General features: G+C 48.3%; 1 protein-coding gene across 1 annotated transcript; it reads left to right on the top strand.

Moving 5' to 3' along the window:
• Positions 1–29,523: 29,523 nt before the first annotated feature.
• On the top strand, positions 29,524–54,403 carry LOXL1 (lysyl oxidase-like 1). Its single transcript, XM_006888312.1, has 6 exons — positions 29,524–30,673; positions 47,344–47,452; positions 50,374–50,511; positions 50,964–51,120; positions 51,705–51,800; positions 54,284–54,403. Exons 1-6 carry the CDS (start codon positions 29,524–29,526, stop codon positions 54,401–54,403), a joined length of 1,770 nt encoding a protein of 589 aa, XP_006888374.1.
• Positions 54,404–66,545: the final 12,142 nt, after the last annotated feature.

Genomic DNA, 66,545 nt, shown 5'->3' with positions numbered 1-66,545 from the left:
AGGGAGAGATCAGGGTGCTGACACACCTCAGGGCTGATTGAGTCCAGGGGTCGACCTGGCTCCTCTTGCCTCGGTCAGCACTTAGTATGTGAAGAGGCTTTGGCGCCCTCTGCTGGCTGCAATTCTGGCTTCCGCCAAATCCAACCCAGTAACTGTCTGTGCAGGGAGATGAGGAGAGAACTGAAACCCAATCTGTAACCACTGCCAGCAGGCTGGAGGATTTGGCCATGTGGCCATCTCACTGACACAGTAGCTGCTCACAGGAGAGCCAGATCTTCAGGTGCCTGTAGAGACCTGCTAGAGACCCAGCCAGGCAGAGTGTGGGGCACAGGTCTTATGCAGTTTCCCAGGTTTCTGGCAGTGATGTCTGTAAGTCTATCCTCACAGCCATACCATCTCCAGAAATGCCAAAGCCCAGGTCTCCAATTCTGGAGGCAGCAGAGCTTAATGGTCGAGTGCCAGCACTGCCCCTCGCCACCTGTGTGGCCCCCAGGTCTCACTTGTACCAAGATTCCACATCTTCATCTACAAAGTGGATGAAACGGTATACCTGCTCTCAGGGTTAAATGAGAAATGTAGTGCACAGCCCAGGGCCTGGCACACAGCAAGAGCAAAATAAATGCTAGCAGTTATTAGTATTTTTATTACAGGCCAATCCTTGCCATGGGCTTCTTAAGAGGCGGGGGGAGGGGTAGATTATCTCACAAGAGCCCCTGTGGCTTGCCTGGCCCCCCAGGGCATGGAAGGATTCTGGGATCATCCGAGTTGTGTCTTTGTCAAAGGCCAGCGTGGCCACAGCATCAGAGAGAGTTCTGTGAGGTACATCAGTAGAGATGCCTGCCTGCCTGCCTCCCAGCGATATGCATCTGGCAGGAGTCTGGCTAGTGAGATGCTCTTCTGGTAGTTTCAGACTTGGGACCATGGAGGGAGTCTGTTCTCTCATGATAGATCCTTCAAGGTGCAAAACTTGCAAACCAGTGTCCATGTTTTCTATTTTGTGGGGGAAGGCCTATCTGAGGTGAGAGGAAAGAATAAAGCTGGCCTGAAGTGGGAAGAAAGCACGGGCTGAGAGAGGTTCCTGTGGCTTCCAGACGTCACTCATGTCCAGCTGCATCACTGTCCACCTCCAGGCTGTTACTTGACACCTACTGAGATCCTGTGAGATGCTTCAGGATCCAATTTATAAAAAAAAAAACAAACTAACAAGACTTGCCTTTGGGTCACCTCTGACTCATGGTGACCCTACATATGAGGAGACTTCTCCATAGGTTCTCAGTGGCTGGGTATCTGAAAGGTGATTATCAGATCCTTCCTTAATGAAGGAACCTATGGGTGGAACTGAACCTTCAAACTTTCAGGTAGCAGCCGAGTGCACTAACTACTTATACCACTCAAGAGATGTCATGCTTCCAATAACCCCTCCATGTTTGCTTCAGCTACTATTCGTTGAGTAAGGATTATACATTTCTGTGATGGTGAGCCTCAACCAAGAAGCTGTTGTCAGAACAGAGCAGGGAACACTGTGTGGTTTAAAATCAGGAAGGATGTGTGTTAGGGTTGTATACTTTTGCCAGGCCTATTCAATCTGTATGCTGAGCAAGTAATTTGTGAAGCCAGACTCTACAAAGACAACTACAACATCAAATTCGGAGGAAGACTCATCAACAACCTGCATTATGTAGATGACACAACCTTGCTTGCTAAAAATGAGGAGGGCCTGAAGCACTTGCTGTCGAAGATCAAAGATTGCATCTCAATATTGATTGCAACTCAGTATCAAGAAGGCAAAGGTCCTTACCACTGAGCCAATAGGTGATAGATGGGGGAAAGGATTGAAACTGTCAGTCTCACTTGGATCTACAATCAACATGGTACCAGTAGTCAGGATATAAGCAGTCAGAAATATTGCTTTAGGGAAGGCGATTATCATGGATCTCTCCAGAATACTGAAGAGCAGTGATGTCAGTTTGAAGACTAAGGTGTGTCTGATTCAGGCTATGGTCTTCTCAGTCACTTGTTATGCATCCGAGAGCTGCAAAATGAATGAGGATGACAGAAAAAGATTTGATGCCTTTAGACTGTGATGCTGGAGGACTGACTATCCTATGGACTGCCAAAGAAACAAACAGGTATGTCTTGGAAAAGGTGCAGCCAGCATGCCCCTTGGAGACAAGGATAGCAAAGCTTCATTTCTCATACTTTGGTTGCCAAGGAGAGGCTATTCCCTGGAAAGGGATATCATGCTTAAAAAGGTGGAAGGTCAGTGAAAGAGAGGAAGAATACCAATGAGATGGATTGACATGGTAACAACAGCAATGGTCTCAACTATCAAAGATTGTGAGGATGGAACAGGATAGGACAGGATTCAGATTTATCATTTATATGGTCACTATGCGTAGTACTCAACTCGACAGCACCTAACAAAACGCGATGGTGAACAGGTTTATAGAGAGCTTTCAGACTAAGATGAACCAGGAAGAAAGGCCTGGCAACCTACTGCTAAAGATCAGGCCATGAAAACCCTGCAGATCATCAAGATCCCATACTTTTTTGTGGGGAGTCACCATGATGGCAGCAAGTAACAACTATGGACTGTACTTCTGTCACTTAAAGCAGAAGGAAAGGACCCGCTCCTCGATGCTGTTCAGTGCCCGTACCAATAGCTTCCTCCATTCACCTTCACTCGCAGATGCTCCCAACTCCTTGCTTTGGCTCATCCCCATGCTACTAACAAGTTCCAGAGCTGTTTATTTCCTTTGCTTTTAAGAAAGATTTTTTTCAAGTGTAACAGCTTTATTGCAGAGTCTCAGTTTTTTGGGGAAAAACATGAAATTTTTTTCTAACAAACTGCCCCCCAACTGTGCTCTGCTGAAATCCCTCCCTGCCGAGTGGTGAGGATCTTAATGACATGTTGGCTGCATCCCACAACTCTCCCGTCACTCTTCAATATTGGAACAGTCTTGTTTCAGTAATTAGGACACAGTACTGCTCCACTCCTCCCACCAGCCCCCCTTCCCGCTCATTCTATAGCTGTGACCCCCAGCTGCTTGACCTGGAGTGAGGGGACATCTGAATTCTCCTTCTTTTGAATAGGATTGAAGGGCCAGGAAAGGGATGTGGAAGCAAATATCAGAACTGTTCTCAGCTGGGTGGATTGTCATTGCTTCTCTGATCCCAGTGCATCCTGTCTGCTGAGTGACAGCTGTTCTAAAGCAACCTTTGGTAGGTGTGTGCATTCTTTGAAGCCCTGCAAGGAGGGTTTCGTGGGTGAGGCACCAGCAAGGCAGCTGGAGACCAGCTACCTTACTCAGCTCTCTCTCAGCCCTACCATCTGTCTCCCATTTCTCTTCTCCCTGCTCAGACAGCTCAGCGTAAAACACAGAATCCAAAGAGGAAGCTTACACCCACATGAGGGTGAAATGCTTGCATGGTTACAAGTCATTCCTTCGTGGCTTCAGAGAGGAAAGACACCCCTCTTTCCCCACAGGGAGGAAAAGAGGTGGCCTCGACCACAAGTACTGAAAACCCTTCCCATATGAGAAATGACTGTTCCCTGTCTCCCAGGCCCTCACTATGGCAGGTGGCAGGCGGCTGATGACACCAACCATGCCCTTCACTTTACAGAGGGAGATAGTTCTAACTGTTGGCTAAACCAAACCCCCTGCCAATGAATCTGTTCCAACACATGCAGACTGTCTACCAGGTTTCCAAAGCTGTAAATATTCGCCAGGCTGTAAACATTTACTTAAAGAAGATTGCCTATCTTCCTCCCTTGGGTAGATTTGAACCTCAGACATTTTGGTTCAAAGCCCAACACACATCACAAACAACATCATCAGGGATTCCTAGCTTTTGATTATTTACAAAAAAATTCTATGGGCATAGACCGTGGGGCCCCTAGGGTCTTATGTACTCAGCTACAGTCTCAGCTTCTGGTCTCACCTTCCGTCTCAAGAGCAAAATAGTCCCAAGCAGCATTCTGTTAAGCCGGTACAGCATTCTCCCTCTCTCCGGGATCCCAGGTGAAATGATCAAATGGATGTAAAAGCTTTGTCAGCCCTGGCATCCAGGGATGCCAGAGATGCTGGACAAGCTCTGTAAAATGTAAAAGCTCCAAATTGAAGGGAGACCCAAGGGTTGACTCACAACTCTAGTTTTTGAAAGAAAAAATCTGTACCATGAGAAGTGGGCTGGTGAGAGCCTTGCGGCATTTGCTCCACACTGCCCCCAAGTGGTAAAATGTGAAATTTATGTGGGAGAAGACAATTCATCTTTTGGAAATCGACACACTATAAGATTTTTACGATATACTTTGTGGGGAGTTGTCCTTCTAAATCGAAGCTTCTGATGGCCTAGTGGTAAAAGCTGCGCTGCAATCCCGAAGGCACGCAGTTCGAGGCCACCAGCTGCACCGTGGGAGAAGGGTGGGCAATCTTTTCTCATGCAATTAACCGCCTCTGAAACCTGCCAGAGAGTCAGCTATGGGTTGTTTCTGACCCAATGGTACACAATAACAATGCCTCTCTGATGTTTTGAATCCACCAATGGCTATGAGAGAGAAAGATGGGCCATCAATCTCCTCGCATGAGATTGCCAGCCTTCTGCAAACAAGGGGTTTTGAAAGCAGGGTCAGCTATCAGTCAGTTCTGAGTCAATGGCAATGAGTATGAATGCTGAGTTACTAGGATGACCAGTAGCACCAGGTTCAAGATTGGTCATGGCTGCATCAGTTAGCCTGGCATCTCGGATACTGAGCACAGAGAGCTAGCCCTTGGGGTTCAGACTCCCCAAATGTAGAGGCAAGACCACCTACTATAACCTACTGAGCCTGCCCAAGGTTAACACCCACCCACATGGGATTCAAATCCACCAGCTGCTCCATGGGAGAAGAATGGGCCTTCTCCTCCAGTTCAATTAATTGACTCTGAAAACCCCCTGGAGAGTCAGCTATGAGTTGATTCTGACTCAAAGGTACATAACAGCAACTCCCCCAACTACACCCATGACCTAGACCTGGGGAAGGAACATAACAACCTTCTCCCCTGCCGGCCAGCCAGACTCCTACATCAATTCTGGTGATGCAGCAGGGAAACAAAAGTCACAGACTCCTTTAGCCTCAAATTTGATAGGGCAATGGAAGAAACATCCAGGTTGGTGGTGAGTTAAAGATAATCCACCTCTCTCCTCTTTGTTTTGGAGAAAAATATTAAGATTTATAAGCATTTTTTTTTAAGAACAGTGCTCAGAAAAAAAACAAACACACACCACACCCACATGCACACACATCCCTAGGCACCCCCCCCCCATACATACACTTGCAAAACACAGAGTCTTTGAAAGGATTCTGTTTGTGAAAGAAAGAGAGGTGGCACCCAAAAGGGCAGGGGGAAGGAATCCCTTTGAAAAGGATTTATCACAGAAACATAAATAACTTCCAGACCGCATCTGCTTTGTACTCTGGCCGCATAATTAAAACACAAACTCTTTAAAAACAAGAGTTGAAAAGCAAAGCGGAAAGACTGAGAGGAGGAGGCCGTTGGCTGGGGAGCAGGTGGAAATGAAAAGCAAACCATGTAAAAGAAAGAAGAAAGGCTGGAAGGGACCTCCACACAGCAGCTGGATTTGGAGGTGCTGTAAGGTGGTAAAGAACAACATCGGAAAGACAGAAAACTGGGCTCTGGAAATAGGAAGGATGGGATCTCTGAGAATGGCGAAGCACCTCAGAGAGAAACACACACGATTTCACGTGATAGATACTGGGGCCACAGAAGAGACTGAACAGATGAGACAAAAGCAAGAACCAGAGAAGAAAGCAGGCAAAAGCCCTGGGCTGGCGAGAAGCCAGAAACGGATTCCTCCTCCGTTAAGTTAAATTAATAAAAAGAAGTGAGAATTTTGTGTTGTTCTCTTCCCTCAAGTCCCCCAGGACTCCCGGTGACTCCACCCACCGCCCAGAGTGCAATCACTGCCCTGTCAGGGTTTCAGGTCCAACGCTTTTGCTCCACAGACTCCACTGGCTTATTTCTTAAATGGATTGCCAGGCCTTTCTTTTTCGTTTGTCTCAGTCTGGAAACTCCACTGAAATCTGTTCAGCAGCAGCACAGTAAAGCACAAGCTTCCTGTGGTAGATGGGTGGTAGCTGCACATGAACTGTATCCAAATGGAAGCATGCAAACTGAGTCTCCTGCGTGGGCCCAAGGTAAACAAACAAACAAACAAAACAATTCATAGAGAGAAGTTGTTACATAAATTCTACCACTGAACTATCAATGCCTCCTATGTTGTGGTTAGAGTCTTTGAGTTAAGTACACTAATTGAGACCCTGTGAACAACAGATCTGAACTCTGTCCTGTCCTGTGCCATCCTCACGATCTCTGACATACTTGAGCCCATTGCTGCAGTCATTTTGTCAGTCCATCCTGTTGAAGGTCTTCCTCTTTCTCTGATCCTCCACCATTCCAATCATGATGTCCCTTTCCAAGGTATAGCCCCTATTAACAATATGCCCAAAGAATATGAGATCACCCTTGCCTCTAAGAAGCATTTTGGTTGCACTTTCTCCTACATCTATTTGTCCTTTTGTCAGTCCATGGGATACTCAGTATTCTTCTCCAACAGCACAACTCAAAAACATCAATTCTTCTTCTGTCATCCTTATCCCTTGTCCAGCTCACCAATGCATAGCAAGTAACTGAAAAGACCATGGGCAGAATCAAGCATACCTTAGTCTTTAAGCTGACATCATTGATCCTCAGTACTTTGAAGAGATCCTTGACGGCAAACTCTCTCAAGCAATATGTCTTTTGATTTCTTGAGTGCTGGTACCAAGGGTGTTGATCCAATTAAGATGAAGTCATTGACAATTACAATCTTTTCTCCATCTCTCATGATGTTAGCTACTAGCTCAGTACTGAGGATTTTTGTCTTGTTGATGTTGAGATGCAATCCATATTGAAAGTTTTAGTCTTTGATCTTCTGCAACAAGTGCTTCAAGTCCTCCACAATTTGAGCAAGCAAACTTGTATCGTCTGCATGGCACAGGTTATTGATGAGTCTTCCTTCAATCCTGATGCCACATTCCTCTTCATAAAGTCCACCTTTTCAAATGTTTTGCTCAGCATACAGACTGACTATGTATGGAGAAAGGACATAACCCTGATGCACATCTTTTTTTTTTAATTTAAAAGGATGTAGTATTCCTTTGCTCTGTTCACACAACAGCCTCTTGGTCTAGAATAGGTTTCTTATGAGCACAAATAAGTGTTCTGGAATCCCCATTCATCTCAGTGTTAGCCATAATTTGTTATGCTCTACACAGTCAAATGTCTTTGCACAGTCATTAAAACACAAGTAGACATTCTTTTGGTATCCTTTGTTATTTGACCCAGCAATTCCACTGCTGGAAAGAATGTAAAATGTCATTATAAAGAAGGAAGAAGAAGAAGAAATGGCCAAAATGGATGTCAGGAGAGACTCTGAATATTGCACTAGAGCACCAAAAAGCCAAAGCAAAGGGAAGAAATCAATTAATTAAGGAGCTGGATAGAAGATTTCAAAAGACAGCTTGGGAAGAAAAGACTAAGTATTAAAATGAAATGTGCAAGGAACTAGAGTTGGAAAAACAAAAGGGCTGAACTCGCTCAGCATTTCTTAAGCTAAAGGAACTAAGGAACAAACTGAAACCACGAGTTGGAATTCTTAAGGCTGCTATGGGCAAAATATTAAATGATTCAGGAAGCATTGAAAGCAGATGGAAGGAGTATACAGAGTCACTGTACCAAAAAGAATTGACCAACACAGAAGAATTTCAAGAAATAATATCTTATCAAGAGGCAATGGTGATGAAGAAGAAAGCTTAGGCTGCTCTGAAGGACCTGGCAAAAAAGAAAGCCCCAGGAATTGATGGAATACCAACTGATATATTTCAACAAATACATGCTGCCTTGGACATGTTCACCAGGTTGTGCCAAGAAATCTGGAGGACAACTATCTGGCAACTGACTGGAAGAGAGCCATATTTCTTCCCTTTCCCAAAAAAAGGTGACCCTACAGAGTGTGGGAAATTGTTGTATAATATTACTCATATCACACGCTAGGAAAATCCTGCTACAGACTATCTGGAAAAGACTGGAACAATACATTGACAAAGAACTACCAGAAGTACAAGCTGGGTTTAGAAGAGGTCGTGGCACTAGAGACATTATTGCCAGTGACAGATGGATCTTGACAGAAATCAAAGAGTACCAGAGAATGTGTTTCATTGACTATGCAAAGGCACTTGACTATGTGGATCACAATAAATTGTGGCTAATCTTGAAGATAATGGGAATCTCAGAACACTTGATTGTGCACAGTCCTCACAACAGAGAAGGGAAACATTGCATGGTTCAAAATCAGGAGAGGCGTGCATCAGGGATGCATCAGGATGCATCCTGTCTCCACATCTTTTCAATCTATATACAGAACAGATCATTCAGAAAGCAGGGCTTTATGAGGAGGAATGTGGCATCAGGATTGGAAGAGACTTATCAACAACTGGGAATATACCCTAAAGAAACCAGTACCACCATCCAAACAGATGTATGCACATACATGTTTATTGCTGCATTATTCACAATAGTGAAGAGATGGAAGCAACCCAAGTGTTCATCAACAAATGAATGGATAGAAAAACTATGGGGGGAGATATATATATTTTTTTCACACAAGGGAATATTAAGTAGTACTGAAAAATAATGGACTCATAAAACATTACACAACATGGGTGACCCTGGAGGACAATATGCTGACTGAAATATCTCAGTCACAAAAGGACAAATACTGTATAACACCTCTGTTATAAAGCAGAATTGGCATGGGTGGTAAGAAGGAGAATAGGAAAAGAAGGAATAGATAATGAACACTGCATTGGAACAGATGAAGGAAAGAACTGTTTAAAAGGAATATATGATTAGACATTATACATAGGACAACAGTCCAGAACAAAAGGTGCATTGCAAAGTGGACTGGGGTTGAGGAAGTTGGACAATAATGAATTAATATAAAAAAGAAGAAGAACATGAACTGGGGGAGAGGGGAGGGAGGTGGAGAGAGGGAAACACAGCAATGAATGAATGAAAATCCAACTTCTCTGTAAGATTTTGTTAAAATCACAATTAAAATTAAAAATTTATTATTAATAAAAAAGTAGGTTTAATAAAATTGTTATAGAAACAACATAACCAAAATATAATTGGAAGATAGATTCCATGAAATGTTGGCAAGCACTTTCATTGGATAAAAGGATTCTGTTGTGTAACACACCTGGGAAATACTAAATTAATCAAATCAAGACAAAATCTCAAACTGAGGATTTCTTAGAACTTTGAAAAGTGTTCAAGTGTGTCGTTAAATTATCAAAATAAATACGCATAGTTTTCCAAACTTCTCTGGCTACAAAGTTCTTTTCCATAGAGTACGTGGGGAGACCAGTGCGTAAGAAACTGGTACATTTGGGGACCACAGGTTCTAAGGACTTCTGAGGGGTCACAGTTAGGATCTGAAATTTCACCTGTTGGCCAGATGCTAACACACATGAAGACAACAGAAAAAGAATCTCACACTTGCAGAACTAGGATACAAGTCATGTAGGTTGCTACCTGTCATGAGAGAGAAACAGAATTCACTCGTAGCAAGCAAGAATCAAAATGAGCAAAATCAAAGTGAACAACAAAATCCATATGGAGAAGTTGTTCTATAAAAGATCTGAGAGTCAGTATTGTTGTTGGTTTTTAAAAGAAATAAAGTAAAACCAGCTGTCATGAAATCAGTTCCAACTCATGGTGACCTCACGTGTGTGAGTAAAACTCTGCTCCCGTAGGGTTTTCAATCCATGACTATTCAGAAGCAGATTGCCAGGCCTTTCTTCCAAGGTACTTCTGAGTAGACTTGCACCCTCAACTTTTAGGTAAGTAGTCAAGCATGTTAAATGTTTGTATAACCCAGAGGCTAGATTAAAATTAACAAAGTCATTATTTTAAAATTTGTTAAATGCATGATTATGTATGCATCAGCCAGGCTCCAGTCAGGAGATAGAGACCAAGCAGTTACTTCAACAGACATAATTTATTAGAAAGAATTGCTAGCTAGGAATCGGAGCACTAAAAAGGCAAAACGGTGGCCCTGAGGTGTCACAGAAGTAGTTAACTTCAGGAAGCAATATGCATTTCAACAAAACTCCAGGGTTATCCTTTCACACATTAAAGTGGTAAACTCCCTCAAAAAGATGTGCTGAAAAATATGTAATTAATGTGGTTGATTTAGTACATGTAAACCTTTACACCTTAAAAATTAAAAAATGCCTTTTGAAGCAAAGCCTTTTAAAACCATATGTCTGTTATTAATAGCTTTGGTAGCCTAGTGGTAAAAGGCACATAGTTCAAATCTATTAGTTGCTCTCAGGCCTCATCCAAGTTACGTTGTATTTTTTTAAATTATTGCTCTTGAGGGCTGCATAGTATTCCATTTTGTGAATGTGGAGAGCATTAGGTTGTGTGAATTAATGAACTAATGTGATCTCACAAGGACAAATAGTGCATAAAAATGTTATTGTAAAAATAGAAGGATAATTTGTTAAACATGTATGGAAACTCAAGTGGGGGAGTGGAGGGGTGAGGATAGGAAGGGGGGAAACCACAGGGCTGCACAGTTAGGTGAGTGGAGGGACGGGGTGAAGGAGATGGAAAGGATCCGGGCAAAAAGACAGGGTAATGATGGGCAAGGTCCAATGGAGATTGATTTTATAAAATGTAATGCATGAGAATGACTGCATGAAACACAATGTGAATGAAGAATAGTATGAAATACAATGTATACAAACTTTGCAAGCAAACCAATAAAAAAAATATGTATCAGTTGCTCTGTGGGATAAAGAAGAGCAATCAAGTCCAGTGTGATTTATGGCCTCTGAAAACCCCTGGAGGGTCAGCTATGAGTTGGTTCTGACTTGACAGAATATAACAACGATCATATATATTATACAACCTAGAAAGAGTTAAATATTTTCCAAAATACAGAAAATGTATAGACCACACCTTGCTACCAGAATGTTCTTTCAAATGATTATTGTGTCCTAGAGGATAGTAAGTAAACACCAAGTGTCATTCTATTTACTAAATAAGAAACTCTCAATGAAGTAGATAGTATTCTAGGAAAACATAAATTATCAAAACTGAATCAAAAATTATGACAAAACTTGAAAAGACTAATGATTAAAAATTACCATTTTTAAGTCATCATTAATCTCCTCCAAGCTGTTTGGTCCAGATCCTTTTACACTCATGTTTGCCCAGAATGGTTGCAATTTGGATGGTTGCAGACCAGCTTTCCAGGATGGTGATGCTCTGCGTGCTCCCACTTCCCCATCGTGTCCTTTAAAGCCCTGGGCTGTGCTCCAGGGTGCTGGCCCCTAGGCAAAGCAGTCATCTCCTAGGCTCTACAGCCCTCTAGCTGCTGGCTGGGTCTGAAAATAGAGGCCTACACAGGAGACTAGAGGGCGAGTGGAAACAGGGTCGAGTACCTCATCTGCTTTCTACTCTAGCACCCTTCCCCTGGAGGTAGCTTTACTCCTACACCACTTCAGCTCTGCACCACCTATCCGAGGTTCCAGATCTCCCTGGCCGCAGTCGCGAGGGGTCCTCCTCACATTTCTGCAGCCCTTGGGATGTCTGTAACCACACTGGACCTGATGCTGTTAAGTCAATTCCAACTCACAACGACCATACAGGACAGACTGCCTACCCTTGTTCCCTAGGTTTCCAAGGCTTTAAATCTTTATGAAAACAGACAGCCATATCCTTCTACAGAACGGTTGTTGGGGTTAGGCCACCAGCCTCATTTGGTAACAGCCGAGTGTTTAACCACTGTGCCACTCGAGCTTCCAATGGACAGTACCAGCTCCCGGTTAATGCTAGTTTCTGGATGATTCATCTTATTTCCTTATTATTGCTGTTGTTAGTTTTCTTAGAATTGTTTCCATCTCATGGTGAGCACATGTGCGCAGAGTAGCACTATTGCTTGGGGTTTACAAGGCTGTGACCCTTCCAAAGCAGATTCCAGGCCTGTCTTCTAAAGCACCTCTGGATGGTTTCAAACCACTAACCTCTGGGTGAATAATCAAGTGCTTAACCTTTTGTCACATTAAGTGACTCTATTTATTTTCTTAACCATATCCATACTTCTGGGAAACATCCTTTAGTTAGACCATCTTGGGTGAATTGTTTCTTGACTGACTCACGTGTTTCCCAATTCTGCTTGTAAGGTTAAATGGATTCAAAATTAACACCCTTGGTATGAGCAGTCAGGAAATAAGGAGACATGTTGCACTGGGAAAATCTACAGTTAGGGACCCCTCCAAATTACTGAGGAGTACTGATGTCTGTTTGAGGATTAAGAGGTGTCTGACTCAGGCCATAATCTTTCTGATTACTAGCTGTGCATCAGAGACCTAGACAATGAATAAGAATGACAGAAAAAGGATTGACACCTTTGAGCTGTAGTGTTGGAGAAGAGCACTGAGCAGCCAAGAGAATGAACAGATATGTCTTGGAGAGGGTGCAGCCAGAGTGCTCTTTGGAGGCAAGAATGATGAGGCCTCGCCTCACATACTTTGGACATGTTGCTAGGAGGCGCTACTCCTTGGAGAGGGACATGAGGGTGGGAAGGCTGTAAGGTCAGCAAGAGAGGGGAAGACCCACGACCAGGTGGATTGACACGGTAACTGCTACAATGGGCTCTTGGGTGTCAGGAAGTGTGAGGATGGCGCAGAAGAGACAGGGTTCAGATCTTTTGTTCATAGGGTCGCTATGAGTCGTGCTCAACTCAATGGCACCTAACAACAACAACAGTCCTGATCAATGCTTTTGATTGTGGTGTTGCTGAAGAATATTAATTATTCCAAGGGCTGCCAAAAGAGTAAACACATCTGTCTTGGAGGAAGTATAACCAAGTTGCTCCTTAAAGACAAGGACAGTGAAACTTCATCTCACATACTTTGGGCGAGTTGTCAGGAAGGGCCAGTCCTGGGGAAAGACATCATGCTGGGAAAGCAGGGGGTCAGCAAAAGAGAAGAAGACCCTCAACAAGACAGACTGACACAATAACGCTGACAATGGGCCGAGTCATGTCACAGGTCAAGAGGATGGCGCAGGATAGGCAAGATGCTGAGGCCTGTTCACAGGGTTTCCATGAGTCATAGTCAGCTTGATGATGTCCAAAAACAACAAAATCCTAATAAAAATGTAATTCTATTAAGTCTGCCATGAGCCCAACAGTAAATTAAAAGAACACATCCTGAGCAAACATTCCTGGAATGCATAGGTGATTCCATAAGTAAACTGATTTCTAATAGCAATAGGTCAAAGGAGAAAAAAAAAATAATTTTATACACTGAATAACGTTTGATAAATTCATCATCCACCCCTGATTTAAAAAGAAAGAAAAGGTTCTAGTAAATCTGAAAAGAAAATATACTCATTTCACACACACACACACACACACACACACACACACACACACACACAAATAACAAATTTCAAACCCATGGCCAACACCTAAAGAATGAAACACAAAAAGTATTCTCATTGCATCTGGAACCAAGACAAAGATTTCTACTATATCATTATTTTTCATTGTTCTAAAAGTCTTAATAATGCAATTAGACAGAAAAAAGAAAGAACAAATTATAATTATCTGCAACTTGGATTGTCTTCCTAGGGAAAACAAGGCAATAAATACAAAATTGTCAGAATCAAAGAGTTTAGTAAAGTGGCTGGTTATAAATAACTACAGAAAGTTAATAGCTTTTCCATTTCTTAATAACCTGTTAGAAAACATAATACAGAAAGATGTTGCTCTTTATTTTTTTGTGCTATTCTGTTTTCTATTCTTTGTGTGTGGTATAAACACCATGCTATCTTATACTTTACTTGAAGAACATTAGATGCCAAATGGCAATGTACAATATACAAAGAAGAGAAAAGATGGGAGACCAAAAGTCTATAGTTAGTCAAGTTTTCTTTCATATGTAGAGTCAAAATGAAGGAATTCTCAGGTTTTAGAATTGCCATTTATCTCACTCACTGCTGTCGAGTTGGTTCTGATTCATTGCAACCTTCCAAGTTTCTGAGATTATAAATCACAAGGGAAGAGACTACCCATCTTTCTTCCTCAGAGCTGTTGATAGGTTTGAACTGCTGGAGATGCCCTGCTTTTGGGTTCTAAATAGCTATGTCATGACCCTACCCCCACACTAGAACTCCCTAGTGTTGGAACAATAACTCATCCCAAAACTTAGTGACATAAATTCACAGTGATACCTATCCCACAGTTGCTGTAAGTCAGGGATCTGAATGTAGTTTAGTTTGAGGATTGTCTTAGGGTCTCCCACAGGTTACACTCAGAGCAGTGGGCAAGGCCTTTAAGGCCTCATCCGAAGGCTCCGTTGAGGAAGGCTCTGTTTCCAAGCTCATTCACATGGTTGCCAAGCAAAATTCCATTCCTGAAATGTGGGGTTGAGGGTCTCAGTTCCTTATTAGCTTCTGGTTAGCAGCCACCCTCAATTCCTCATCACATGGGTCTCCCCACAAGACAACTCACAATATGCCAGCTGGTTCTACCCCGTAGCTCTCAAGAATGAGGGCCAGAGATGACATGGTGACATAGCAGCAAAACCAAAGTCATGGTCTTTCATAATCTAATCTCAGAGATCACTTTCTGTCACACTCTGTTCATTAAACATGAGTCACCAAGGTCAACTCACACACAAAGGAATGAGATCACATGAGAAAGTGACCACCAAGAGCTGGGCATCACTGGGGGCCATTTCAGAAACTACCTACCACAGATGCCATTGCTGTATTTCATGAAAATAAACACTTAGCACATGTATTTAGCTTTAATCACTGAAGAAGAATAAAAAAAGGCCTTGGTAATAGAAAAATGTTCCACATTCCTGGAAACGCAAAAACAACCCAGAGTTCACATTGAAGAACAGCCAAAAATGAAAAAGAATAAAGGAGACTTGTTGGGTAAAAGTAATTAATGTATCTGGCTACTAACTGAGAAGCTGGAGGTTCAAAGCTGCTCATATGTACCTTGGAAGAAAGGCCTGGCAATCTACTTCCAAAAGTTCAGCCGCTGAAAACTCTAAGGAGCATCCATGGTGCTACCAAGAGTCAGATCAACTTTTTAGCACCTAGTTGCTTCGTCAAGCAATCCTGGCAGCATAGTGACTAGGCGTTCGGCCACAAACCAAAAGGCGAGCAAGTTGAAGCCATCAGCTGCTCCTCAAGGGAAAGGTGTGTCAGGCTGCTCTCGTAAAGATTATACAGGTGGGAACCGGATGGAGCAGTTCTACTCTGTCCTCGATGGTTCCTGGGTCACAATCAACTGGACAGGCAAAAGCTGCTTAGTGGCTGGGTGCTTGCCATTACTGGCCTTTACTGAAAATGCTAGTAATTCAAACACAGCAATACTAGCATAAGAAGAGAAATCTCTGGAGTCACTGACTGTAGGGAGTTGCGTTGCTCGTCCAAAGGCCGTCTCTCTCTAGTGGTGTGAATCCACCAGTGACTCTGAGGGAGAAAGATGGGCAGTCTTCTCTCACATGGTTTACAGTCTCAGGAAACCAATGGCAATTCAGCTGTGAGCTGGTTCTGACTGGATCTGCTAGACAACTGAACAGAAGAGAAAGCTCAACCAAACAAAAATATTTAATATATGTAAATGTGGCCTTTCAGATCACAAGGAAATTAAAATTCAGTTATGATCCATGTTTGAAGAGAAGCTTCATTTTCTTAAAGAGTTAAATATAAAAATGTTAAATGAAATCGTAAAATCACAGAATAGAATTTAACAGGGAATTTAGACATCCTTGGTGACGACAAGGTCGTTCTGGGAACAACAATAAAGTCTGAGACCATAAAGAAATGATTAATAATTTGACAGCTTAAAATTAAATACTATAATACATCAAGAAACTGTATTAAAATGCGAGGCAAATGACAAGTTTTTAAAATTAGTTGCACAATATATGACAAAGAGTGATATATGAAAAAGGGTGCTAAGTATACTAAAATCAACCCCAAATCTATTGCTATTGCATCAATTCCAATGCATAATCACTCTGCAGAACAGAGCAGAATTGCCCCATATTGTGGAAAAGGCTATAGATAAATCTTTAATGGAAGGCAAATGCCCTCTTTCTACTACACAGCTGTCAGGGAGTTTGAATCAATCTTTTGGTGAGCAGACAGGTGCTTTAACCATTGAGTCACTAAGGCTCCTCACTAAGTACAACTAAAAATTCACTGCCATAAATACACAGCCACGGTCCATCAGGTATAAACCTCCATGGAAGGAGATGACCTCTTCCTCTCCAGAGGAGCTGGGAGATTGGAGACGCAGGGTTTTGGTTAATGGGACAACCTACAGATTACACCACCAGAGCATCTAAATCAGCACTAAAAAGATGAGCATAACAATAGAAAAACAGTCAAAGAGTATGAACAGGAAGTGGACTATTATTCATTTACTAAAAAAAACTTAAATGCACCACCTAGGGGCCAAATAATCAGCCCTGGTCTGCTTCCATAAGGATGGACACCCTCTGGGCAGTTCCATACGCGCTCTACATGGGCACCGTGAGTGAGAATCGACTTGATGGCACTGGGTTGGTGTGTTGGGTTTATGTATTTGTCACGGTCCCAGCTTCTTCCCACAAGACGGTCAAGAGCAAAACCAAGACGCCAGCCCTCAGAGAGCCAGTGTGCTGCTTTTTATACATAATCAGGGGACACTGAGACCCTGGAGGGCACAGCTAAGTGGTCCCACCATGGAGTTTCCTAGTCTGTAATCTTTATATGACAGACTGCCAGGTCTTTAATCCCTCAGAACATTGGAGGATTGACCTTTTGGTTAGCAGCTAAGTGTTTAACCAACACACCACTAGGGGTCCTGTTGCTGGGGGTCAATTCCAACTCAAAGTGACCCTATAAGGCAGAGTGTAACAGTCCCACAGGATTCCCAAAGTTATACATCTTTGGAAACAAATCACCACATCTTCATCCTGTGGAACCATTAGTCGGTTTGAACTGCTAACCTTTCTGTTAATAGTCAAGAGCTTAACCACTAGGCCACCAGGCTTCCTCTATGTATATTCTAATGAGGGAGAAAACCAGTATTCAAGCCATTTGCTATTAGAGTAGATAAGAATGAAAAACCCACCTCATGGGGTCCATGAGTCTTTTGGAGAAGAGCTCTCCCCACAGCACGTCTTTCAAAGGCTGTGCTCTCCCACAAGCACATCCCCACAACGTCCCTCCATGATGACTCTAAATGAATCTAAATAATCAACCTTCAGGATAACCAAGTACTTACTCCACCCATGGACTCCCCTAAGACTTCCCAACACCTAGATTTCAGGGTCTTACCGTCCAGGTCTGGGAGAGAATAAAATCCTGTTATCTAAAGACGGCCAGCTGGTGGCAATGTGTAAAGCCATAGAAAGCTAACGGTCATCTTACAGAATCATTAATAATGGGGGGGGTCAACAAAGAGATTGTTAAATAAATTATGATTTGGACATATATAATTCCATCACTGAAAATGCCATTTTAGAAATTGCTGGTACCAACACAGGCAGAAATTTTAGGGAGCTTCCCATTTATTAGTAACTGGCAGTTTCTATGATGTCCCAGTGCTTGAACTGGGTAGTGGTTTCTTGGGTATGTACACTTTGGGATCATTCATCCAATGGAACACTTGGAATTTGTATACATTTATGTATGTATGTTATGCATATAGATATATAGAAATAGTGTCAAGAAGCTGTGCTGAAATCCCAAAGGCATGTGGTTCAAGGCCACCGGCTGTTTTGTGGGAGAAGGATGGGCAAGCTCCTCCCAGGCAATTAACTACCTCTGAAAACCAGCCAGAGGGTCAGCCATGGTTGGTTCTGACTCTACAGTACACAACAACAACATACATATATATAAAAGTTGACAGATGCTTCTCCTCCTTCACAAAATGCTTGTGAAGAGGCCTCCTGGAGTCAGGAAAAAGTTCTCATTGCTGTTGCTGCCACCAGCTCATATCTGACCCTCTCTGCTGGGTTTCTGAGGCTGGAAACTGCTCTCATCTTTTTCTCTCCAAGTCCCTAGTGGATTTGAACCAACAGAAAAGCAAGGCTTTTGGGTTAGCAGTGCACCTCCCTAGACTAGGCCACCCTCTTAGTTTTGCAGACACAAGGCCAGTAGACACTACATGTCCCATAGTGGGTTCGTCACTTTACAGATCTTTCATGATCTGAAGGGGAGTGCTTGGGTGGGAAAGCATTCACTTTAGGTCCAATAAGAAGCAACTCAGAAAAAGGCCTAGTCGTCTGCATTCAAAGAAATCCACCAGTGCAAATCCATGCAGCAAAGTTCCACTCTGGCACATGCAGGGTCATGGTGAGCTGGAACCAATCAGATGCTTTGGGGTGGTTTGTTTTTGGTTTTTTTTCCTCCTTCTTTTACAGTCTGAGAAAGTCTAGTTCTTTCAATACCACAAAAGGAAGTGGTTTTGCTGGAAGTGGCTGGCCTCCTAGGAAGATGGGGATTAAAGCAGTCCTACTGCCCCATCTTTCTTTTTTTTTTTACTGCTCCATCTTTCTAACTCAACTAGTGAGTCAAGATGTCCAAACTCTGTTTGCTGATTCCACTTCTTTATTCAATGCTGTGACATAAGCCAGGAAAAAGTCAAACTCAAATCTACCGCCGTCAGTTTGTAATGACCCTATAGGACGGAGCTAACTGTCCCATGGGGTTTTCACGGCTGCAGTCTTTAGTGAAGCTCTGGTGGCATAGTCTGTTCAAATCCACCAGCAATGCCACGAGAGAAGACTGGAATCTGCTTCTGTGAGATTTACTGCCCCTGACAACCCATTAGAGAGTCAGTTTGAATTGGTTCTGACTTAACGGGAATCTTTATGGAAACCAGCTGCCGTATCTTTCTCCCAGATTGGCTGGAAGGCTTAAATTGCTGATTCTAGGTTAGCAGCCCTGCACTTAACCTCTGTGCCAACAGGTGAACTTGTCAGTTAAGGATACAGGTTCAGATCTGAGGGATCGCTCTAACAGGAAAAGAGCCCAAGGCTTGAGTCTCCTGACAAGCCCCTTACCTAATCCTGCATGCAGGACATGTGGAAGAACAAAGGCTTGACCACCTCTTCAACCAGCCAGTAAGAGCTTCTGTGATCAGTTAACTAAGTAGTTCATAGCAGTAACCTCGACCTGGAGAAATGTTTACCAAGTATTATTGCATGAACAAAGAGGATTATGTGACCACTCTGTCTCTTGTCAGGTGTCAGTTATCAAGCTGCCTACTGCTTATAGCCACCCTGTGAACCTTGCCCTATCCTGTGCCATCTCCTGAGATCCAACATGCTCAAACCCACTGTTATAGTCACCATGTCTATTCATCTTGTTGACGGTCTTCCTCTCTTTCTCTGACCTTCCACTTTTCCCAATACGATGTCTTTTTTCAATGACTGGCCCCTCCTGACAACACGCCCAAAGTACCCATGATACAGTTTCACTATCCTTGCCTCTAAGCAGCACCCTAGTTGCACTTCCTCCAAAGATAGACTTGTTTGTTCTTTAGGCTGTCCATGAGATATTCAGTAATTTTCCCCAATTCTATAACATCACAATTCAAAGAGGGCTATACAGCACCGAAAAACAACAACAAAAACAAGCCCTCATTGTCATCAAGTCAGAACCTATTCATGCTGTTGTTGTTTTGTGCCGTCCAGTCACTTGCGACTCATAGCGACCCTATGTACAACAGCCCTAAACTCTGCTCTGTCCTGTGCCAATCACACTGTCTCCAACACACCCACCCCAATTAGTCCAGTCACTGAATCAATCCACCTCATAGAGGGTCTTCCCCTCCTGCACTGTCCCTCCACCCTACCAAGCATGACGTCCCTCTCCAAGGACCAGTCCCTCCCTGCAACATGTCCAAAGTATGTCAGACGAAGCCCGAGAATCCTTGCCTCCAAAGAGTAGCCTGGTTTAACCCTCTCCAGGAGGAACCTATTCATAGCTGACCTTAAATGGGTTTTCCAGGGTTGTAAATCCATGGGAGGAGATTGCTCCTATTCTTCCCCAGCAGCCTCTGATGGGTTTTAACCAAAGGCAACTCATGGACTCTGCCATCGAGCTCTGGTTCTGTGGCACACAGCAGGGCTTGATTCAGACTGATGGCCAGACTCTTCATTGTACCCAAGGACTGCCTGCAAGGAGCCCTCTGTGAGAACCTCGAGTGTTAGGTGATTTGGATGGAAATCTGCTAAATCACTAGGACTCAAGTATGATGAAGGACAATGTCCATGGAAGGCTCACATCCTGGAGAATCCAGCCCTATCTCAGTCCTGGGGCAGGCAAGGCTGTTACACTGTCCCCAAAGGCCCTGATCCTTCAGTTACTCAATGCTACCTTCACCCAAATCAACTGCCCTATTCAGCACCACTGCCTTCCCCACCAGAGGGAAATAAGCAAACTGCACAGTCCCCACAGCACAGAGAAAACAAGTTGCCTTGTGAAGGTCAAATGAGGACAGAGTTATAGCTAGATGGAGAGATTGATGAACAGATAGACATGGTTGCTGTTATTGTTGTTAAGTGCCATCAAGTTGACTACAACTCACAGTTACTCTATGAACAACAGATATACACAGAGAGAGGGAAACAAATGCCTCTCAGGAGTCACAGAGAGTCAGTACAAAGCCATCATCTCTGCCCAGGACTCCTGCACTCATCCGTTACCTACTTGTAACCTTCAGCTGACTATGAGCTCTGTGGGGTCCTCACGTCGGTCTGGTTTCTCTCAGTAATTCCTGCAGTCAGTACCAGCCACCCAGGGACCATCCTGACTGAATGAGAGGATGAGTGAATGAATGAGTAATAGGAAGAAACAGCAGGAGAGAAAGAGGCAGAGTGAATGAGAGAGAGAGAGAGAGGTGCAAGAACAGAATAGGGACAGATGGAGACTGCAAGACACAGAGATGGAGGCAAAGATACAGGATGTGGGAGGCAGAATCAGAGAAAATAAATGAACAAATGAAAACAAAGGGGGTTGTGGAAAAAGAATCAAAGGTAGAGTTTTCCCGTACTGTAGGCTGTGATTAGTCAAAAACATGGGGTTCCTAACTTAGTTTTCCTGCTCATTCTCCAGGCCTTTGTTAGGTTTCAGCCCAAGAGACTGACACCTGCTTTGGTCCTGTCAGTCCCCTCCCCTGGAAAGAGGGCTCTGTCCCACCTCCATCCTCCCATACTGGTTGAGCTGTTTGATAGAGGGAGACCTTCACCCCAGCAGTCTGTGTGAGCAGAAAGGGCGAGCTGTGGGACCCCACCACCATCATCACTCAACAATCACAGCCAAATTCCCTCCACCAGGCCACCCCTTGGGTAGGACTCCCTCTCCTGTCCTCAGTTCTGTAACAATGGTGCTCCTGGCTTCCACCGTCTTCCTCCCAGCTGCGCTGGGGAGGGGATGTGGAAAGGTACCCTTCAGCAGGCCCCACGGCCACACCAAACTCCTGGTTGGGAAAGTCAGGGAGGGAGACACTGGCTGGGCTGGTGGCCCAGTGGGCCTTCTGCCTCCACCAGGCCTTGCCTCAGTGCCCAGAATGTTCTATCAGTTCTGGTATTTCCAATTCCCCAGGGGAGCCTTGAGGAGGAGCTGGAGAGCTAGGAGTGAAAACAGAGCGGGAAGATGGCCAAAGCCACTGAACCTACACGCTATCCCTCAAACACACACAAACTTGGGTCCTGGAGAAGGGTGGATTGCTTCCTTCCCCTCACTTGATTTGTCCTTCACATAGGCTTTCAACCTCATCTCCTCCATGTCTGGGCTGTTCCTTAGTTCCAGCCTTGAGGAGAGACACTTGGCCCTGCCCAGGACCCCCCACGTTGGCTGCCCTAGCTCTAGGGACCAAAGTCCCCCCACCTCTCCTACATTGTGCCAGATGTGTCTGTGGGGAAGGGGTGGGCTCAGGGCACACCTGGAAGTGGTCAGTCGGTGGTCCTCTCCCTGCTTTCTTTGCCCCCTCACCCTGCCTCCTCATTTGACGTGTCCTCAACCCCACTTCCTAGAGGCAGCGGCTGGGGCCACAGTCTTCTGCTGCCCAGGCTGGGGCTGTACGGTCCAAGTCAACAAAAATCCTACCCACAGCTTCACCTGAGTCACACTCAGGTGTCTAGACCTGGACTCATTGGTCCAGGATGTAGGGGTGGAGATTCAGCTTTGTCCAGCCTGTGGGACAGAGGACATGTGAAGCCCAAGGCCTGCCTTCAGCCTCCAACCTTACCAGAGCTTATCTGATCCTCCAGGTTCTTCCTCTGCAAAGCAGTGAGACAATCCATGGTTCTGGTCCTTCCCCTGCTCCCCTGAACCTCTATTAGTCAGGCCTGCTGCCCTCTCACACATGATTTGTAAGAGCCTGGAGTTCCAGCAGTTCGTGGATGGCACAAGTGTTTTGCACTAACTACAAACTGGAAGATTCTCACCACCAGGCCAACTGGCAGCACGGTGGCAGATGGAGATTGAGGTTGTTAATAATTTCATCTTACTCAGCTCCACAATCAACACTCTTGGCATCAACAGTCCGGAAATCAAAAGACAAGTTGCTTCAGGAAAGTCTGCTATCAGGAACCTCTCCAGAGTGCTAAGGCATAACAATGTCTAGAGACCAAAGTACACCTGACCCAAACCATAGTCTTCTCAATTCTTCTTGCTATGCATCCGAGAGTTGGACAATGACTAAGGATGACAGAAGAAGAATTGATGCCTTTGAATTGTGGTGCTGGAAAAGAGTATTGACCATACCATGGACTGCCAAAAGAACAAACAGATCTATTCTTGAGAGAGTGAAACTAGGTTGCGCCTTGGAGACAAGGATTGTGACTCTCTGTCTCACATACTTTGGGCATGTTGCCATGAGGGACCAGTTGTTGGAGAAGGATGTCAAGCTTGGAAGGGTGTTCAGTACAGGAGAGGAAGACCCTGGATGAGATATATTAACACTATACCTGTGGCAATGGGGGCAGGTGTGTCCCAGACAGTGAGATTGGCTCAAGATAGGGAAGGGGTTAGAGCTGTTATTCAAAGGGCCGCTATGCATTGTAGACTACTCAACGGCACATAACGACAACAATTTGAAAGGCTGGCAGTTATTTGTAGCAGTGGTGCAGAAGAAAGGCCTGGGGACCAGCTTCTGTAAAGATCACAGACAAGAAAATTCTATGGAGCTGTTCTGTAGCACGCAGGATGACTATACGTCAGAATCAATGCCGAGGCAATAGGTTTGGCCTTGGGTGTTATGGAGTTTCCTGGCAGTGCCACCATGTGTTGCCTGCTTTGTGGGAACCCCTGCAACAAGGCCATCCAGGCCAGACCAGAGCACACAGGAGCTTGGTAGTCATGCACTGCCAACAGGCTCTTTAAGCCTCATCCCATGGACCCTCCGAGGGTTCCTTGAGACTGGTTCCTTGTGTCAGGAGCTGCCACTACCTGGGTCTTAAAAAAAATAAAAAATTAAAATGCAGTTGTTGTTATGTGCCATCAAGTAGTTTGCGACTCATAGCGACTCTATGTACAAGAGCCCTAAACGCCGTTCTATCCTGTGCCAACCTCGCTGTCTCAAACACACTCATTCCCACCACTCCATTCACAGAATCGATCCATCTCATCAAGGGTCTTCCTCTCCTCCGCCGTCCCTCCACTTTTCCAAACATGATGTCCCTCTCCAAGGACCAGACCCTCCTTGCAACATGCCCAAAGTATGTCTGACGAAGCTTCAGAATCCTTGACTCCAGGGAACACTCTGGCTTCACCCTCTCCAGGACAAACCTGTTTGTTCTCCTAGCAGTCCATGGTATATTCAACACTCTTCTCCAGCACCACAACTCAAAGGCATCAATTCTCTTTCTATCATCCCTATTCACTATCCAACTCTCCAATGCATAGCATGTAATTGCAAAGACTATAGCCTGGATCAGGTGCACCTTAGTCTCCAGCCTGGCGTTGTTGCACTTCAGTACTCTTGAGAGGTCCCTCACAGCTGACTTTCCCAATGCAATTCGTCTCCTGATTTCCTGCCTGCTGTTACCAAGAGTGTTGACTGTGGAGCCAAGTAAACTAAAACTGTTAACTATCTCAATCTCTTCACCATCCATACAGATGCTGCCAATTGGCCCAGTGGTGAGAATCTTTGTTTTCTTGATACTGAGCTTCAATCCATATTGAAGACTGCAGTCCTTGACTTTCTGCAGCAAGTGCTTCAGGTCCTCCTCAGTTTCAGCGAGCAGGGTTGTATTATCTGCATAACGCAGGTTGTTGATGATTCTTCCACCAATCCTGATGCCACATTCCTCCTCATACAGCCCAACGTCTCAGATGAGTAATAGATCCAATTTGTAGGAACAGAGCTGAGAGGCAAGGAGTAAGCAATTGTCCTCCTGCACCTTCAGCCCTCTCTTTTCATGGACAGCTCCAGGTGTGCCTTGCCTGCTCCAAGCATGTTGTAGTTGTTATGTGTCATCAAGTTGTCTTTGACACACAACTACCCTATGTACAATAGCTCTGAACCCTGCCCTATCCTGAGCTAGTCTCACTGACTACAACATATTTATCCATTGCCCCATTTGCCGTGTCAATCAATCTCATCTGGGGTCTTCTTCTCCTGTGCTGTCCTTCCACCCTTCCAAGCATGATGTCCTTCTCCAAGGTCAGATCCCTCCTGGCCATGTGCCCAAAGTATGTGAGATGGAGCTTCAAAATCCTTGCCTCCAAGGTGAAACTTGGTTTCATCTTCTCCATAACAGACCTATTTATTCTTCTGGAGGTCCATGAGTACGTTCAGTACTCTTCTTCAATACCACAATTCAAAGACATTGATTCTTCTTCTGTCATCCTTAATCACTGTCCAACTCTCTTATGTATAGCAAGTAATTGCAAAGACCATAGGCTGGATCAGGTGCACCTTAGTCTCTAGACTGGCAGAATTACTCTTTAGCACTTTGGAGAGGTCCTTGACAGCAGACTTCCCCAATACAGTACATCTTTTTATTTCCTGGCTGCTGGTTCCAAGAGTGCTGATAGTGTAGCCAAGCAAGCTGAAATTCTTAACAACTTCAATCTCTTCTCCATCCATCATGGTGCTACCAATTGGCCCTGTGCTGAGAATCTTGGTCTTCTTTTTTATGTACTATAAAAAATTTAATTGGCATATAAGTTTACAGAAAAGTTAGCGTTTCATCCATTCATTGTTGTACATTTTATCTCCTCTCCCTCCCTTCCCTCCTTCTTCAGTTTACTTTTTTTATATATTTGTTCATTGTTTGCAATTACCTCCCTTCTTGTTCCCAGTCCTCTTTGCAATGTACCTCTTCTTTTGGGTTGTTGTCATATGTTTAATGTCTGATAATATATTCCTTTTAAAAATTTCTTTCCTCCATCTGTTCCAATGCAGTATTCATTATTTATGCCCTCTTTTTTTTTTCGTTTCCCCTAACCCACATGTCAGTCTTGCTTTATAACACTGGTGTTATGTAGTATTTGTCCTTTTGTGACTGAGATATTTCACTCGGAATAATGTCCTCAAGGGTCACTGATGTTGTATAATATTTTATTCGTTCCTTGTTCAAAATCTCTAGCTCTTAGAGAGATGCAAATAAAAACAAATATGAGGTATCATCTCATCCCAGTAATAATAGCAAAGTTCAGCAGAGCAGCAGACAACAAATGCTGGTGAGGTTGTAGAGAGACTGGAACCCTCATTCACTACTAATGGAAGTGTAAAATGTTGCAACCACTATGGAAGGCAGTACAGTGCTTTCTCAAAAAAGATGGATATACCATGTGGGTATGACCCCACAATTCCACTACTAGGAATATACCCTAAAGAAACAAGAGCTGCCATCCAGATATATAACACCCATATTTACTGCTGCATTATTCATAACAGCAAAGAGAGGGAAGCAACATAGAAAAACTATGGTATATTCACACAATGGAATACTATGCAGCACTGAGACAAGGAACTCACAAAATCTTTGTCTTCTTGATATTGAGCTTCAATCCATATTGGAGACTGCAGTCCTTGACCTTCCACAGCAAATGCTGTGGTCCTCCTCAGTTTTGGCAAGTAAGATTGTGTCATCTGTATAATGCCAATTGTTGACGAGTCTTCCTCCAAGCCTGATGCCACATTCCTCCTCACAAAGTCCAGCCTCCCAAATGGTCTGTTCTACATACAGATTAAAACAGTATGGAGACAGGACACATCCCTAACACATTTCCTTCCTGATTTTGAACCATGCGGTGTTTCCTTGCTCTACTCTGACAGCTGCTTCCTGGTCCAAGTATAGGTTTTGCATGAGCACAATCAGGTGTTCTGGATTCCCATTCTTCTCAAGGTTAGCCACAGTGTGTTGTGATCCACACAGCCAAATGCTTTTGTAGAGTCAATGAAAGTACAAGCAACTCTGAGGAAATGCAAGCCCTCATTTGACCCAAGCTCTGCACCCTCTACATCCTGTCCAAGGCCCTTCTCTGCAGGTGTCCACCTCAGGATGCCAGGCCACCTCCAGCTCCCGAGGTGCTTCACCCTTCATGTGGAGAAGTGAAAGCAGCTCTGGCTCCTGAGAGCTGCTGGCCCTGGCCCAGCTGGGCCTTGTCAGCCACTGTAGGAGCCCCAGACTGGAAGGGAGAAAGAGGTCAGAAGGAGGGGTGGAGAGGAGGGAGGACAGGCAGGGGGTGAGGGCTGGGTCTTCTCAGGCTGTGCCCTACACGAGGCTCACCCCAACCAAGAAGGACACAGACAACAGATAAAAATAGGAAAGAGATGGGGAAACTATGGGGGAGGGGGTATCCTCAGGAGCCTTCTCCTCTCTTCTCTTCTCTCTGGAGTCAAGACAAAAGAAAAGAAAACAGGGGCTGCATGCCTGGCATTATGCTGGGTGCTTTTCATTAATCCTCTCATTTCATCCTCCCAAATATGCTGCAAGCAAAGTATTATTACCTCAGGTGACAGATGGAAACCCTGAGGCTCTTGAGAGTGGGACAAGTGTCTCCTAGAATGTGCCAGGGGCTACAGTCATCTGGTGGCCTGAGGTCTCGGGCTGCAAAAGGGATGGCTGGCAGGACTGCAGCGCTGGCCCAGGCAGCCTGTTTAGAGACCTGAGCTGTGTTCAGAGAGGAGTTTATTCAAACAGAGCCTAACAGGAAATTTGGCTCCTCTGACTCACTCTGATCTGACCTTATTAAAAAAAGAAAAATGGAGCAAGAGTTAGCATCGGCAAAGAGTTGGCTTTAAGGGCTGGGCAGTGTGGACACCTCCCCACTCTCCCCAAGCTCCCAGCTAGACTAAAGGAGAGGAGCCCAGCCTTCTCCATTCTAGGCCAATGGGGCACCGCTACCTCACAACCAGCCTCTGTCCTCCCCCATGCCTCTCTTTCCCTTCCCCTCCCTGCCTGGGGGTACCCTGAGGCCTGTTTCCATCCCTCCTCCTCTCCTGATGCTATTGCCCATCTGGCAAGAGGGCCCTACAGGACCCCAGGGATTCCAAGCAGCTGTGGCCAGCACTACAGGGGGGCAAGGAGGAAGGAGGGAAGGCTTAACCCTCCGGATTCCAGCCCTCAGTCAGCCCGTCTCCTTATTTTGCTAAGTGTCCTGAGCCAAACCGTCATGTACGTGTGTTAGACCAAACCCCCTCTAGAAAGCTGAGGTTAACGTTAAACAGCTATTGATTAGAGCTGTTGCTGGACACTCCACCCCACCCCACTTGGTTAGATTATGAGCCTTTAAAGGGTATATGTGTGGTCAGTGTCACCTGAAGCAAGCCTCAGTCCTGTAGGACAGTGCAAAAGATGGAACAGATGCTGGATGGCAGGTCTGGGGGTGGCGGGGGGAGGTACTGTGCCTGAGAAATGTCCACTCTGGCTTTCTCCTCTGTGCTTGAGACATTTTCAGAGTACTCTTGCCACCAGGAGTCAAGAAATCAAAAGGCTACAGCAACCAAGTTAAGGGCAGGTTCTTCCTACATGGCTTATAAGGGGGAATTTCTGTCCTCCAGGTCCCAGGAACAAGGTTAGAGAAGGCATCCCAGATGAAGTATGAAAAACAGTTCAGATTCTTGACTTTTCAGGTGCCAAAGTACTCAAACTTCTGGGATTCCTCTCATCTTCACTGTACCAGTGTGAACTGAGAACCACTCAACATACCCTTTAGGGGTCATCTAATCTACTGTTCCACCGATCAGATGTAACCACTGGATCAGAGAGGGGAAAGGACTTGCCCAAGGTCAGTCAGCAACTTCATCACAGCAGTAGGGCCATGCCTCTCTGCTGCACTACACTCACAGAGGCCACCTCTAGGTTCCATTTCACCCATGTGTGCACTTAGTGATTCTCAAGCTATGCAAAATCAAGAGATGTGGAGGAGAAATCACACATCATGTGTGAGAAGTCAATCTCCTACAGAATTTCACAAGTCCTATTTGGCCCTGGGGCATACCCCTTTCTACAGACAGGGAGAGTAAGGCCCCAGGGAGTGGAAAAATCCAAGCTTCCAGCCACTTTGTGCTCAGTCCTGAGGAGTGAGATGCTGGGTCAGGAGTTAGAGGGGTGAACTGATTCAGTATCTCCCCAAGAGGGCCCCCAAACAAGGGAAAGTTTCTCTTAGTACTGGGCTTCAAGAAACAAATTAATTCAGGAGTCCTAGGGAGAGGCTGAAGTGGATAAGCATCAGCAGCCCCTTAGGCTTAAACAAGAAGCCAATAAGAAAGGTGGAGACAGGAATGTCAGGTCCTGTTCTTTCCAGATTTTAAAAAAAAAAAAAAAAATGAGCAGGATGGGTGCTAACACTCTATCCCTGTTCTGCCTGCCAGGGACCCACTTACTACGTCTAAGTCCCTAGAGGCCCTGGCCTAGTCCCTGTCTCATGCCTTGCTCAGAGGCAAGGCTGTGGCTTGGCTCTTGCATGGGGGACTCAAGGAGCATAGCAGCTGCGGGACAGGCCACATAGCTAAAACCCGGCGGACCGTAGGGCCCCGCGGAGGAGGCCCCAGCAGGCAGACCAGCTTGCCGGAACCCTCCCAACTCTCGCAGCCTGTTGCTTATTCATTCAAGTGGGAAAGCGCCAGCCCAGCGGCCATCCAGTGCTGGAGTGGCCATGTAAGGCCCCCAAGCGGTCCTGCCCGCCCGGTGCCCTGCAGAGAGCCTCGTGCAGCCCTGGGCACCGCCCCTGCCCTGCCCTGACCCCTTGGCCTCGAAATGCTGTCATCGGAGGAGCCGTCCCGCTCGGGACAAGGCCAGGATGGACAAAGCTAGAGCTGGGGCAGGCAAGGAGCCGTTCTGTCCTCGAGGCCGTGGAAAGAGAAGCACGCACAGGAGGCGACTCCTGAGAGCCACTCTGTTCGCCAGGCCTCTGCAGAGCGGCCACCATGGCTCTGACCCGGGCTGGCTGGCAGCTGGGGGCTTTGGTGTGGGGCGCCTGCTTCTGCGTCCTGGTGCACGGGCAGCAGGCACAGCCAGGGCAGGGTTCGGACCCGGGGCGCTGGCGGCAGCTGATCCAGTGGGAGAACAACGGGCAGGTGTACAGCCTGCTCAACTCGGGCTCAGAGTACGTGCCAGCTGGGCCTCAGGGAACAGGGAGTAGCTCCCGGGTGCTGCTGGCGGGCGCCCCCCAGACCTCGCAGCGGCGCAGCCAGGGCGGCCCCCGGCGGCGGCAGGCCCCTACCCTGCCGGGCCGCGTGGGCTCGGACACCGTGCGCGGCCAAGCCCGGCATCCCTTCGGCTTCGGCCAGGTGCCAGACAACTGGCGCGAGGTGGCCGTCGGGGACAGCACGGGCATGGCCCGGGCCCGCACCTCTGTCTCCCAGCAACGGCATGGGGGCTCCACCTCCTCCTCGGTCTCGGCCTCGGCCTTCGCCACTACATACCGCCAGCAGCCCTCCTACCCGCAGCAGTTCCCTTACCCGCAGGCGCCCTTCGTCAGCCAGTACGAGAACTACGACCCCGCGACAAGGACCTACGACCAGGGCTACGTGTACTACCGCGGCGCGGGCGGCGGCATGGGCGCAGGGGCGGCCGCCATGGCCTCGGCGGGGGTCATCTACCCCTTCCAGCCCCGCGTGCGCTACGAGGAGTATGGCGGTGGCGGCGAGGAGCAGCCCGAGTACCCGGCCCAGGGCTTCTACCCAGTCCCGGAGAGGCCCTATGTGCCGCAGCCGCAGTCCCCCGACGGCCTGGACCGCCGCTACTCGCACAGCCTGTACCACGAGGGCACCACCGGCTTCGAGCAATCCTATCCAGAAACCAGCCCCGACGCGGTGGCGCAGACCAACAACGGTGGCAGCACCTATGCCGGCGACCCCCGCCTCGGCTGGTACGCCCCTTACGCCAACGTGCCACCAGAGGCCTATGTCCCGCCGCGGGCAGTGGATCCCCCGCAGCCCCCATTCCGCTCACAGGAGCCACCCTACCTGCCCGTGCGCAGCTCTGATGCGCCCCCGCCCGGCGGGGAGCGGAACGGCGCGCAGCAGGGCCGCCTGAGTGTGGGCAGCGTGTACAGACCCAACCAGAATGGCCGTGGTGAGTATTGCGTGCCTGGAGCCCCCAGCCTCTTGTCAGTCCTCTTGGTTGTTGGTGAACTGCTCGCGGCCCCCAGAGCCCTCCTGCATCCTTTTACCAAAGACCTCCACTGTGTTGTTAAGAGACGTGCCCCACAGCCAACAGCCCCACTTGACCCCCCTCTTAGTCTTCCCCATCTGCAGGATTTAGCCAAGCAGATCTGGGTCCTGACCTACCTTTGGGGGTGGGAGCAGAGGGCTTGGCTGGTCTCTGGTGAAGTCCTAACTTTCCTGGAATCATCTGGGGACAAAGCCCTCCCACCTTGGAGGTGCCCCTGTGCCAGCTTCACAGAGAGAGGCTGGGAGAGCCAGAAACCAGGGTCTTCAGGGTCAGAAAGACCTGAGGGATGTCTCTGGAGGTGTGTCAACTTGGCCATCATTAAGCCTGAGTGAGCTTGGTCTGAATGGGCAGGTTGACTAGAGCACACACTGGTAGAGCTCCCTGAGATCAGAGGCTGCCAGGTGGGGCACTGGACTGGGGTACACATTTTAAGGGGGCTCCATAAGCTCAATTAGAAACTTTTAAATGAAGTGTTATCACATTTAGTGGAGTAGTTTTTAATTAATGCAGACAAAAAGTCTATGATGAATAAAATAACTGAATTTTTCAGTGGATCAGTAACTGCTGTGAGGAGGGAGTCATTAAAACTGAAGGCCAAAAAGCAATACTGATCTGCCTATATTTGGAAGATGGGTCATCACAGGTTTCTCTACCTTAGTTTGGATAGTTTTTTAAGTATTGCATTAAGAGATGATTTAGAGAGTATTTTGGTGTCCCCTTAAATTTTGTGCACTTCATTCCCCTTACCCTAAGCCTGGTCCAGAGGGAGAGTCACAGGAAGTAGCTGTGGCCTTGAGTGTGCATAGGGCTTGGAAGTCAGGCACCTTGGTGGCATAGTTCATAACACATGTGGTTACTAACCAAAAGGTTGATGGTTCAAATCCACCAGCCAGCTGCTCAGCAGAAGAAAGATGGGACGTCTCCTCTTGTAAAGATTTACAGAAACCTGATGGAGGACTGCTGCTATGAGTCTTTAAAGGCTTGAAAACTCAATAATGAGTTGTTATGAGTAAAATCAACTCAATGGCAGTGGACTTGGGTGCTTTGGTTGGGGTGAAGATATGACCTTCTCTTGGAGAGGCCCAAACTGCTATCCCAGGAGGACTCAGTGGAAGGGCAACCTTCACCCTCAGATGGGCAACTCAGTGTGGTTAGCAGGCAGGACTATTGCAGCAGAGACAAGGGGCAATTATTGGCCTGGCCAGAGCTGACAGGCTGTCTACTCACCCTCTGCTACCTAACATCCCCCTTTCTGCTCTCTCCCTCAGGAGCAGGTAGCTTTGGTCAGGGGCTTCTGCTCAGCGCCCTCATGGATATGCCTTCCACCCCAGACCTGCCTCCTTCAGGTTACAGTCAGTGCTTTTGCAACCTGTGATTATCTGCCCCAAAACAAGGCCACTAGGTCAGCTCCCCAAGTAAGGCCTGAGCCGTGTGGGGCCCAGGGGTCTTGACACTAAGCCCCCAGGTTTAGCCCCTTGGTTAACTGCAAGGACTGTTGGATGCTGGCACACAATATCTCTCTCTCTCTCTCTCCCTCTTCCTCTGAGGGACTTTCTCTCTCCCTGGAACCCAAAGCAAGGGGACAGGAGTTGTCCCCACTGGTAGCCCCTCTCCCTCACATCCAAGGCTTAGCACTCAAGGTGGGTGCTAAATCCCGCTTTGACAAGAACCAGCTGGAGGGTCCTCCTGCCATGGGAGAAGGAGACATCACCCTGCTCACCCTGGTCCTTCCCCAGCTGGCCTTCCCTCAGGCTCTCTCTCGCAGTACCCCTGTGGCAGGGTGTGTGACATCTGGCCATCAGTCACTCCTTGAGTCTTACCCCAAAGGAGCTAGACTTCTGTAGCAGCTTTCCTTAGAATGCAAGACCTCAGAGTGGGGCTCAGCCAAAAGGGCTCCACCCTGGGCAGGAGAGAAGTCTGAGGCCCCCAGATGTCATAGCACAGTGCTGATAGAGTCAGGCCTGGGACTCATCCTCTGGGCTACAGGCCAGTAGGGTTTCGAGGGCCCCTCTTTGGCCTGTTGGTTCTTAAGGGAGCCATTTAATTTAGAGATAGACGGGCAGGACAAAACAGCTCTTAGAGTGGCGATGCTTAGTGCTTAGGCCTCCTGCCAAGGCCCCTAGCCCCAGAGTTCATTTTGGGTCACAGATGTTTCTCCCCTGAATGTAGTATACTCAGTGCCAGATCACTGATATATGAATAGGCATCAAATCCAGCCCTGCTCTGTAGCAATGGGGAATGGGCCTCTCAGTGCTATGACTGGGCAAATGAACATTATAGGAGTCTGGGGAGGGGGCTTCCCCAGACAGGGAGGACTTTCCAGAGGGGCCTAAGAATTGCTGCATGTGATAGGTCACAACCTCTCTGGTGTTAGAGGTGATAGTGTGTAGGATGGGCAGGTATGTGTGCTGGTGATGAGGGGGGTTCAGGCAGGCTAATTTGGGATGATGAAGAGTCTCAAGGGGGGGCACATGCCATCTCCCTATTTCATTAGCTCTCCCTCCCCACCATTAGACCCAGAAGGTGGAAAATCCCAGCCTAGAGAAGGCCAAGCCTTGTCCTTGAGATCAGACCCCCAGGCCTGGTGTGGGAGCCCAGGACAGATTCTCTGAGACTGACCTCATTCCTCCTGGCCGCCCCTCAAGGGGTCTGAGGCTGGGCGCTGGCAGCCTGCTTGCATGCGTGGGCGTGGATGTGTCCTTACAACACCAAACACATGTGAGCACCACCCACGGCCCTCTATGTTCTGGTGGTTTCCAAGAGCTTGTCCTGAGTACCATTTCTTCCTCAGGCAAATGCATGCTTTTCCCCTCCAGCCAGCCTTCGAGGGTTATCTAAAACATCTTGTAATAATACCCCTGTCTCCAACTGTGAGTTACTGTGTGTAACTGTAGAGGAGGAGAGGAAGAAATAACAGGCTCTGAGAAGGCCAAGGATTTCCCCAGCTCTCACAGCACAGCCCTGCAGAGAAGGCTGGAGGATGGTGGTCTGCTTCCCAGGCCTGCTGCATCCTCCGTGCTGTGCCAGCCCCCTTTATGCCTCTATTCCACACAGGCCCTCTGTCCCCGACTCCCCTGGCCTCAGCCTTTCCATGTGGGTGATCTCAGTGCCAAGTAAGATCACCCTCAGCCCCAAAAGACCACCACCCTCCTCCCAGGCATTCCTCCCACCCTGGCCTTATCCAGCACTCTGGCAAGCCCGGCAAAGTAACGTGGAGCCGGCTGCCTGGCCACCCGCCCAGGCATCTCTGGTGACTGAGCCAGCTTCGCTTGGCATGTGTCCTCCATCCATTGGAGGCCAGGAGTGAGCTGCAGCTGCCTCCTCCCTGGTTTCCTGGCCCCACTTTCCCTCTATAGCCCAATTCTGCATCCCACTTATGCTGACCATGTTACTCCTCTGCTTAGAAACTTTCAGTGGCTCTCCTAGACCTTCAGGATAAAATCTAAATGCCTTAGGCTACCATTCTAGAACTAGAAGTACCCCTTCTCTCCTCCCCTCCTCTTTCTTCCTTTCCCAGGCTTCTACAATCCAAGGGGCACAGTGCTGCTCCTGGACGTAGATAGATATTATATCTCCCTATGACACAGTGACTGCAGGAATGGGCTCAAGTATGTCAGAGATTGTGAGCAGAGGACAGGACAGGGTTCAGAACTGTTGTTCATAAGGTTGCTGTGAGTCATACTAGACTCAGTGGCACCTAGTGACAACAACATGCATGTTCAGGAGTTAAGGCATTCAATGCTGATGGAAAGGGTTTAGTTCACTCATTGGGGGCACCTCAGAAGAAAAGACTGGCAATATCTGAAAATTTAACCTTTGAGAACTCCACGGAACACAGCTTTACTCTGACTCAGCCTGAGTTGGAGTTGGCTTGCTGGCGGCTGGTTTATGCACACTTGAGGGTGATTCCTGGGCACCTCTCTTCGCTTCTGGACTTGTTGGCCCAAAAGATCAGATCTGCACCCTTTAGCCTCACAGTCAGCCTGGCCCCCACTCCCACCTATCTCCTAAGCTTTTCCCCCCAACCCGGGTCACAGGACTTGGACTAGGTATGAGGAAGGAGAGGAGCAGACCTCCAAACCCCAGAGTCAGATCCCTCAGGCAGGGATATATCCTAACAACTCCTGCCGTTTGCTGAGAACGCCTGTGGGGTGGAGTGGCTTAAACTTGCATTTCCAGTCTTCCTCCCAGTGAAGTGGGGATTATCAGCCTCTTTCTACAGATGAGAAAACTGAGGTCTTGAGAAGTCTTTTAGCTAGGTGTGACATCTAAGATTCAGAGAGGCCTGTGCTCAGAGGATTGTGCCAGGAAGGCTAAAGGGCCAGACCAGTCTATGAGCTCAGGGCTTCTCTACCAGTTTCCTCTCTAAGCCTCGGATGAGATAATTACACTCACGTTTCTTGAACACTTGACACATTATCTCCCTTAATTCCCCTGGTAACTCACAGGCCAAACCTGTTACTAATGAGGAGAAAAACCCCACTAAAACCTACTGCCTTCAAGACAATTCAGACATAGGGTTGAAGTGCCCCTTAGGATTTCTAGGGCTTTAAGTCTTTACAGAATGCCTCTTCCTTCTCCCACAGAGTAATCTGTGGACTCAAACCACCAACCTTTTGGTTAGCAGCACAGCATTCAATCCACTATGCCAGGAGGACTCATTGGCATTGTTATTAGTGCCCCTTTGTAGACAAAAGGAGCCCTAGTGGCATAGTGCATCACATGCCCATTCGCTATCCAAAAGCTTAGGGGTTTGGATCCACCAAACACTTCTTGGAGTAAGATGGGCAGCCTCCTCCTATACGATTTACAGTCCTAGACATCTGATGGAGGGTCGCTGTAAGGTGGAATCAACCTGATGGTGGAGGGTTTGGTGTTTGCTTTCATGGCTATGATAAGGAGTACCTGGATGATGCACGTCTGAAAAGTTGGCATTTCAAATCCACCCAGAGACACCTCAGAGGACAAGTCTGAAGATTGGCTTTCAAAAGGTCACAGGTTTGCAAACTCCGTGGAAGAAGTCTACGCTGTGCATGTGGGATGATCATGACTAAGGATTGACTGACAACTGCGGAGGGAGCTCTGGTGGCTACGAATCTGTAGAGAGCTGCCCTGTTCACCCACAGAGCACACCTTTCTGGTGGTTCAAATCTACCTGTGGACAGTCTCCTCCCTTGCAATTTATAGCCTCCAAAAAGCCTCTAGAGGGTCAGCTAGGAGTCAGTTCTGACTTGATGGCAAAGAGATTGACAACAGTAATAATAGTGAAGATACCAGGCTTACTTGCTAACTGTAACATAACTCCACTGGTAAAACCAGCACCTGAATCTGTACAACTCCCTATCCCAAGTCCCTTACCACCGTGCATTCTTTTTAGAAGTATTCCTATGTTCTTGTGTACCCTGCACTTTCAGCTATTTGTGTGTCCATTTACCCAGCAGTGTCATTCTCACCCCAGACCCCACAGCACTTAATATGACAGACACTTAAGGCTGTGTCTCCTCCCTGTCAGCCACTGCTCATGGAACTTTACGTTTATAGTCTTTTAATCAGCATGACAATCCTACAAGGTAGGTACTAATATTATCCCATTATAAAGGTGGGGAAATGGAGGCCCTAAGAAGGTAGCAACTTGCCTGCAGTCATTTACCTAGTAAAGACAGAATTTAAACTCAGGAAGTCTTTCTTCACAGCTCAGCACTCTTTCTCCCTTTCCTGCAGTTATCTCAGATTGTCTTCTCAGAAAGAAGGAGAGTTTTTAGGCTGAGGAAGTTGCAACTAGAGGGTTAGGGAAGCTGTGGAAACAGAGGGCTGTGAGTCGCTTTTCCGCCTCCCTGTCTGTCCGTCGAGGGTCACTGGTGTGTGAACAAATAAATTGTCCAGGACAGCCTCATCCCAGGCAGACTTCTGCCTGATCATACAGTGGCCAGACCTCTTCCTCCCCAGGGGCTCAAACTGGATCATCCTTGCAAGAAGAAACCACCTCTAATGTCAGTAAACCACTTGCCATTGAGTGGGTTCTGACTTACTGTTCTGTGCTGCCAAGTCATATAACCAACCCATAGCTGATCCTCCAGCGAGTTTTCAGAGGTAATAACACACATAAAAGGAGATTGCCCATCTTTTTCCAGAGCAGCTGATGGATCCAAACGGCCTGTCTTCAGGTTGACATCGCAATTCCTTACCCACTAGGCCACCAAAGCTCCTTTGATATTTGTGACCTGATATTTATCAAACAATTACTATAACAGGTACTATGTCAAACATTTCAATTTGTCATTTAATCCCTTCAACAGCCTTGTGAGATACAGTTTTCATCCCCATTTTACAGATGAGGAAAGCTGAGGCTCAGAGAAGTCAAGTAACTCACTGAAGGTCATAAGTTATGACCAGGTTTGGGCAAAGGAAGCGGATTGTGTGTTTCCTCCTCTGCACTGCCTCGGCCTCACGCTGCCTCTGCCCCTTAGGGAAGAGTGTTTTCCATTCTCGGTCACCTTGGCTCCTTAAGTCTCAAAGCTAATCTCCCTGCTGTTAAATCCATTCCAATTCATCATGACCCTAAAAGACAAGAGTACGCCTGTCCCATGGCGTTTCTGAGGCCATAAATCTTTATGTGGTATATTTCCACATCTTTCTCCTGTGATGTGTCTGGTGGCTTCAAACCACCAACTTTTTTGTTAGCAGCACAACACTCAACTGAAAATTTATATTTTGCCACCAGTTTGAAGTCATTGTCTTTTCTTGTGTGTTTCTTTTCTTTCCCCTACCCTCATCTCATCTGTATTATCTAACCTAATATTAACTAACCTGTCTTCAGTTGCTATTGTTGATGTTTGCCATAGAGTCAGAACTGACCCCCAGCTGAGGCAGTAAATCACAGAGGAGATTGCCCACCCTTCTGCCACGGAGCATCTGGTGAACTCGAACCTCGTGTCTTTGGAATTGTAGTGTAGCTTCTTATCACTAGGCCACCGGTACTATGCAAATAGATTTTTAAGTCTTTAAGGGTGGTGGAGTGTGGGGTGTGGAGTCATTAGGGCCCTACCAGCACCAGACTTGGCCAGCCCAGCCCCCTCCCTCCTTTCTCCTGGCCCCCATCTCAAAGTCCTCTGGTCTCAGAAGGGTGCCCCTCCCCAGTCACTTCCAGCCAGAGTCCTCCCTACCTCTTGTCCAGGCCAAGAACAAATGGAAAACTCCCCAGGGCAGTGGCTGGAGTGGGCAGGAGAGGAAGGGAAAGAGGAGGGAGTGGAGGCGGTGGCCCGCCCAGCAGTCCACACCTGCTTCCAATTCCTGTGCCCGGCATTCCTGTGGAGGAGCACTTGGGGCTTCAGAGCCTGGAAAGGGTGGCTCTGGCTTGTCCCCTCCCCAGGCTCTGACCTTCTTCCCCATTGCTACAGGCAGCTGGAACAAGAGGGCCTTTTTGTCCATGTCCAGAATCACAGGATGAGAGTTGGGCCTGTGGTCTTTTTCCCCTTGCTTATGGGCAAGTTAGAAAGCAGACATTTCTATATCACCTGCAAAGTGGAGGCAAGGGGTCAAGAACACTAGAGCGGGAGGTGGGACTCAGGTGGAGAAGGTGAAGCCTGAAAGACCCTAACCCTTTTGGGGACACTTCAGGGGACACATCCTCATTTCCCCTGCTTGTAGGGGTTTCCCCCTAAAGGTAATTCGTTTTCAAAAGAAAGAACTTTTGGAATCAATTCCAACTTCTGCTTGACAGTTAAGCTTGTGCTCACACAGATGACACCAGGACCTTTGTGGGGTGCAGACATGGGGGTGTATGTGGGTGTTAGCCCTGAGCTAGATGGGGAGAGTTGGGGTCCTGACAGACTGCCTCCTGCCCTCACCTGGGTTCCATCTCAGTCACCTCTCTGGTAGCAGACACCTGCTCTGTGTTCCCAGACCTGGGCCAGCAGCTGTGTGAGGCAGATGGTAACACCCATGCCTGCCCTCAGGGCTCATGCATCTCAGGAGGAATTCATCTGCTCACCACATATTTATCAGGGACCCGCCTTTCTGTGTTCTGAGCAGTTCTAGACCTGAGGACTCCTTACTGGGAAACTTTTAAAAGAAACTTCAAACTTATTGCTGTCTATTCAGAGCCAATTCCTAGCTGACCCTCCAGCAAATTTCTGATGCGGTAAATCACACAGTAGTTGCCCAGCTTCCTCTCATGGAGCTAGGGGTGGTTTCAAACTGGCCACCTTTAAGTTAACAGCACAAGTAAAAATCCTTGTTTTTGTGTACCTTTATAAACAGGCAAGAATTACCTGTGCTTGTTTGTTTGTTTGTTATTTGTATGTGTGTGTGTGTGTGTGCCGTCAAATCGGATCTGACTGGTACAGGAAGAGATCGTCCCTCCTTTTCCAGCAGAGCATCTGGTGTATTCGAACCACGTGCCTCTAGGATTGCAGTTCAGCTTCTTGCCATTAGGCCACCAGAGCTCCCAAGAATTACCTGTTTTACATTATGAAAGGACAAATGATAAAAGGAAAATATATAGCTAAGTCTGGAGTACAGGGGGAGGGGACAGTTTATTAAAGAGTGGTCATGGTGGGCTTCATTTGAGCAAAGGCTTTTCATACTTGTTGCTGTTTGGTCAGAATGTACTCAGCTGACCCTGCTGCGGGTTTTTGAGGCTGTACATCGCATAGGAGGAGACTGCCCATCTTTCTTCCTCAGAGCTGCTGGTGGATTCAAACCATCAGAGGGGCTGCCATTGGGTTAGCAGTGCCCCTCCCAATGGTCTGTGTCAGCAGAGTCCCCTGAGGAAAGACTTGAAGGAGGTGAAGGAGTGAGTCGTACACCTATCTGTAGAGAGAGCATTCCGGACAGTTGCAAAGGTCCTGGAGCACGGCATTTTCAAACGTGTTCCTATGTAGTTGGAATAGAATCAGGGTGGGAAAAGGAGTAGCAGGGGACGGGTCAGAGAGGTCACAGGGCTCAGGCTGTGCAAGGGGGTGTCACAGCAGCTGCCCCTGAGTTGAACAGCTTCTACCATTTAAACAGGTCCCCTTCCTTGCTGTGTTGGGAGTGGGGAACGGAAACAGACAGACAATAAGGCGGCTGTTACAGGGAGCAGGGCAGAGTGGGAACAGAGATGGCGGGAAGTCAGATTCGGGGGATGAAACAGAGATTGAGCTGCTCTCCTGATGGATTGGATGTGAGGTTTAAGAGAGAGAGGGCTCAGGGATGACCCAAAAGACCTATGGCTTATACAGCTAGGAGCTAGACAGTACCATCAGCTGAGCTAGAAAAGCTGGGGGTTTTGTGGAAAAGGTAACCATTTCCGGTCTCTGAAGGACTGAAGAGGGCAGGGAGGGACCCCGGGAGGTAAGAGGGACTAAATGATCAAGGAAGGCATCAGAGGTGAGGGTGAACCACAGCACCCCAGGAACCCCTTGCTGTCAATTCCAGCCCTTTGCGATCTTCCATTGAGTTGCCAAAGCTGTAAATCTTTATGGGAGGAGACTACTCATCTTTCTTCCATAGCACAGCTGGCTGATTCAAGCCACCAACCTGTGAGGGCCCATTGAGATGGGGATGAGGACGAGGGGCACTGAACAGGACCTTCAAGGAGGCCCAAGGGCTGCTTTCACTCTGGCAGGAAGTGCGAGGTGGTGGCTGAAGGCTTGTTGAGAGAAGGTAGCTGACCTCCTCAACGGTCAGCCCCACCTGCTTCTTGGGCAGTTTGCTGCTCATCTGAACACATGTTCTGGATCCTTCTCTGAGCCCCACCCTGCTCCCCAGACAAGAGAAGGGAAGTAGTCATTGCCATTGGACTGTCTCTCTCAGTCCAGGGAGGGCCGCAGACGTGCACTATAAGAAGGGTCCAGGGCCATCGGGGAGGGATGAGCAGCACTGAAGCTTTGGGGCCTAGAGTTGGGTGTGTGTGTACAATCAAGTGTCAAGAATTCCAGGACAAGGACATCATGGCAGCAGAGACGGGGTAGAAAAGGTGAGAGTGTGTTGAAGAGCCGCCCCTGTTTCCTAGGGTGAAGGGAATTGGAAAGACAGGTTAAAGCCACACCACAGAAGGCCTTAGCTCTATCATCTGGGGAAATCTAGGCTTGATTCTGTAGGCAGTGGGGAGATTCTGGACCCAAAGATCCTGGAACCAGCTTTGCAGCCACCATAGTTCACTGGGCTGGGCTGGACTGGGGTCTCCCATTAAGGATGGAGCCAAGTGTCCGTTCGCCTGCCTCTCACGGACCAGGTGCAGCATCACTAGGGCCAGCGCTGACGATCTAATGTCCTGATTATTAGATGATAATTGCGTGGGGCTTGAGGGGCTGCCAGCTCCAGCCCTCGAGGCCCTGGCTGGCTCATGTTTATTCCAGGCAGCACTCCGAAGCCCTTTCTGCTCTGTCCCCACCTAGGGGCTCCTCTGGAGTCTGGCCGCGCTAGCCAAAACATCCCGCTCAGCACATATTTCACAACAGACTGACCGGTTCCTGCTGGCCTGTGTTTACTTCTCAGCCTTGGGCTCCAGAGATTAGGGCTCTTTCGCATTCCATTTTTCCATCATCTGCTTCTCGTGAGCAGGCAGCTTCGGGAGGGAAGATTATGAAGGAGATGGGGGGTTTATTGGGCCCACCTGGAAGGGGGAGCCAGGAGGAAAGTAGGTGATGGGTTTGGGTGAGCAGCAGGAATGTGGCCACAGGGCCTCCTCCCAGGGCAGCCTCCAGTACCCACTGAGCAGGAGGGAACAGATTTCTAATGAAGCAGGAAGGATTTAGGTCAAATGGTGGGAGAATTTCCTAACTGCCAAAGTGGTATCTGTAGAGGTTGCGAGAGGGTGCAGGCTCTTGCCCAAGGCTGGGAAATGGACTAAATAGCTCCGAAAAAGTATTTTAATCTCCACATGTTTATTGACCCACCAAATATGGGCTTAGAGAACAGTTTGTTTAGCTCTTCCATCACCCAGACAGGGAAAACGAGCCTCAGAGAGGGAAAGGGCTGCATGACTGCCTGAGTGAAGTCTAAGCTGTGAGAAAGCACCAGCAAGGACCCACCAGAAAAGGGGAGGCTGTGACCTCACCTCAACTCCAGCCCAGGCTGGGGCAGGGGGACAGGGTGAGCCTGTCCTGAGCATTCTAGACCCTGTGAGTCAGTGCAAACCGTTCCAGCTCAAGCCCTGGGTCGCCCGCAGGGAAGCCCCAGGACCTGGGCTGGATTGCAGAGCCCTGTGGTGTCCTTTCTGCCAGGTAAGCATCCTCGTTGCTCTAGAAGGTCTGGAAAATTCTCCTTGTTGTCATTTGGTACCAGCTCATGGCCAGCCCTCCAGCGGGTTTCCAGATACTGTAAATCACACAGGAGGAGATTGCCCATCTTTCTCCCAGGGTGCATAGCGGGATGTCACCTCTGTGTTAGCAGCAGGTCTGAAGGGGCCAGAAAAGATCAAAGAGGCCACTCCTAGAGCAGTGGCAGCCTAGGGGAGGGCCAGCACCCGATTCACTAACACCCAGCAGAGCAGTCTGACTTGACCTCTGGGTTGATCTAACACCTCTAACACCTCTGATCTGGGGTCTCTGAAGCTTGAACCCCTGAAGCATATATACAGCCCCCATTGTAAGCATGCTCCTTTGAGGGAAGTGCCTGCAGGGGACCAGTACAGGTTCTAGGTCATGAGTCCGGTGGAAGAACATTAGACTGACCGAGAAGGAGGTCAAGCTTGCCTGGGGTCACAAAGAAAGTCTATGACAGTGTAGACCAGAATCCTTCTACCTTTTGCAAACAGAAGGCGGAATGCTGATGGTGATCAGGGCCTCCCTGAGTATCCCAAGCAAGACCAGCCAGGCAGCCTTTGGATGCTATCCCTCATCCCACGCCTACTCCAGCTGAGTAAGATTAGAGCCATGCACGAGTTAGAAAGGAAGCTGGGTGTGCTTCTCCACACCCCAGAGCACAGGGGACCTCCACAAGTGATCCATTGCAACATGTTTGCAGAGTAGGGAGTTAGAGGCCACCCAAGGCCCATCTCCAAGGGATGAAATAAATTGAACATGGGGTATGTGAACCTCGGACTGATATTTAGCAGTGACTTAAGAGAAAAATCAAGCGACAGAATGAGATCTGTATTGACAATAATCATGTATGTATTTAAAAACACAAAGCAGGCTGCTGTCCAGGTGATTCTTACTCACCATGACCCGGTGTGTAACAGAATGAGGATTCCATCCTGGTGTTTTTGGTAGTGGATTATCAGGCCTTTCCTCTGAGGAACCTCTGGGTGGACATCAACATTTTGGTTAAAACTGAATGTTTAACGATTTGAACTCTCAGGGACCCCTCCAAAATACATGCTGCTACTGCTGCTGTTGTTCTTGCTGTTGTTATGTACTGTAGAATTGGAATTGACCCATCGCTGATCCTCTGGTGGATTTTCAGAGGCAGTAAATCACACAGGTAGAGATTACCCATCTATTTTCCCCACAGAGCAGCTAGTGGATTTGAACAGCAGGCCTTCAGGTTGGCAGCACAGCTTCCTACCACTCGCCCACCAGAGAGCTGCACTGCAAACTTTACCCAGTTACGCGGAGTTCAAGGGCGTGTGTGACAGTCAGGAGTGAGGATCAAGGTGAAATGATTCCAATAAGGCAAGAAGAGAGAGCTTTGCATAGACCAATGATTATGAAATGTTGGCTGGAAGTCAGAATTGTGACAGATGCAATTGTCTGCGCTTATAAAAAATGGTGGGGTGTATATCTGGGAGAAGTTTTCCTTGGAACTCATGTGAGTGAGTCTCCACTTCTATGCCCAAGGGCAGGATAAATCTATGTATGCTGGAAAATGGATCCCAGTCCCTCCTAAATATGACAATGGTGTGACTAATGACTGAAATCCTCTCTATGGCCTCCCTGTTCTGGGGTGAGCATTACCTCCTCACCAGGATCTTCATACTTCATAGGATCAGCTGATTTGGGCATTGCTGGACTTCACCCAACATTAGCCATTCCACAGCCAAAACCAGCAGATGACACCCCTGCCCCAACACAAACCTTCCCCCATTCTCTTCCCAGCTTCACACACCCTCCCCTCCCCACACCCAAGCCTGATGACAGAGCTGAAAGGGGCCAAGATCCCAAGTCTGCAGGCCTGGAAGCTGACGGAATGCCCCCTGGGAGACAGGGCCGGGAGAAAGAGGCCTTGTTCCTTCCTGGAAAAATATACCAGCCGAGGGAGGGGGCCGCTGTACCCTCGGACCTCAGCCTGGATCCCAAACACAGCTTCAACCCCCAAGGCAGCCAGCCCTCTTTTCCAGAAGCCTCGCAGAGCCAGTCCTGGTGGCATAGGGTGGGGCGTAGCAGGGAGGGAATGGTGGTGGAAGGAGGTGCCTCAGGGGTCCCAGGAGGCCCCAGTGATGGACATGGTGAAATCAAGAAAGTGATGAAATAATGGTAGGAATGATTCCATTTACATGAAGTTCAGAAGAGGCAAAAGTAGACTGTGGTGATTAAAAGGCAGATTTGCCTGAGATGGTGAAGAGGAGAAGCAAGTTGGACTGGAAGGGGCAGGAGAGAACTTTTTATTGTTTTTGCTGCTAATTTGACTTCAATTTGTAGCAACTTTGTGACCAAAAACAGATCAGAACTTAACTCTTGCACTATGGAAACAATCTTTACTGTGATGGTAAAAGACTGTGTGTATTTGTCTACACTTACAAAACCATATACCTAAGAGTCTATAAATTTGACTTCTTGTTGTTGTTGTTGTTGTGTGCCATCAAGTTGGAAACCACTCATAGCTGACTACCCCACCCCACCCCCCGCAGGTTTTCAGAGGCAGTAAATCACACGGGAGGAGATTGCTCACCCATCTTTCTCCCAAGGAGCAGCTGGTGGATTCAAACCACATGTCTTTGAGTTTGTAGCATAGCTTCTTACCACTAGGCCACAAGAGTTCTCTACACATTTGACTAGTTATCAAAAATCAGCACATCTATTCATTTGACCAGTGATCAGAAAATCAAAAAGAGAGCAGCAGGCCTTCTGGAAGGAGGTCCAGACCTGGGGTCTCACTACATGGCCTTGGGAAATTCATTGCCCTGTCTGAGCCCCATTTCCTCCACCATGCCCCAAAGCATGTGATGTCCTGGTAGTCTAGCGGGTAGAGCATGAGCGCTGGGAATAGTCATAATATATTAGGCCACGAATCTTGAAAGCCACCCACCTGGCAGAGGTAGGTAGCACCCATGTGACACTGAACTTGATTAACAGTGAGAGAAGTTGATCATCTCTGGCCAGACTCATGTCTCAGGTTGTGCTGGCAGCCCCAAGCTGTCAGTCCCTCTCCTGAAAAGGCTGAGACTCTGTCCTGAGAGGCTCTCCTGAGGAGGGTCAGACCTTCATGTATGAGCCGGGTCAAAGGTCACTCTGTGACCATGGTCCGGGCTCAGTGTATGAGCAGGATCAGAGGTTAGTCTGTGGTCAGCATCAGGTCTCAGTGTGTGACCAGGGTCAGGGCTCTGCCTAGGACCAGGGTCAAGGGTCAGTCTGGCACTAGGCTCAGAGGTTAATGTGTGACCAAGGTTAGGGCTCAGTATTGACCCAAAGTCAGGGTTCAGTGTGTGTCCAGCATCAGGCTCAGTCAGCAGACAGAAACGCTGGCCCTCAAGGGGCCCTGAGGACCCTGGGCCTCTTACTCATCTGGCTCTTCCATCTTCCTTAGACTGTGAAGCCAGCTCTGGGAATGGCCTAGAGAGGCAGGGCTGGGCCAGAAAAGGCTTGTGAAGCCATCTGTGTAGTGTTTATTGAAACAGAGCCTAGGAGGGGAGTCAGGTTGTGTGATGCCAAATGCTGGGTCCCAGGAGGGTCCAGGCCCAGCTGATCACCCCCTCACACCCACATATAACTGAGACGAGGAACTTTGATGATGGTAAATGGGAATGTATCCCCTTTCCTCACCCCGACCCCCAGCGACAGTCCAGGACCCAGGGTGATAACTCACCCCCAGCTCAGCACCATGGTGGCCTCTTTCTTGAGGACTTGAGGCCCCTCAGGAAGTGACTGCAGGCATTCCTGGGGGCTTGGGTCATAGGGCCTAGGCTCGCCAAGGCAGCCCCTATCAGCCAGGAGCCACCTCATCCTCACCCACCCTGTCCTCCAAGCTGCCACTTCATTCCAAGTAAGTGATGTCATGCTGGCTGCTTAGACCAGGCCCCCATACGAAGCCCAGGCCTCAGGGAGAACTAGGCCAGAGTCTGGGGTCCAAGGTGTGTGGGATGAGGGGAAGCTGGGGTGACGGGCCAATGTCCCCATCAAAGCCTTCAAAGCAGTTCATCTCCTCTGTCTCATCTCTGACAAGATGGTTTTGTCTGCAAGGTGAGGGGACCAGAAGAATGTCTCAGTGACTCCAGTGTCCCCGCCCCCCCCCATCCTGTGTTCCATGGCTTTATTCCAACCCTCCCACTGCCTCCTAAAAGCAGAGCATTCTTAAAGCTAAGAGGAACCTAAAACCTCTTTTCACCCTCCCCTGCCATTTACCTACTAGAATCCTTGACCCCTTCAAGCCAGGGCTGAGCTGAGGCTGGGTCAGTGGTGTCTCCCCTGCCCACCCACCCCTGCCCTGTCACTCCCAGTATCACAAATGTGCTTTTATTTCAGTGCAGGAAGGGGCCTGGACACCGAGTTTGGTTTCTGCTTATTTCTAATCACTTGGATCAGTTCTTTCAAAGGAAGTGGGGTGAGACAGACCCCGACTCTGGCACAGTCCAGAGAACAAGTAGTCCACAAGAGGGCTTGACATGGACCCTGCAGGGATGAAGAGAGCCTCTCTTAGGTCAAGGGCAAAGGAGAGGATGCAGACAGGGGATAGTGTGGTCAGTTCTGGGGGAGGCAAAGGGTGGAGGGTGGGAGGGGGTGGTGGTGGAAATGACAGGAAGAGAGGAGCCCTGAGAGGGTCGGGCTGGATGCCCAGCTGGGATCCTGCTCTGTCAGCAGCCTGCTTGGGAAATGTTTTCCTTCCAGCCTCACCCTTCCTGCCCTTTCTGACTTACGCCAACCAAAATTCACCTGGTTCTGCCTGTGTGATCCTCCTGCAACCCACCTCAGACCAGAAGCCCAGGGAGCCCTTGGTGGTTCATGAACGTGTTCAGAGAAGAGAGATCCAGGGGCTGGTGGCCAGAGGCTGGGGCACAAAACAACATGAGGAGTGTCTTTCAGGAAATTGCTTGATTCGCTCAGTCCTGCCTGCAGGCCTTTGTTCCTGCTGCACCAGCGCCCCCCACCCCCCCCAGCTAAGAATACCCTTTCGGCAATGCTGGCTCTTCCAGCTCTGCCCAGTCTCCCTGATCTTGCTCCTGTCCAGGAGGTCTTAGTGGCTCCACATCATGGAGCTCACATGTTATCTAGCCACACCTGAGCCCAGGACTGAGCACACAGAGGGAAAGGTCCAAATCACATACCTAACTCAGGGTGAGAAGGCTTCCTGGAGGAGGTAACAGCATGCAGAGAGGAAGAGAACAATAGTGTTTGGGGCTGGGAAAAGCCTAGCTATGTTAACATTGTCCAGCCTGACCCTCTCCATTTCCACATTCTTCCTTCCTCTCTCTCTCCTGCTCTCCACTCCAGGTCTCCCCGACTTGATCCCAGACCCCAACTATGTGCAAGCGTCCACGTATGTGCAGCGGGCCCACCTGTACTCCCTGCGCTGTGCAGCGGAGGAGAAGTGTCTGGCCAGGTAAGGTGTTGAGGTCCACGTGCAGAAGAAGGAACCAGGCTGCTCATTCACAAGCCGCATGGCGTTGGCCTAGTGTCTGAGCCCCTCAGGACTTTGACCCTGTCCTCTGTGATCCTTGCTGGTCTCAAGGAAGTCAGGAGAGAGGAACAACTTTACTTTTGCTGCAGCCTTTATCCTTTATGTCAAACCCAAAGATCCATCTTATTCCCACGTACAAAAAGAGAAAACTAAGTGGGGGTGGGAAAGGATTTGAAACCTTTTAGGTTGGAGCTGCCTAACAAGGCGGTTCCTCTGTGGCCAGGGGGTGGGGGGTGGTGGTGCTGGGTTTCCATTGCTCACACAAAGACCCAGGGAAGTGCTATAAGATAGACAAGCTTTCAGGATAGTAGATAGGTTTAGGAAGGTATCTGGACAGAGGACATTTGTGACTTCGGCCCAGGCTGCCCCAGGCCATCTTTTTACCTGGGTCACAGCAGGGGCTGTACACATAGGGTGACAAAGAGACCCCAGTTCTGTGTTATCGGAGAGGAAGCAGACCAGTGTACACACCCCAGAAATTGAGCAGAGCCAGCCCACCATTATTTATGAGTGGATTCTGCCTCCTGTGGAGGTTGCTTCTAAATTTATTAGTGTTTGGCGTTCTGCTCAAATGTGTGTACTTCGTGACCTGCCATCATCTCCCTGTGGAAAGAAACTCGTTCAAGATTATGCTTGTGTGCCGCTTTGGTGGGTAGATCCATTGAAAGCACATATTTTTCTTAATTGCTTGCTTTGTTGACATCTGCACTCTGTTTACATTTATTTCTTAGTATCTAGGAAGACTTTTAAAGTGCCAGCCTTTTTCTCTTTTGTGGAAGCTCTGGTGCACAGCCATTCAGAGTAGCTTCCCAGTCTGTTCATTGGCTGCCTGCAGAGAGACAACAGAGCTTGCAGGAGAGTGGACTCAGTGCATGACTTGTTCGTTGAGAAAAGTCGTGTTTTAAATAAGTAAATAAATGCCAGCGCGATTAGTATAGTCACTGATGTCCACTCTGGTGCAGGTTTCCTATCTCATCACAGACTGGTGACAGTGTTTGAGCAGGCACCAGTCGAGGGACCACACCTTGAGAACCACCCAGGGCGCCTGCCTTCTACTGAGGTCTCTTCTTCTCTTAAGTTGTCCTTGAGAGGAGAACATAACGTTCCTATTATAATTCTTCCTCAATGGGAAACTTACAACCTCAGTGGCAGCCTATCCAGTTGAGGAGTTGGAGGCAAAGCCAGAATGTTCGTATGTTTTCACAGAGCATCCTGTGTGCCCTGACGTGACCTTCCAGATGTGATGGGGAGGGAAACCTCTAGGCTCTTCTCTGCCTTGGGGCATTTCTTGGTCAGGCTAGAGAGACTGTCCCCCCTCAACTCATACCCCAGTGACAGAAGCAAACAATGTAGAACAGGAGAACAACTAAAATGAGGGGGTGCACAGGCTAGGGCTGTGGGCAGTGAAAGGGAGATGTTGGCAAGGCCTGCAGCTTCCTGAAGATCAGGCACAAGACTGCAGACCGAGGAAACCCACAGAACTAGAGCCCAGGACAGGGGACCCTCCAAGAGTGTCTCAAGTATGGTCTGTGAGCTGGTGCCAGCTTGTACACAAAGTCCAGAGGAGGGAAGGAACACACTCCAAGTCTCACCACGAGCCTGTGGCCAAGCTGGGCCTAGAACTTAGCCCCGCATGGTTTCCCACGGTGTGCCGAGCTGAACAGAAGGGTAGGATTTAAATGAACAGAGAGAAGGAGGATGTTTTGTTCCAACCAGACACAGACGGATTCCAGGCCTCCCCCAGCCAAGGCTAAGGGCCTTTCGTCCTGGCAGACAGAAGTCTGAGCCGCCTGTTGTCCAGACATCCTTTCAGAAAGCAGGCTAATCCCCATGGCTGGCCACCTCCTTCCTCTGGGGTTAGGACCCAGACCTTGTTGGCTGGGTGTGTGTGGCGGGGAGGAGGGGTGTGTGTGCATCCACTCTGAACCTCCCCTGGTTCCTCCTATCTCTCTCCTTCTCCCTTTCTCACAAGGCATGGCTCAGTGTGCTCTTGAGGCAGCACGTGTCTATAAACAGGTACTCTGCCAGACCTGAGCTCCATGAATTGACCTCCAGGCCTACATTAGGGAGAGGCAACCCAGTCTCATCCACACCAGTGTGGGGAACGTATTGTGTCGAGGGATGCCACAAGCAGAACTGCTGTACCTCCCAGGCCCATCAGGAGCCCTCTAAGTAGAGCAGTGGAGGCATACTTCCTGGAGGAGGGTCACCTGAGTTGGGCACAGGAGGTTAAGTGAGCTTTGGAGTTCCAGATGGATTGAACTTCATGGGCAAAAGAATTGATCAGAGAAAGAGCCAAGCCTGTTTGAGGGCCTGGGTAGGAGGCCAGAGCCCAGGGTGTGTGGAAGCCTAGGAAAGTGAGTAGGCTTTGGCAACAAGGGGCTCATGATGATTTTTATGCCCATGCTCGTGACACGCACTGATCAAGAATTAGGGTTCTTCCTCTGCAGGAGGGAAGGTTTATCAGACCCTTCAGAGAAAGGCTATTATTCCAAAGACTTTATCTTGGCCGCTGCTCACCTCAGAGGGCTAATCTGCGCCATGGCTGAGCGTTACTTGCAGACATCAAGGGCCCTCAGAGGGTCAGCCCAGGCCCAGTGCTTTAAAAATGTCCGGCTGATTTAAGAAGACTCCATGGGGAGGCTGAAAAGGAGAGGCAAGCCAGATTCACTGAGGGTCCAGAGAGGGGAGGAGCGGCCCGAGCCTCAGCCACCATGGAGGAGTCGCATTCAGAGACCCTTGTTGGGGGAACCAAAGACCAAGAGGGATAATGTGACCTGTTCTGGGGTTTGGTGTCACTCCACCCGCCCCCACTCACTCATCTCCCCCACCTGTCCCCACAGCACAGCCTACGCCCCCGAGGCCACTGACTACGATGTACGGGTGCTACTGCGCTTCCCCCAGCGCGTCAAGAACCAGGGCACAGCGGACTTCCTCCCTAACCGTCCCAGGCACACCTGGGAGTGGCACAGCTGCCACCAGTGAGTGGGAGCCCGGGGTGGGGGAGTGGCCCCCTCCCCCCTCCTCCTGTGGGCGGGGTCCTTGGGCTGCCTTCCTCTCCCATGAAAGCTCGGGAATATGCAGGTATTAGTTGAACAGTCCTGTGAGGTGTTCTCTGCCAAGGACATGTCACAGGATCAGGAGCATCTCAGGGAAGGCTTCCAAATGCTGGGCTAGCAAATGGGACAGAGAGAAATGTCTGGAATACAGGGCATCGCCCAAGGAAAGCCAATGTGGAGGGGGAACCCACAAAAGAATTGAGGAGTTCTGAAGGAGAGGGCAGCCTGGCTGGGTGAGGAGCATGAGAAGTACTGTCCTTTGAGACTCAGAAACATAAGAGGACACAACAGGACCAGCCAGGACAGGACAGGATGGGAAGGAAGCCCATGGTGGCTGGGCCTTCATCCCTCCTCTTCTCCTCCCCCCACCCCAGACACTACCACAGCATGGACGAGTTCAGCCACTACGACCTACTGGATGCAGCCACAGGCAAGAAGGTGGCTGAAGGTCACAAGGCCAGCTTCTGCCTGGAGGACAGTACCTGTGACTTTGGCAACCTCAAGCGATATGCATGCACCTCTCATACCCAGGTTGGGCTCCAGAGGAGGGGCAGTAGGCACAGGAGCACTGGGGCGGGGGTTGTTTAGGAGAACAATACTCAGCTGAAGACAGGCTACGACCAAGACTCCTGAACTCCCCAGTTAGTGTGGGGGTCCTCATACCAACCCTCCCAGCACCACAGGGCCCTGCTGGCACCACGCCTTCCTGGGAGGCCCTTTCTGTACATCCTATCTAGAGAGATCTGCTCATAGAAAGAAAGGAACACTCTGGCAGAGTCTGGATGAAATAATGTGCTGTGTGCCTGCTTACCCACCCAGTGGTCCATTGACCTATAAAATTCCCATCTCCCTGCTGTACATCTCTTTATCCCTTCTCCACCCTTCCTTCCTTCAGTTTCTCCCACCCATCACCTTCTCTCTCCATCTTCTCCCTCATCCACCCATCCATCTATCCATCCATCTATCCATCCATCCAATGTGCAGGACGGCAGCAGGACCCACACTGAGCAGCTTCCCTTGTCTAGAGGAAGGAGGATGCAGCCCGGTGAGGGTGAGCAGGGGGCAGCTCTGGCGATGGGCAGCACCCCAACATCTCCTCCTTCCCCTTTGCCCAGGGTCTAAGCCCAGGCTGCTATGACACCTACAACGCAGACATCGACTGCCAGTGGATCGACATCACTGATGTGCAACCAGGGAACTACATCCTCAAGGTGGGTCTCCGAGGAAGGGGGGCACCTCCTCCAACCACATGCACGTGTTCAGTGCCCCCACCCCAGTGCTGAAATATGCCTCAGCTTCGGGGTGAGTTTCCTTCTCTCCAGCTGCTGAGCAAAGTGCATCCTAGACCAGCACAAGACTTCCCTTCAGGCAGGCACAGCTTGTCTTTCCATAAAGACACCAAGGAACCTTCAGCCACCCTGGCTGCATGAGGAGCATGAGAAGGATAATTCTGGAGGAGGGGGAGACCCTGTGTTCTATTGACGATAGACGAAAGAGAGTAAGGGCAGGCTTAGAAAGTTCGTGTGGTCCACCTCCCTGTCTCCAGGCAAGGTGGGCTTTGGCCATCCGTGAGAGGACATACCCCTCCTCTGAGAGGGACCCTCTCAGCCTGATGAGTTCCTAAGAGTGATCCTTGCAGAGTCAAGGGCTTCTGTGAACAAGAGTCCATCTCTTCTGATTCCCTCCTGCTGCAGTGGACACCCACTCCACCCCCAGCCCTGGAACAGGTAGAAAAGCATGTTGAGAACATACAGTCCAACCTGACCCAGCTGTGCAAGGGTCTGGTTCTCATGCCCTCACCTAGGAAAGCCAAAGTCAGCCTCCTCCATGCAGGCGAGAAGTGAAAATGGTGATCCTTCTACCAGCTCCCTTGAACCTGCTCCACACAGAAGTTCAGGACAGAAGGAGCAGGGAGATGGCATAAGGCAAGATGCTGGGGAGGCTGCATTGAAAACAAGGACCAGAAATCAGCTGTGCAGCCCCCTCCTGAGTCCTTCTCAGCAGACTCATGCCCTCTGCCCATCGCCATCCGGGCTCTGAGGCTGCAGGTGTATTCCTGTCCTCCCCTCTTTCTTCGAACATGTCTGAATGCTCTCTGAATTCTGTGCGACAGGGCTGCAAACCAAGTAGATCATGGTCCCTTCCCTGTAGGGAGTATCCACTAGGACTTCAGAGTACACATCCCTCTCATTTTCGCGCTATCTTATCTGACCGTTCACATTTACAACACCCTTCAAAACTCTTAAATCTGACCGTTTTATTTACTAACGGATGCGTCTCGCAGGAGTGAATGCTGAGGTGTGAGGTGAGGGGGATGCCGGTGTACTAGTTAAGGTTGTGTGTCATCTTGCCTGGGTCATGGTTCTCCATGGTTTGGCAATTATGTAATGTCATTTGGCACTTACAAAGTGACAAAATCTGGCAGTTATTTAATGAAGTGTTGGAAGTTATGCAGTGAGCTTCCATTTCGTGATCCAGTACCAGGCCTTTGGAACATAACCATGTTGATAAGTGAGGGGTGGGTGTAACGCAATATCCTGAAATGTTCTTCAGATGAAGTTGGTCGATCCCTAGTCCAGCGAAGCTCCACTCCACTTGGGCCAACATTTAAAAGACCAACATTGTGTCCTCTATTAATTTTCTAGTGTATAACAATTTGCTGCAAACTTGGTGGTTTAAAAAAAGCCAAAATTTATTCCCTCACAGTTTAGAAGGTTGGAAGTTCAAAATCAAGGTGTTGGCATGGGTGGTTCCGTCTGGAGGTCCTAAGGGAGAAACCATTCCATGCACTCTCCTATCTTCTGGTGGTTGCCATCAACCCTTGGCTTGTGGGCACATCACTGTAGCCTCTCCCTGCTTCTCCTGGTGGTCTCTTCCACATGTATTTGTGTGTGTGATCTCTTCTTCTTATAAGCACACTAGTCATTAGATCAAGAAGCTGTTGTGTGCCATTGAATCGGAACCAACTCATAGCTGACTCTTTGACTGTTAATCACATGAGAGCTGGCCCATCTCTCTCACTCGAAGCAGCTAGTGGATTCGAACTGCCTGCCTTTGGGTTGGCATAGCTACTCTTTACCACTGAGCCACCAGAGCTCCCTAGTCAAGAAAGCCCTAAATCCAGGATGATTTCTGCTCAAGATCCTTAGCTATTATAACTGCAAAACCCCTATTTCTAGTTAAGGTCATATTCTGAAGTTTGGAGTGGAAATGCATGTGGGAAACACTATCCAACCAACTGCAAGTGCCAACAGCTCCCTTTCAGATAAAAATTCATAGGCAGAGCTCGGGCCCATCGTCTCAATGCATGTCAGGGGTGCTGAGCATTCTGAGGTAGGGCCATTTCAATGAGGCGCCTCGCGAGGCCCAGAGTCAGGCAGATAAGGCCCCGCACTCACACTGTGTCCTCTGAGGCAGCCCCTAGCCTCTCTGACCCTGAGTTCCTGGACTAGGCAGGCTCTGGTTCTGTGAAAGCTTCAGTTGTTCGGTGAGGGGACCCTGCCTCTCCTAGCTCTTCGTCTTTCTTTTGCTCTGCGTGTATCCCTATTTTCACATCTTTCTGAGTGTCTCTTGACTTCCCCTCTCTATTCCTCTTCTCAGTCTGACTCTCCACTACCCTCCAAGGTGACCAGGGGACGTGTTTTCTTCCCACTAACAACTAAAGTCCTTTCCTCTCTGTCTCATCTTTCTGCAGGTACACGTGAACCCAAAGTACATAGTTTTGGAGTCCGACTTCACCAATAACGTGGTGAGATGCAACATCCATTATACAGGTCGCTATGTTTCTACAACAAACTGTAAGATTGTCCAGTAAGTGTTCGCCACTGCCCTCACCCCAGCCCCTCTCCTGCGGGGGAGCCCTGAAGCCATGGCAAAGGCAGGCCATATTTGCACTTTGGGTTCCCTTGTTGACCCAACACAGCTACAGTTGGGCACAAGCCAACTTGGCAGGAAGTGCCTCGCCCACGCCAAACCCATGCTGAGGGCACATGATGGGCTCAGTCTGCAGGGTGTTGATTTGGGGCCTAATTGTTTGGCTCCCAGAGACTTGTGAAGTGGAAGCTAGCAGGGAGCCACATAATTCGGTGGAAGGATGTCGATGGACTCTGACATCCTGGCTCTGCAGCTTTCTTGCTCCTTAACTGTGAGAGAGGACCTTCCCATGTGTGCCTGTTCCAAGCATTGAAAGGCCCGGTTTCTGTGCTCTTTCTGCGGCCTAGAACGCAGTATTGCACACTGAATAGCAACTGTGGTCACAGTGCCATTACCAAGTGGACTGAAGGAAGTGTAGGAGAGGAGACATGACCCTGACATGCACTGCCATCGGACCCTAGCCTTCTTCAGGGACGAAGCTGCTAAACTGACGAGTTCCGTCAGTGTGGACTCCCTCATACAGCTGTCCTCAGTCACACTTCCAGCCCCTATGCAAGAGGACCCCCTGCTTCCAAGAGCACAAAGAAACCCATCCCACTCACTCAGTGTTGATTTTAGATGTTTGCTCAAGTCAAAACAACTCCTGTTTTTAAAACGTAGAAGTTCTGATGTTCAGCCAGCCAAAGAGGCATTTTTCATAAAATGATATATTTACGAGTAATTGGCAAATATGAGAAATTTAGCCTATGACAAAGGTCAAGGATAGGGTGAGAGGCTTCAGTGTGAACAGGATCAGGGTTTAGTGTGACCAGGATCAGGGCTCAATCTAACTGGGGCCAGGGTTCAGTGTGCCCGGGTCAGGGCTCAGACTAATTAGGGTTAGAGTTCAGTGTGACCAAGATCAGAGTTCAGTGTGACCAGGGTCAGGTTGACTGTGTGTCTAGGACCAGGAAGTGACCTGGATCCAAGACCCCTTTAGAGACAGCTCATTCCTCGGTTGCTCCCCAATACCCTAACAGCTCACAGTTCATATGCTCCTGCAGGAATATTCAGGAGTGAGAAACATAGTTTCTAGTTCAGTACAGAGATCAGGTTCTTCAGGAGCAGAATTAGATCTGAATTTTCTGAGTCACTGAGAAGGTTAGAACCACTGCTTCTGCCTCTGCCTCCACCTCTCAGAGAAAGCACGGCTCCAAGGCTGAGTCCCAGAACCAGTCTCACCAACCATCCAGCACCCAGTGGAAGTTTTCTGGAAAGTGATTCTAGGGAAGGAGAAGGAAGCCAGCAGATGGGGTGGGGGGTGGGGGGTACGGGGTACCAAGGGATGCAGGGAGTCTGCACCCATCAGGCCTCCACCTGCTTGCTGCTCAGAATGGTGGGTGGAAACAGCACCCTTTTTCCCTGGAAGCTCTTTGGAAAGTCTTGGAGCCCCCATCCTGCCAGGCTCAAGGAACAGCCCCACCTCTTGGCTCCCCCAGGGCCTGTGGGCGGCTGGGCAGGCCAGGCCCTTCCTCTGAGCCCTTTACATAAGTGCTTGGAAGGGGTTTATTAGAGCAGCTCTGTGGGCCTGACCACAGGCGGGCGGCCGGGCCAGCACGCACAGGAAGCCGGACGGAGCGTTCCCAGAAAGGCCGCGGGGCTGACGCCTGTGGGTTTCGATCATGTTTCTAAAGAGGAAAGGGAGGCTTTTTTTCTTTTTTCAGTACTGAATTAGAAAAAAAAAAAAAAAACAAGAAAAAAAATACTTGCAGACCAGCAGCTCTGCTAACGATGGCCAGGGGTAGGGGTGCTGGGACCAGGTCAGGGTGGATAAGAGTTCACGATCCACTCCTCAGAGCTGGGCTTGAGGTCAGCCTCTTCTGTGAGCCCAGATCACCAGGAACTGGGTCAATGGGTGGGAAACCCCACATGGAGAGGCTGCAGGAGGTCTCTGCTGACAGCTGTGGAGGACCACTTCCTGGTCACAGACCCCCGTTGTCTTTCCCCAGATCCTGATCTCAGAGTGGGTGGACAGTCGGCCGACCCCTCCTCTTCTCAGAGCAGGGCTGCTGCCCCAACAGCCTCCCACCAGAGCAAACCTGGCCCAGGAGCCCAGCACCTCAACCTGCAGGAAGGGGCAGCTGGACGCCAGGCATCCTCCCTGCCGGCCTCAGGGAGCCAACGTGGACCAAACCCACAGGGATTCCGGATGCCAGGCCTGGGTGTTTTTTGTACCTAACTCTCCTCTAAAACTTTGTTTTCTTGGTTGTTGGTTTTTATTTTTTATATTTTGGCCATACCACAAAGCAGATTGCCCAGGTTGGGACTAAATAAAACAAGGTTTTTCTACTCTGTGCATCCGCATGTGGCCTGCGGCCAGGCTGGCCAGTGCTGGGATGGTTTCAAGGAGTGTCCTTTGGCTTCATCTCTTCCCTAGAAACCTGGTCAGATGGCAGCTGCCACCCCTTTCCACGACACAGCTTGACCTTGAGGGCCTCGCGGGAGGACCAGGTCTCCCTGAGTGTAGTGTCCTGGAAGGGCAGGGTGGGCAGCTCCAGGCCCCTCACCACCAGCTCAGTCATCAGCCCCTTCCCCACCGCACCATGCTCTGGATCCTCTGCGTCCTTGCACCCCAGCCAGGACCTCCCTGCTGGCACTCTCACACAGCCACTCCCTCCATCACCCACTTAGCACCTTGCTCACATATTGAGTGCTTACTGAATACCAGGCACAAACAGCAGTCAGGCACGGTTCCTGCCCTCAGGGAGCTCACCAGGTTCAGTGAGGCAGCATGTGGAGGTTTAGAGGGAAGTTCCATGGGGCTTTAAAGAACAAGGAGTTCCTCTCAACGGGGGAATGATGGTACCTTCACATGAGGGCGTCCGACTGGGAAGGAAGAAGATTCTCGGCAGTGGGGACAGTGTTAAGCAGAGGCCACAAGATGGGCCTGGAGACTAATGGGGGCGGGGACAGAGAGGGCAACTTGGGGTGACCTGGTGCCTGCACAGCTGTACCCTTCTGCCCTGGCTGTGTTATCCACAGAGATCTGAGACCTTCTCCTTCCCTGCCTGTGAGCCCTCTGGATTCCTCTACCTTCTACCAGCATCCTTTATGCCCAAGGGATTGACATTAACAAGAAACTCTTCTCTGAAGAGGAAGAAAACTGATCTGAGAACCAAGGCTCTGGGTTCCAGAGCCAATTCTGTCCACTGACCACGTGACTCTGAATAAGTCATGCCATACCTCTGGGCCTCAGTTTCCCGGTGAATAAATGGACATGCTCTCCTGCCTGGTTCACAGTCTACCATGTAGAACAAGTGAGCTACTTACTGCTGTAGGGGGAAGCCCTGGATGAGCTATAGGAGTTGGTGCATGCCCTCCCAGCCATGTGCACACAAATATCCTTCAAGAAGGAGGCATCTTTTGTCTCGGAGACTGTCCTTACCTCGGGCACCTGGCAGCCACTGGTCTTGCAGATTCAGTCAGTGCATCTTCTGGAGTTAGTCCATGTGAGGCCTGTCTGCTCTCTATCAGCCGAGCCCAGGCCGGGAACACTGAGCAGGAGTGAGGGCACAATCCTGACATCCACAGGTGACCTGTGCTGGCCCCTCCGACATGTCTGAAGTGATCTCCATCTGCCAGCCCCAGACCCCTTCTTTGTAGATGCTACCAAGAGTGAGAATGGGAAGGAGTCTGTCACTAAGCTCTCAGAAGGACTGTATGACATTTACATCCCCAGCTCCTGAGTCAGAATGCTGAGGACCAGAGTGGAGGGGGACCTGTCTGATAGCATGAGTGTACATATTTCTAAACCCCAGTCCAGGGCAAAAGGCTGGACATGTGCCGTTTTCTGAAGAGAAGCCCCATGCTTCAGCACATGCTCATGGTTGAGAAGGGTCTCAGGCCCAGACAACAAGGTTGAATGGAATGGGAGGAGTAGTTTTTCTCAAAATAAGCATATTACAAATGGTGATGGGAGGGTGGGAGAGTCAGGCAAATAAAAGGAGCCTCCCAGACACCATGCTGCTGTGTGTACAGAAACCCTCAGCTGGGGGTTTGGGTTCCCAGAGGGCTTGCAGGTATCCCCAGGCCTGCCCTCCAGAATGGGGATGACCCAGTCAGTTCCCACATGCCAACAGAACCCTTGGAGGAGGTGATCTCTGGAGGGGGGGCTTCAGGATCTGCTCCCCACCAAAAGGAGTGAAGGATTTCCAATAATGCCGGGTCCAGAGATGGACGAGCCTACCATGTGGAGGGACCCAGGCAGCCCTTGCCTCTCCCTGACAGCCGCATCCATGTCTGACATGCCTGTCAGCACAGCCTCCCAGCGCTGTCCTGTTCATGACGGCCCTTTTGGGAGAACCATTTCACCTCGGAGGCAGGGAATTAGCAGTTATCCTGCCTCCACCCAGGATGCTATGATTGAGGAGAGAAACCTTATAAAGTTGGCCCGTGTGCCCTGCAGATGCAGGGCAGCTCGGAGGTGCTGAGCGGGGAAGGGATGGCCAGCGAGCAGGGTTCCTCCTGCCCTCTGCCTCCTGAGCACTTGCCAGCCTTGTCTCTCCCTCGTCATCACCTGTCCTCTCCCTCAGGCTTGCCTGGTGGTAGATAGATTACCTGGATCCCTTCCCCAATCTAGGATCAGGGACAGATGGCATGAGCCCCTTCTGCAGTTCCCATCTCCCCTCTGTATTCCCCTTCAAGGGCCAGCTTAGCCTTCTCCTGCCCCATTTCTTGGAAGCCTTACTTAATTAACCACCTCTTCCCCTCAAAGCTCAACTCCATGCTATTGAGTCCAAACTGACCCACAGCTGAGCGACCCTGCAGCAAGTTTTCAAAGGCTGTAAATCACATGGGAGAAGGTTGCCTATCTTTCTCCCCAGGAGCAGCTGGTGGATTCAAACCGTGCACTTTTGATTTGTGAGCCCAACTCCCTACCTACTAGTCACCAGCGCCCCCTTTTTCCTGTGCCCCCACATGACATCACTCCGGTCCGTCTGACCCCCACCACGCTAAGGGAGCACATGGGAGTGGACAGGGCCTCAACTGGCAGCCATACAAGGACACACAGGAGCCAGACCAGGACATCATGGGCGCTGCTGAGCAGTCACCGCTGGCGCTTAACAATGTCTGGCTTCTCCCACCTCGTCTTGACACTCAGCACCAGCCAGGGCCTGCTGGGGACGGCCTGCCACTCACTCCAGGGGCAAAGGCAGGAGGGGCAGACATTCCCTTCTCAGCACCATGTTGCTGGAGCAGGCATGATAGTAACCGGCCACCACTCATGACCCAGGACTGCCCTCTGGGGGCCACAGATGGAGAAAGTCACCGCCAAAGCAACTGGTCACTGAGGAAGAGACCTGGAGGTCACCTGCCCAGCCTCCTCCTCTGTCCTCTGCTTACTCAGCCCCACTGTGCAGATGCCCACCACCTCATCTGTACAGCAACGGGTCTCCCAGCAGCCCACCCCTTCGGTCTGGGCCATCAGACCCGCTGGTTAGTGACAAATGGGGTGGATATGACTGTAGAGCAGCAAGGACCGAGTCGAGGCCCTGCGAATCGCAGAGGACCTCTCTAAGGCACAGAGAGGCTTGTCATGGGTCCCTCAGTGAGCGACAGAGGCAGGATTGGAAGGCGGGTGTGTTTCTGGAGTCAGAGGCCTGGACATCCTCCAGCCCCTCAAGGCTTCTGGTACTAACAGGAAGCCACGTAACCTGTGTGTGGACACAGAGCCAGAGACTTGCTCCCACCTCGCCTCCTTCCTCTGCCGGCCCTGTAGGATCATAACCCTTGAAAAGAACAGCTCCAAAGGCACTGGGGTGAAGAGAACATAATTCATCATCGGAGCAGTGAAACTCACTCAGCATGTCTGACGGAAAAGAGCAGAGAACAGGCGAACCTCCAGCTAGTTCATTCAAGGGAAATGATTACACAAAATAATGGGATTATAAGGAAACACAGCCTGGAAATGACTTTCAAAATCTAAGAGAAGAGCCTGCTTGGGGCATATAACCCACTGCTCTGTGTAGATTCCAACTCAAAGTCGTCCAAGTCTATGTATCTCTACAGAAGACTGTCCTCCTTTCTCTCAAGGCATGGACAGTGGGGTCGAACTGCCGACCTTTTGCAGTTAGCAGCCAAATACTTTGCACAGGGTGCCACTAGAGTTCCTTTGGGTCTAACAGGTCTGTTTAAATCGTGCACACATGCAATAACACACTTATGTAGGAAACATGGGAAGTGCTAGGGATCCTTTAACATATACCTTATTTTTGCAAAACTTCATTAGTATGCATGATCCCATGCTAATGCATTGGAACGGTTCAACATTTAATAACCATTTTCTAGAATATATTTATAAAGTGTCAAAAGTGACTGAATGGATAAAAAACTCAAAGCAATGTCCACTGAAGACATTTGAAAAAGTATAATCTCCTTGGAGGGGGGGAGGAGAAAGGGGAGGGAGGGAAATGTGCAATAATAAATGAATGAAAATCCAACTTTTCTATAAACTTTCATTAAAATCACAATAAAAAGATAAAAAATTTTTAAAAGTTGTCATCTCTGAAAAAAGGCATCAGACCTACAGATGAGTATGTGATGGTTATTTGAAACTAGAAGAATGGGTTAATTTCTGTCTTAAACTCTTGCAGATCATATAGGGGAAATGCAGACTTGCTTTTGTTTCTGAATTGATTTAATGGACTCTGACCATCCCCAGTTACATAAGGATCACAGGGAGTCGCTCTCACCTCTCTGGTGGTTTGAATCCAGAATGGCTGCGTAGGAGAAGGAGGGGCGATCTCCTCTCATGTGATTTCCAGCCTCTGAAAACCCTCTGGAGGGGCAACTATGAGACAGTTCCAACTCTACAGCAATGAACGAATTTGAACTTGAGTCCTCATAATCTTAACACCAAAATCCAACTAAGAGAGCCTCTCTATACTTCTGGCAAAGGCACCTACAGACCTATTTCATTCCAGGCTGTCAATATGAACATCCAGGATCAAATACCAGTCATCAGAATGTCACGTTGTTTGCTTTCTTCTGCTGTCAGGGTTGCACATAGATGCCCAATACCCCAGGCATGGTCTGCTCTCCTGTATGCTGGTCGGTGCGAGGATGGCGCTGGGTCCAGGCAATTTGAACACGATATTCAGTTGGGAATGGCCAAAGAGCCCCCCCTTTCAGAGAGCAGAGAGAATAGAGACTTGCAAAGGCTTAAAAAAATGTTAAAAAGCTACAGCTTGCATTACTGCTGCGTGCTGGAAACTTGTGGTTAACGAAAACATTCCGATAGCTTGATAATTTGTTATTTCTTTTCCTTTTTGAGGAATCTGTGTTTTGTTTTGTTTGATAGGTCACATGCTCTGTCAACACCAACACACCCTGCTCCTTCGCATGACTTGGTAACATCTGACTAAATTATCAAGTCTTAATAGAATTCCTTCTTCTCTGTATCAATACACATACCCTAACAATACTTGGGGACAGTGCCTGCAATGCCCTGGGAAACTTACACTGGGGTCGTGGGAGCGTATCTGGACACAGATGAGTGTGGTCTCAGTAGGTTGGCAATTTCTCAGCTAGGTCTGGGGTTGCCACTGCCCCTGGATGCCACCTACAGGGAGAATGACTCAATTCTCAATTTTTCTAGGATTTGAGACACCAAAGCCATCTTATTGCTGATTCATAGCCATTGTCTTTTTCATCTTTTTTTTTCTTTTCTTACATAACACAACTCTATTACGAAATAAAGTCACTCTGGTGGCCCAGTGGTAGGGAGTTGTACTGACAACCCAAAGGTGACACCTCTCCAACAGTTCAAACCCACCGGCAGCTCCCCCGGAGAAATGCAGGTAATCTCCTACGATGTGATTTATAGCCTCAGAAAACCTGCTATAGGAGGATCAGCTACAAGTGGGTTCTGACTCGATGGCATTGAGTTTTCAGTTGAATATTCTTTTGTGCGAACATGCTAGATTTTGTTTTGCATTTTGCCGTCCAGTCGCCTGTGATTCACAGCGACCCTATGTACAACAGGCCTAAACCCTGCTCTGTCCTGAGCCAATCCTATTGTCTCTGACATACCTACCCCCATGACCCAGTCAGTAGATAAATATATAGATTGTTTCCAGTTCTGGGTCATTAGGAGTACAAACCTGTTGGACACATTCACATTCACATTCACATTCACATCTTGGGGTACATACAGGTTTCCTCTTTCCATTCTAGGAACAAGATGGCTGAGTCAGACATGAATTACTTGGGGAGAAACTGCCAAACGATTTTCCACACAGCCCTTGGTCTGCATGCTTGTCAACACCTTGTATTTTCCTAAGGAACTCTAGTAGATAAGTAGTGGTATTTCATTGTGGTTTTCATTTTCATTTCTCAATGGGATTAGGTGTGTCGGAGTCAGTGAGACTGGCTCAGGATAGGGCAGGGTTCAGAGCTATTGTACATAGAGGTCGCTGTGAGTCACAGGTGACTCGACGGCACTTAACAACACAGCAAATGACTCATAATGTCTAGCATCTTTTCACATGCTCATTTGCCATCTAGAACTCTTCTTTAATGAAGTTGTTGTATAATCCATTGCCCAGTCCTAACTGATTTGTCTTCTTAGGGAGCTGGAAGGGTCCTGTGTCTGTTCTGAATACAACTTCTTCCTCAGATACGTGCTTGGAAAATATTTGCTCTCAGTGGGAGGTTTATCTTTTCATTTTCTTCTTAGTACCTTTTCATGAGCAGACATTTGTCTTTTTAATGAGAGCCAGTTTGTCAGAGTTTCCTTTTATTGTTTGTGCTTATTATGCTCCATCTAAGAAATCTTCACAACCAAGGTCACAAAGACTTTTGTCATATATATCTAGATGAAAGAAATATATATTTTAAATTGTATATTAGATAGAAATTTACAAAGAAAATAATTTTTTAATTAATAAAAAGCATTGTGATTGGAGTGAAAGTTTACAGAGCAAACTGGGTTTCCCTTCACTAAGTTGTCCATGTTCTGGTTTGTGACGTTAATTCCCCCCCAATCCCCACTGTAGCAGCACTATTCCTGCTTCCTCCCTATGTTTCGTGTTTCCATTCTTCTTTCTTTTCCCTTCCTGTCACACGAACTCTATCCCTGGTCAAATGCTCCCTTTTGATTGCTCTGATGAGTGCATTCTCCAGGAGTATAATTGATCTTCCTATTGACCTTTTGTTTGACTGAGAACTGAGTAACAGGGATGGTCTGAGGTCAAGCTTCCAGGGTGACTAAGGGCTGAAGACTTGAGAAGGCTACTGGTAGCTCCCAGACCAGTAAGCCTGGGATTTGAATGTATTTGCAAATATATTTTCCTTTCACCTGTTTATACACACTTTGTTTTGTGGCCTTGATTATAATTCCCTCAGTGAAAGCATCCTTCATATCTTCTTTATTTTCTAGTATAATCATTTAATTTTATAAATTTCCCTCTAAGCACCTCTTTAAACTGTTTCCCATAGATATTTGATATGCTGAGTCCTCTGAGCTTCCTGGATCTGTAATTTGTAGTCTTTCATCAATTTTTTAAAATTCTTAACTTTAAAAAAAATTCTTAGCTTTTATCTCCTCTTATATATTTCTTCTGCCTCATTCTCTTTTGTCTTTTCCTTTTGGTACTCCACTTACATCCATATTAGACAAATATTTTTCCACAGTTATTGGCTGTGTGATCCATTGTGCCTCTCCACTACTTCTTGGTCTATTTTTCATTTTGGATAATGTTATGGATTGGATTGTGTCTCCCAAAAATATATGTTGTAAATTCTAACCTCTCTATATAGAGAGAGATCAGCTGGCCCAGTGGACAGAAAGACATGCTACCAAGCCAAAGGTGGGTGACTTTTAATCTGCGTTCCTTGCACCTGTCTTTCATTGTTTCTGTTCAGACATTCCTCTAGGTTGTATAGCCCTGGTGTACAAGTTGCCGTACAGCGGTAACTTGTGGTTGCTGTGAGGCTGAACACTGTGACACTGAAGTGTCAAATGCGTTAATGGTTGGCTACCCAATGGGGACAGAGAGTGGAGTGGAGCTCCCCGATTTAAACAAGCTTGGAAGGAGGAGTGGCATCCACTTCTATAATATCTTGCCTCCGGAAACCCTATGAACCTGGAGAGAGGATGAAAGGCACCCAAGCATTGAGGACTCTCTTTCATAGGGTCACTATGAGTTACCTGCGACTCAACGGCACTTAACAAAACAACAACATATGCCTTTGAATTGTTGCACTGAGGAAGAGCATTAAGCATATCACAGACCTTCAAGAGAACAAACAAGTCTGTGTTGGAAAAAGTGAAATCAAGCTTCTCCTTGGAGACAAGGATTTGCCATCTCACTTTGGGCACATGGCCAGGAGAGGCCAGTCTTTGGAGAAGGACATTATGCTTGGGAGGACAGAAGGACAGTGTAGGAGAGGAAGCCCCTGGATGAGATGGGTTGACACAGTAACTGGGGTAATGGGGGTAGGTGTGTTGGAGTCAGTGAGACTGGTTCAGGAGAGGACAGGGTTCAGAGCTGTTGCACATAGGGTTGCTATGAGTCACAGGCCACTCAATAGCATATAACAAACAAATAAAACGACATACTTGTGAGAAGAATGGGAATCCCAGAACACTTGATTGTACTCATGCGAAACCTATTCTTGGACCAAGAAGCAGTTGTCAGAACAGAGCCAGGAAACACTGCATTGTTCAAATCAGAAAAGGGGTGCATCAAGGATGCATCCTGTCTCCATAACTTTTGAATCTGTATGTGGAACAGATAATTTGAAAGGCTGAACTTTATGAGAAGGAATGAGGCATCCGGATTGGAGGAAGACTAATCAACAACCTGTGTTATTCAGATGACACAACTTTGCTTGCTGAAATGAGAAGGGTCTGATGTGTTTGCTACAGAAGGTCAAGGACTGTAATCTTCAATATGGATTGTATCACAACATCAAGAAAACAAAGATTCTCACCACTGGACCAACTGGCAGCATCATGATATAGATGGAGAAAAGATTGAGGTTGTTAACAATTTCATCTTGCTTAGATCCACAATCAACACTCTTGGCAATAGCAGTCAGGAAATCAAAAAACAAATTGCTTTAGAAAAGCCTGCTGTCAAGGACCTCTCCAGAGTGCTGAAGAGCAACAATGCCAGTCTAAAGACTAAGGAGCAGCTGATCCAGGCTTCTCAATTGCTTTTTATTTATCGGAAAACTGCACAATGATTAAGGACAACAGAAGAAGAATCAATGCCTTTGAGTTGTGGTGCTGGAGAAGAGTATTGAACATACCATTGACAGCCAAGAGAACAAACAGGTCTGTCCTGCAGAGGGTGAAGCCAGGTTGCTCCTTGGAGCCTAGGATAGCGAAGCTCCATCTCACACACTTAGACCTTGGAGAAAAATGTCATGCCTGGAAGAGTGGAGGATCAGCAGCACAGGAGAGGAAGACTCTGGGTGAGATGGATTGACTCAGTGACTGTGCCACTGTGATGAGGTGTGCCAGAAATGGTGAGGTAGGTCTAGGGCTATTTTTCATAGGGTCGCTATGAGTCATAGGTAACTCAATGGTGCAAACCAACAATAACAGGTCAATACAAAGATACAGAGTTCAAGTCCACCAGCTGCTCTGAGGCAGAAAGATGGACAATCTCCTTCCATGTGATTGACTGCCTCTGAAAACGTGATGGAGGCTCCAACTTGACAATACACAACAATAACATCCCAGAACACTTAATTTTGCTCATGTGAAATCTGGACCTAGACCATGAACCTTCTGTCCAAACAGAGCAGGGGGATACTTTATGTTTTTAAATCAAGAAAGGTGTGTGTCAGGGATGTATCCTTTCTCCATATCGATTCAATTTGTATGATGAGCAAATCATTCAAGAAACTGGACTTTATAAAAAAAGAATGTGGCACCAAGAATGGAGGAGAGCAAGGCCAAGTTTGAGAATCTCTGTAAGCTCATGAAGGAAATTTTGGATAAGAAGGTCGAGAAGGTGACAATTTCCAATAGGCTTGTATCTTCACCCTGCTGCATCGTGACTAGCACATATGGCTGGACAGCCAATATGGAG

Source organism: Elephantulus edwardii, unplaced genomic scaffold (genome assembly GCF_000299155.1).
Source record: "Elephantulus edwardii isolate Elephantulus edwardi_28Jun2011 unplaced genomic scaffold, EleEdw1.0 scaffold00066, whole genome shotgun sequence".
In the NCBI taxonomy this organism is placed as follows: domain Eukaryota; kingdom Metazoa; phylum Chordata; class Mammalia; order Macroscelidea; family Macroscelididae; genus Elephantulus; species Elephantulus edwardii.
Note: the sequence above shows the minus strand (reverse complement) of the source record. Positions and strands in the feature narration are given on the sequence as shown.

Coding starts and splice junctions, on each gene's coding strand:
- LOXL1 (XM_006888312.1), top strand. CDS start 29,524: ATGGCTCTGACCCGGGCTGGCTGGCAGCTGGGGGCTTTGGTGTGGGGC. Junction 50,512..50,963: donor GAGTGGCACAGCTGCCACCA/GTGAGTGGGAGC, acceptor CCCCCACCCCAG/ACACTACCACAGCATGGACG. Junction 51,801..54,283: donor CAGGGAACTACATCCTCAAG/GTGGGTCTCCGA, acceptor ATCTTTCTGCAG/GTACACGTGAACCCAAAGTA.